The sequence below is a fragment of the Nansenia antarctica genome (genome assembly GCF_963989245.1).
Source record: "Nansenia antarctica genome assembly, chromosome: 19".
Taxonomy (NCBI): Eukaryota; Metazoa; Chordata; class Actinopteri; order Argentiniformes; family Microstomatidae; genus Nansenia; species Nansenia antarctica.
In genome coordinates, this window is record NC_137692.1 from 6302224 (window position 1) to 6374312 (window position 72089).

General features: G+C 42.9%; 1 protein-coding gene across 1 annotated transcript; it reads left to right on the forward strand.

Moving 5' to 3' along the window:
• Positions 1 to 34337: 34337 nt before the first annotated feature.
• LOC308173848 (uncharacterized protein) lies at positions 34338 to 37218 on the forward strand (the record flags this gene model as incomplete). Its single annotated transcript, XM_080548903.1, has 6 exons — positions 34338 to 34846; positions 34941 to 35011; positions 35329 to 35523; positions 36281 to 36441; positions 36555 to 36645; positions 37127 to 37218. The coding sequence occupies 6 exons, from the start codon at positions 34338 to 34340 to the stop codon at positions 37207 to 37209; spliced, it is 1110 nt and encodes a 369-aa protein (XP_080405029.1). The 3' UTR covers positions 37210 to 37218.
• Between the last annotated feature and the right edge of the window lie 34871 nt (positions 37219 to 72089).

Genomic DNA, 72089 nt, shown 5'->3' on the forward strand with positions numbered 1-72089 from the left:
TCACTCCTGAAGATATTTATCAGAAATTGGAAAGTGTGTCTGGGGGCTGGTTGTTGTACAAATCTGCAGGTGGGTTACATAGATATCGTGTGATATTGCTTAAATAAATCCTTACCTCTGGATACACTGCTTCCCAAATTGACTTCCTTCTGAGGAAGTTCTCTAGCCCCGGTAGAAGGTCCCTCAGGTCTTCCCTCGTTAATGAGGGTAGTAGCTCCTCGGTAATATTTGCAGCTGTAATGAGTGAGAGCAGATCACCAAAAATCTGATCAAAATTGTATAAGTCTTGCTTGGCAATTGCAGCAACAGACTGCAACTGTTAGCAAAGAGACCATATTAGGGAATTATGATCAGGGGTTCCCAACGTTTTTACACTTCAGTTCTACTTTTACATGTTTCAACATCACAAGATCTACCATTTACCACCCCACCGACCGTACCCCACGATCGACTGGTTGGGCACCACTGCTCTACATAGCCTATACATAGCCTATACTCATATATATGATATAACGATATGCACAAATGATAGATGTCAAAATAATCCAAGAGATTTACCTTGTAAGAGAGACACTGTTGTGTTGTCTAATTTCTCCATCTCTCCAATCTAGGGTGACCAGGTCCCAACAACCCAAATGTGGGACAAGGAGTATGTTCGTGTGGGACAATGTGGGACACCCTCTCAACAGGCCCCGACCGAACTTTAGGTGCCCCTGGTACACCCAATGCTTTCAATTCTGCTGTACGTTTTGCAGATGATGAAAAGTGACTGAATGTTTTGTTCACTACAGACTCAATGTCAATGTTCAACCTGTCTCCAGCATGCTTTGCACTGTTGTGCACTATGTGGGCCATACAGTTAGCCTTTATGATGCAACTGTTGTCTGCTTTTAGCTTCTGGAAAACAGAATTGTTTTTCCCATAATTTACACTTGCATTGTCGGCAGTGTATGCTGAAATCATGTCAGATTGCAGGCCTTTTTCTTGTAGCTTGCTTGTAATCTGGCGGTGTATGGCAGCAGCTGACTCATCACTATCCTCATAGAAGTCAAGGATCTTACTTTTCAAACCCAACTCTGGCAAAACTTTATCATGTTTTAGTAAGTATACTAGACAGTGGGAAGAGTTTTGTCGTGCCATGATTTGAAGCATCTGAAGCCACCGAAAAAAATGGTGTTGTCTTTAATTCTGTCAAACAACTCTCCACAGAGGCAGGGGCAAGCACATCTGTTACTATGGACGCTGCTTTAGTACGACCACATGACATTTTCTTTGCTATCTCAGAGTCTGGAAAAATGGTCGGAGCTAGCTTGTTAACACAGTCAATTGACCGGTATGATTGGGAGTGTTGCACTGTATGGTAAACATTTGTTATTTCTGCTGCTGTTACCTTATCAGAGTGGCCATACTTTTTCGGTTTGAGTAGGAATGTCTCCATAGAGTTGGATGTCTCTTTTTGAGCGACACGTTTCTTGTGAGAATCGCATTCTCGGTGTCTTTTGATGTCGTATTCACCGCCATGTGAAATTGAAAAAGAACTCTTGCAAAGATTGCAAAAAACTCTCTGAGAGTCGCCCTGCACTGGCTTCACCCACGTATAAGTGTTTTCCCAGTCTTTGTTGTAGGTGCATCTTCTTTTCTTGCTGACTGTGGTTTGAGTTTCCTCCATTTTCTATAACCTGCTGCATTTGACTCCTGTTCGTTGTTGTTGTTTGGGGGGGAATTACTTTCATTGGTTAACCTGGCTGCACTTGACCCCAGCACCTGACGTGTGCTACAGTTTGATTGACAGCAAACACAGCCCCGTGATGATAGCCTTACCTGCTTTCTCCACAGCCATTGGATAAATCCGATTATTTTTTTATTTTTTTTGCCATTAATAATTAAATATGCGGGACATCGTCCCAATTTGCGGGACGCACTAAAAGTTGTGAAAATGCTGTGCAGTCCCGCACAAAGCGGGACATCTGGTCACCCTACTCCAATCTGTAATATATATATATATATTGTGGACCTTTAAGAAATGTCCTGACCAGCAGCAGAGACTGTAGGGGAAGCTCTCAGCTGAGGTCCTGCAGTCCAGTCCATGAAGGAGTCAGGACCGTGTCCACGGCTGGAGGCAGGCGAGAAGGCTAGAGTGTGAAATACAAATCAAATGAATTTAAATAAACTGTATTACCGGTAATCAGTAAATGTTGATGATCTTCATGTGGCAAGTTATACAGTAGAGTGAAACGATGTGGCAGATACACTGGACTTAATGTAGAAGCGCTTACATCCAGTACACAGTGCAGAGTCACTAGACACAACATATCATATGCATTCATAAGTCTAAATAATACAAATTCCATTATATTTATATAGTTTTAGCACCTTGTACTCACCTTGTACTCACCAGCAGCAGAGACTGTGGGGACAGCTGGCTGGAACTTGAAGGCTAGAGTGTGAAACACAAATAAAATGAATTTATATAAACTGTATTAATCAGTAAATGCTGAAGAGCTTTATGTGGCAAGGCATACAGTATATATATATATATATATATATATATATATATATATATATATATATATATATATATATATATATATATATATATATATATATATATATATATATATATAGTGGACCTTTAAGAAATGTACTCACCAGCAGCACGGAGGATAGGTCTGTTCAGATGACCTTGTCCCTGGGCCTGGTTCTGTGGACTCAGGTGGAGACCTTGTCCCTGGGCCTGGTTCGGCACACTCCAGCCAGGTGGGCGTTGACAAGGAGGGGGGTTCGTTCTGACTTTTCCAAGTTAAAATACAGGGGTTGTACCTCGCAACGCCATTGGATTTTAGCTTGTGACGTAACACGGGGTGCATGATTAGATATAGGTTACCCATCTCTGTATGCAACTCGGCGGCGCTGAGTGTGCCGCGGGCCAACGGTCAATGTTCGCCGCGGGCACGCCGGGCGCGGCTCTCATTGCCCTGTGGGCCCTGGAACGCGCGCCTATTCTTGTGTGTCAGTGATTGTGTTTGTGTTTGAGAAAAAACTAACAAAAAAAAAACTACATATTCCAGAAGTTGGCGTGGTCTACCCCAACTCGGGTGGGAATCGTTAGGACGCCACCTGGGCTGGAGTGTGCCGATTCAAAGAGGAACAGAAAATAGAATTCTCTCGTATGACGTCACTGACAAGTCAATCCGTTTTCGTTTTCAAAAGGAATATCGAACTGACAAAACATACACGGGACCATCTATGTTCTTGTTTGTGTTCTGGAAATAGAAAATAAACTGCTATTATAGTCACGCCATCTTCGGTTTCAAAAGGAATATCGAGCTGACAAGTCAATCCGTTTTCGTTTTCAAAAGGAATATCGAACTGACAAAATCATACACGGATCATACTGATGTTTGTTTTTTATTTATTTTGTGTTGTTTCAGTATTAAGAATGGAAAATTATGTTTATTTATTTATTTTGTGTTGTTTCAATATTAAGAATGAAAAAGTATTAGTACTGTTGATACAGAAATGTATGAATTAATTAACTGGATTATATAATTTAAGTATTATTGTTCTCACTTGAGAGTGAGGGATAGGGGTTGGACAGGATAAGCTTAGGCATCATCATACTCCCTTTCGAACAGTGATAGGCCTGTACTCTTCATATTAGTTATTTGTTCTTTTATTATTTTAAATCATGTTTAATCATGATTAATTCATTCATTCATATAAGAATGACATGCTTTGTTTCAGACTTCTTAACTGCGCCTACATGTGGATATGTTGTTGTTCAGCTCTCAAATGTAATAAACTGCTTGCTCTGAGTGAGAGAGTTTAATTTATGTCTGAAATTAGATTTGGCAAGGTTGCTTATAAGGAGTTCCTTCTAATGGATAGTATGTTATTCCCCTTCAAAGGCTGATGCTATGGTTTTTCTGTTCCTGGTCGCCTTCACAAACTACTTAATGATATTCTACTCCTGTCATGGGCTACATGTGTATGATGCCTGGCTCAACAAACACCATGAAGTTGATCTCTGGCTGATCCGTGTGTTTGGAAGTTTGACCATTGTTGAAATAATTTCTTTAGATACTGACTTTTTCACACAGGTAAAATGTTAACATTTTTGTTGTTGTCTTGTCAGCTTTGTTCTTAAAAGATGAAGTGACTATAAAGTTTAACTATCAAAGTAACAACCAAAATCTCTTTAAAATATCCACGTGTGTGTGTGTGTGTGTGTGTGTGTGTGTGTGTGTGTGTGTGTTCAGATTCAGATTCAGATCATGTTTATTGGCATTATGCATACACATATAGGAATTTGCTTTGGCGTTACAGTAAGTGCGTTTATACTTTTTTCATGTGTATACATGAACAAAAACAAATGCAAAAAACAGGACAACACAGGACAGACAACAGTGCATTGGATAGTGCTACATATATACTGTAAACGTTTTTACAGTGAGTCCAGTGCATATTCAGTCCTGGGCAGACTTGAGGGCGGGGGGGAGGGGGAAGCCAGAGTCATTTATCAGCCTGGCGGCTGAGGGGAAGAAACTGAGCCTGTGGCCTTTACTGCTTTAGGCAGCCGCAACCTTCTTCCAGAGGATAGCAGGGTGAGGAGGCCATGGGAGGGGTCGGCCATGATCTTCCTTGCCCTCATCAGAGCCCTGGTAAGTGTGTGTGTGCGTGCGTGCGTGCGTACGTGCGTGTGTGACGGCTATCAGTAACAAATGGGTTATTAATGCATGGTAAAAAAGTTGCTTCTTTTTGTGAAGGTGATTTCTGAGTTTGCCATAGTTTTTAGTTTCCTTTTGATGACCTGAAACCCTTTCACACATATCAGCCTTCCCAGTAGATTCTATGGAATTCCCCATGTCGGCTTATGTGTGAACGCGACTGCCCAGGGAAATTCGACCAGGCAATTACCCTGGTCGGGACCATGTATTTTTCCATGGAATCTACCAGGTCGGCTTATGTGTGAAGAGAAGCCTGAACATTCGATCCCTGGTCTGTCTCCTTTCACAGCTGTCCTGCATCACGCAGTCAGCAGGACAGAGCGCATAACTGCCCCAGACTCTGATTATCGCTACTACTAAATATAATTCCACAACTGGACACTACTTCATTTCTAATCATAGTGGAGGTATGATATATGGTATATGGCAGTCTGCTTGTTTCGTTCAAATCACGTCTACTACGTTTCAGTTCTGCATCCAGTTGAATGCATTATTCAAGTAGGTCATGTACGCCCGGGGCAGCCAATGTAATTCCACAACTGGATAGTACGTTGTTTCCAATCATAGTTAGCTAGATTACTTACTTAGCTAGCTTACTTACTTATCAAATGTACATTTTGTGATATAGACGCATTACAGAGCAGTGCACACACACACCGTCTCCTCCCAGCTGTCCTGCATCGCACAGTCAGCAGGGAGAGCCCGCAGCTCAGAGCGCATAGCAATATGTCTAATTGAGTTAACTCATACTATGCTTACCATCACCAAGTTCTCCCATACTGTGCTTTTTTAGTATAGTATGTTTCAGTGGCGGGCGGTGCATTTCACACCTAGGCCTTCAGTGATGTCCGACACATTCCTACCTGAATTATTCTACCTCTTAATACCATCGTTATGACGCCATGGCTCTAGAAACTAGACAGAAACACAGTATAACCGGGCGTTGCATCACCTTAACATAGTCAGACAAGTACAACAGAGTTATATTAATATTTCCGAAGCATTTTTAATCAATAAATCCGCATTTACAATGAAGAGTGTTAAACTAACATCTTTAAGATCGCTACATTACCCACTTCTGTCGTCTCGTCCACCATAATAGCGACAAAGGGTGCCTTTTTAATCTCCATTTTGATCTCTTCTTCCATCACTTCAGCAATAGCAAAAATCAGGTCGTTTTGTATTTTGCCTGACGTCCCAGTAAACACTTTGTTTGTGGACAGGTGGTAATGTAAATCTGGGTTGTTTTCAGCCAGAAAAGAAAGAAGCTCAACGTAGTTTCCTCTGTTTGTGGACTTGGCGCTTTCATCCTGTCCCCTAAATGAAAGTTATTGTTTACCCAAAAACAGGACACAATCGATCAGTATTATCGATCAGTCAACGAAAGCTTTCGTTGTGAGGCTCCGTTTCCCTGTGCACTTTCTACCGGCATAGTTCCGCATCTCAATAGTGAATATCAATAGTGCGTAGCAATAGTGCGTAGCAATAGTGCGTATCCAATCAAAAGACGTGCTGGGTGCTGACATCATTGAGCCTTACAGCAGGCGCCGTTGTTGCTTTTGCTCGCATCTACGTAGGTTTACTAGGTACGCCACATGTTTTCTCGTTCCAACGTTAAGTTACAGGTCGAATCCGCTTCACCGTTTAATGTGAAGGCGGGCAGATTTTTGAGCCCCCTAGCAACACATTTTGATTGGATAAAAGCTCTAACATAAAGGCCAGCCCTCCAAATCTCAATCGGAGACTGGAAGCAGCGCAACCAAGAGGAAAGCTATGAAATGAAGAGAATAGACTATGGGGAATCATTAATACATATTTGTGGAAAATATATATTAAAATAAAATGTATATTCTGATGATGTTTAGGCCAGCAGAGAAGGCCTTGCTGGCCCTGACGGCACACCACTGGTATGTTTATATCAACGGTAATCAAGTGCTTTAGTTGGCGAGCGAACTTGGTGATGGTAAGCATAATACAAGTTGACTCACTGTTAAATTAATGTGAAAAACATGATGATAAATACATATAAAATGGAGGTATGATATATATATATATATGGTATATGGCAGTCTCAAGTGCCTGTCTGGTTCCAGTTCTGCATCCAGTTGAATGAATGATTCAAGTACATTGCGCAACCGGGGAATTGCCGACATGTGTGAAAAGGCGCAACCCGGTTATCTACCGGCATTTGGCTCAAGTGTGAACGGCGAAAATGACTAGCAGACCCGGGTTGGGATTCCATGCAATTTACAGGGAACTATGTGTGAAAGGGGCTCTTGGACTCATTAATTCTGGGGCGGTTGTGGCGCAGGAGGTAGAGCCGCTGTCTAATGTTCGCAAGGTTGGCAGATAGGCAGTTCGAGCCCTGGCTGGCCACACGTCAAAGTGTCCTTGGGCAAGACATTGAACCCCAAATTGCTCCAGTGAGCGGGCCGGCGCCTTGCCTGGTAGCTTGCCGCCATTGGTGTGTGAATGTGTGTGTCTGGTTTGTTTCACTGCAACGTAGGAATCCATTTCTCAACTCTGCTAGATCAGGCTTCTTTTCCAAAAGGAATGTGTCCAGCTCCTCTCTCAGGTCCTCTATGACGATGCAGTGGTCGTGCTATTCGGTCACAGCTTTTCACTGTCTTGGCGGTCCTGGTGGTGGAACGAGTTTCACTCCGCTGGAGAGTCACTCCGCCGGAGACTGCATAGGGGTCATCTCTTCTGCATTACTAGGTGTGTCTCCTTCTTGTTTCTTACAAAATATGTTTCCTGTCGAGTACAGACAAAGAAGAATTTCAGAGTGTGATCATATTTTTTTATCAGGTTGAGTTTCAGTTCTGTTCAGTTCAATCTTTATTATCCCAGATCGGAAATTTGATTTGCAAGCAGGAGTAACATAACATGGCAAAGGAAACAAGTAGCTTACCTCTCCTTTTGCATATGACAGTGAGGATTATGAACAGAATAACAAACAGAAGACCCAGAACAACAAGCGGAATGATCCATTTGAGTTGATCATCTGCAGCTGGGCACGGACGAAGCATTCCAAGAGACAAAAGATACAAGGAACATGTTGTAGTTTTATATAATGTTGTACTGAGAAATTGAAGTCTCTACATTTCAGCTAATCTAGCACTCAAGGAAGGCCCATTTCCTTCCTGTAAGAGATGGGACAAGATCTGTGGCGCAGTGAATAATTCTGACTGTGGACAGGGCCCATAACTTGTGTAATCACATATTTGTATAATATGATTGGTTCCCAAGAATAGTGACCTCATGACCAAGGACAGTTCTATAAATATAAGTCCCGCCCAACGCTTTTGGCTTTGTTGGTCTGCTATTTTCTCTCTACGCTCATGTGACTTTGCTTAATAAAGGCCTCTTTGGATCAACATTATTGTGCTTTATAAGGTTCACTCAATGTATTGTAATCAATTAAATCCACAACAAACATTTTACCAGTACTCCCACGAAGGACATTTCTAGAGCTATCACAACGCTTTACGTGGCTAAGATGAGTTATGTCAGTGAGTAGGCTTTGCAGTACTCAACATTCAGTTACATTTAGTCAGCTGATCAAAATTAATGAAACAATTGCTTGTTTTTATTACCATAATCAGCTGTGTTCAGCTGGGTAATGGCTACATATGTGTCTCCAGCAGTTCGGAGTTCACAGGTGTAGGTCCCCTTATGCTCCGGTGTTAGCCTGTGGAGCTGAAGGCTTCCTGCCTCAGACACTCTCTCAACCCGGTCCTTCCACCAGTCCTGGACCTGTGGTTCAGCTGTCTGGCTGGTGCTGGTGTAAGTGTAGGTGAGGATGGGCTGTGTGTGGTCAAAGGTCCAGGTGATGTTGAAGCTGGTGAGGGCAGACTCAGGGCCACTGCAGGGGACCGATGCCTCACTGCTTGGAGAACTCAGGACTGGAGCTGAAATATTGGAAGAGCTTATAGCATGGTCTTTGTGTTTACAGTACAGGACATTCACAGAGATTTGTGAAACACGAAGATCTGGTGTCACTATCCAATGCACTGTTGTCTGTCCTGTGTTGTCCTGTTTTTTGCATTTGTTTTTGTATACACGTGAAAAAAGTATAAACGCACTTACTATAATGCCGAAGCAAATTCCTATATGTGTAAAGCATAATGGCAATAAACGTTATCTGAATCTGAATCTGAATCTGAATCTAATGGACCTATCGCTAATCCACGCCTCCTTTGAAAACTCGGACAAACGAACAACGCTTCACTGACAGTGACTGACTGACCGACCGTGACTGAATGACATTCAATGACTTACAATGGCGGGAGTTGGCAAATTTCTGATTTCTGATTCATCACAGCAAGTAATAGACATTTTAAAGATGACAAGAATATTTTGTCTAGAAGCTTTTCACCATCAGATATTAGTGAGTTGTTTGTCAGAGTTTTCTGCCTGTAGTGACTTGCTGTGATATGATTGGACAACTTCTATTTTGGGGTGTGGCTTAGCGATAGGTCCATTGATAGTGGAATAGGTGGGCTAGATAGATTCCAGAGAGCAGATGACTCCAGGCCAGATCTTGCACTTTTGTAGAACAATCTCAGGCTCAATGCTGACAACATAAAGCATCATATGAACAAGATTTGGCCAGATTATGGGAGATCTGCACTGTTGGAGTGTTGACAGTTCAAGGGTCACTATGATTGCTAGGGACAATTTAGTTCAAATTAAGAAGATCTGGTCTGGGTTTTTGATCTAGCTCTAGTGGTCAAGACTAAGCCATACCGTGGACAAAAAAAAACTAAAACCTGTCTGGCTTTGCAGTTTGGATCTCTGAACCATAATCTGTGGAGATCTATCCATTATAAAACACAACACCAGCAGTGTGTTCAACAGACGTTTTTGGCATATCGTTCATTTGAGCACTGTGCTCCAAATCTGCTGTGACCAGTCGATTAATCACCTTGTTTTCTCAGAGAAGCTGTTCTCATCCTTGTGTCACTGTCAACAGTCACAGAGCAGATGTAGGCAATGTCTGGGGCATTTCCTACAATGCTTTGAGAGCTTGTGATGTCATAGAATCCCTGGTTGTCTTTCTTGATGCTGGTAGAGTTCTGAAGGTTTTGGCTGTGGGACGGCGGCTCAGTGGACCAGGTGAGCTCAGGGGTTGGGTCGACACCTCTGGAATTGCAGGTGATGATGTCACCTGATAACTGTATGTTCACCGAGCGGACTGGTGCTGCAACATAGTTAGAATCAGACTATATATACTATACATAAGGGAGGCAGGCAGTTGACTTAACATTACACGTACAAAGAGAGAGACAGACAGACAAACAGACAGGCAGGCAGGCAGGCAGGCAGGCAGGCAGGCAGACAGACAGACAGACAGACAGACAGACAGGCAGACAGGCAGTGTGTGTCTTACTTTCCACTTCCAGGGTGATGAAAGACTCCTTATTGCCTTTGATAGTGCTGGTGTAACACTTATATCTGCCCTGATCCTCACTTGTGACGTCTCTCAGTTGTAGTGATGCGTTTCCATGTGCGATGTCGTCTTTGAACAGGGAAGTTCTCCCTCTATAACGTTGGTTCTGCTGCCCCAACTGGTCACTGCCTTGGTAGTAGGAGTGGACGCCCTCCTGTGACCCTGTGAGCCAGTGGATGACCTCATCGCTGGCTGGCTGGAAGCGGCAGGGCAGCACGCACTTCTCAGAGAACACACACCTCACAGTGGGGTCTGGGGAAGAGTGGATGAGCACAGTCACCATAAGGGGAACCTTAGGGAGCGGGGAACATAGGACCCTTTTTTGGAGCGGGGAACATAGGACCCTTTTTCGGGAGGGAGCTAAGGTACCGGGGAACATAGGACCCGGGGAACATAGAGATGACCCCCTTTTTTAGGACTGTTCAAAAGGGTGTTAGCTGTGTTTTTAGCATGTTCATGTTCTATCAGCATGTTGTGATGTGCTAAACATGCAGATGTTCGATGTTACATAGCGATATTCTTTGTTTTTAGCTGCTAGCTAGCTAGCAAGCGCGTCTGTTTTGATTCAGAGTGATTTTCTCCGCTATTTGAGGTGTACCAACATTCAAATAAGAGCAGAGCTGCAATCGCCGTGAGACTCACGCATTTCAACCAGTTCTCACGCTCTCACGCCGCACCTCTATATCTCACGGCGAGAAATAACAATTGTTTTACAGGACTTTTATTTTTAAAATTCCTTGAAAGAAAGCTACCGGACATGAGTTTTGTGGCATCTTTCTGCACGCGTGTTAACTTGAGTCTGCAATCGAAGCGGCAGGCGAGCGCTGATGGAAGAACCTGTGTTCACACGAGCTGCAAGAACGTAGCAAGCAGTGTTGCCAGATTGGGCTACTTTTAGTCACACTGGACGGGTGGATTCGGCAGCTTTTAGACCGGTTGGGCTGGACATTGTCAATTCCGTCTGGCAACCGTGGTAGCAAAATATGTGCAAACATTACAACATCGTATCTGGTAGCCTACTGGACTGGGTTGCACCAATTTGGCGTAAGTCATTACTAAATGCAGGCATTTAGTAGTTACTAAACCCCTAGTTGTTACTAGCTAGTTTCAAACTAATTGTTTACTAATTTCGGTTGCGCCACGCCAATCTTTTGCCAATCTTAGCTAGTAAATACTCCGTTTTGGTAACTGTTTTTTGTTTCTCTACTGTAACATAACCAGGTACATTATTAATAATAATAATTATAATTCATAATAATTACAATTTACAATACAAATACAACAATTGGGGGTCCCTCAAAAAAAATGTGGCCGCCAAGCCCTCATTCTGACCGAAGAAAAACCCTGGTATGTCCTGTATAACATGATAGCCATCTATGAGCAATGCACTGTATATAAGATGATGACCAAGGGTCTTTCTGCTGCTGACCAAGGGGCTGAGTCCTGTTGATGGGGCCCATTGTTCTTTTAGAGTCTGTAGGCTACTGTATTTGTTTATTAAGATTTCATGAATATGATATTGTCTGAATTTTGTTCTTGTTTTATAAAATGTTAATTATTTCATTTATTGTGCTGGTTTATTATGAACAACATGTAAAATTGCAGGAAACTAGCACAAATAATTGGGTGGGAGAGAGGGGCCGCCGCTGCCAAAACGCGCACAGTTTTGGGTCGCTCCACCGCCAAAAAATCTCACTCCAAACTTTTGGTAAAACTTGGCAGCCCTGTAAGAGTATATTCTTGTTCAATGTGTGAGACATAATTTGAAAGACTACAATACACACTTTAATAATCTGTAAACAAAATATAATTAAAAACTGAAAAATTACCTTTCCCTACTTGGGGACCAAAACACCAGCTCCTGTCATTTGTTGATTGTTGATATAAAAAACTAAAAGGGACGGCCCTTCTCTTCCAGGAAACTCTGTGATTTCTTCTCAGTCGCTCAGATCGAAACTAACACTCCTCCTGAGTAGGTATACAGGAATGTCGATTGAGCAACTTCTTGAGCAACTTCGTTTCCTGGTTAATACTCTTGTTGTGAGGAGGGATTAAATAAATACCCAATTGTTGATACTGTAACTCTGTTTCAGGCATTCTTAAAAAATATTCCAAAATGTTACAGACGTGGAAATCATTTTCCAAATGCAAAAATGCCAGTGTGTCCATATCTAAACCAACATTTCTAGAATTCTCTTGAAATTCCTGTATAAAATGATCATGTTACTGTAAAGCCTTTTTCCTCTGAACTTTGACCCATGTCCCAAGTGTAAGTATTTCTCTTTAAAAGTGACTCCATACTAGTGCAGTGTGAGAACAGGCTGAGATAACAAGTAGAGACAGGTAGATACAAGACAAGACTGGTAGAGACAGGTAAAAACACAGGTGGACTGTGATCATGGTACTCACCTGTCCCATCTGACTTTGGGACGGTCAGTAGAATCAGCAGAATGACCACTGGACTCCTCTCTGTTAGGGACATAGCCTCCGCTCTCCGTGTCCTGCTGTAGCGAGAACCCAGTACAGAGCTGTGTTGTCACTAATTTACCAGTCACCTGTTTTTTTTTGTACTATGACAAAAATGCAGCCCAACGAGTCAGTGTTCACAACTGCGTGACTTAGAGCTAGAGAGACCAAAGTCTATTGATTACGTAATGCTGATGTTACGGTCAGTGCTAATGAAGCACAGGACACGTACAATAATCAGGACAGGAGTCAGGACACATGCAATAATCAGGTATTTAATGAGGGATTAGCAGGGAATGGGGAAAAATAGGGTGGAACGGGCTAGGGCAGGCAGACAGGTAGGGCAGGCAGGACAGGTAGGGCAGGTAAACAGGGTAGGTAGGGCAGGCAGGCAGATAGGTAGGTAGGCAGATAGGCAGGTAGGTAGATAGGTAGATAGGCAGGTAGGCAGATAGGCAGGTAGGCAGATAAGCAGGTAGGTAGGTAGATAGGCAGGTAGGTAGGTAGGCAGGCAGATAGGTAGATAGGTAGATAGGCAGGTAGGCAGATAGGCAGGTAGGCAGATAAGCAGGTAGGTAGGTAGATAGGCAGGTAGGTAGGTAGGCAGGCAGATAGGTAGATAGGTAGATAGGCAGGTAGGTAGATAGGCAGGTAGGTAGGTAGATAGGCAGGTAGGTAGGTAGATAGGCAGGTAGGTAGGTAGATAGGCAGGTAGGTAGGTAGATAGGCAGGTAGGTAGGTAGATAGGCAGGTAGGTAGGTAGGCAGGCAGATAGGCAGGTAGGTAGATAGCTGGGTCGTGGTCCTGAAGCATAAAGAGAATACAATGAGACAGAATATTTAGAACTTTAACATTCAGACACATTCCAAAATATGACTGGTATTGTATAATATATATATATATATATATATATATATATATATATATATATATATATATATATATATATATATATATATATACTGTATATATATACATACAGAGGCCATGGCGGTGGAGTGCATTGCTTACTGTCCTTTCTGTCCAAGTCTTTCTGGAGCTCTTTCCTAGTGGTCCTTGGCTCTTTGACTACTCTTCATTCCTCTCATCTAACAGATCTTCTATTACCTGACCATTAACATCCATTTTCTCACTCCCCACAAAGTGTATTTAATTCCATTCTCTTAAAAGGGTTATAATAATTCACAACCACTAATTCCTTTCTTCCTACCCATACTTCCACCACCACATACTCCAGTTCTTTCCCAATACCCAGTGTTCTATAAGGAATCTGTTCTGTAAGGAATCCCCCCCCTCCCCCCATCTTTGCTATCTTGTCTGATTGCCACATATCCATACAAAACAACATCTAGGTTTGGTTTCAGCCATGATTGCTGATGATTCCCATAGACTAGCCAATTCTTCCAAGTAAAAAGTAAGGTAATTAATATAAATAATATTGTTTATATTAATATAAATAATATAGTAAATACGCACTGAGGGAGCCGGAGCGTTCTAATGTTTATTAGAGCAAAGCAATACTATAATTAATACACTCTGCAGTTGGCTACAATGTTGCCAAAATCAACTAATGTTTGAAAACAAATCTACAAATATGAATCTGTGTATATCTACAGTATGTACAACTGTTGTGTGTGTTGTGTATTATTATCATTGCTGCTCTTACTTAAACCAGACTTAAACTGCTCGCTACCAGGTTTGTTCTGAAGGGTTGGTTGCATAGCAAGCCACAGAACTCGAGCTGAAATTATCCCGAATTAGAAAAACTAGCCAGGATTGGCTCTAATCGCCCTTCTAGGAATAGGGCCCTGATATTTGAAATAATGGAAATACATTCTCGAGTAGTAAAACAAGGAACAGTTCACACATTCACCTGCGCATAATGGGCATTATGGGTAATGAAAGAGTGCATAAACTAGCCAAACAAACAAGCTGATATTGTTTAATATTTAAATATCAAAATCAGAGGTTGTATGGAGAAATCCAATAAAGAGTGGCAGCAGCAGTGTGATCAGGAGACAAGAGGAAGACAACTAAATCCAACAGTTAAATAAAATAAAAATAAAAAATAAAAAGAAGAAGAAGAAGAACAAGAAAGAGGAGGAGGAGGCGGCGGCGCAGGGGCATGGCGTACTTATTAACTGCAGGAGATATGCGTCAGAAAGACAGGCAATGATGGAGGGACTGAACAGATGGGGACTGACAGGAGAAGGTGTGGAGGTACTGGAGTGTGCTGGAGGGGGACAGGTGGAGTGTGGTGGAGGGGGACAGGGCAGGAAGCCTAGGGTCAGGTCAGATGTCTCAAGAGAACTGGCCTGATAGGGAGACTGTGACGAAATGGACAATGTAGGAGTTGGATAAATCCAGAAGGTGGCAGTAGTGCAACGCGAAGGATGCAAGCTGCCGTTAAATCCAACAGAAGAAGAAGAAGAAGAAGAAGAAGAAGAAGAAGGGGGGGGGGGGGTTACTGTGGAGAGTTTATTAGGAAGTGCAATCAAAATGGACAAACAGGTAATTCAGTATTTTTAAAGATACTGGATTGATAGACAAGATTTAATTTCTTTCAACAATTTACATTTCTTTAATTTTTTAAGTGTTCCCTGTCAAATATACCGTCCGAACACAGTCCGTTAGGTGGCGGTAATGCGCATCAAGTTGGTCGCAAACCGCCATTCAAACTAAAGAGAAGAAGAAGAAGGAGGCGTGGCGCGAGATGCGTTACTTTAAAGTTAACCGCGGTTTTTTCATTTCATGAAATGTAACTTTCATAACTATCTAACTATCTTTATCTATCCTAACTAATGTAACTAATGTAACTAACTAACTATCGACTTGCGCCAAGGCTGTTGGTGGTTTGTTGTTGTTTGGTTGTTATGTAGATAGATGGTGAGTTAACCAGACCAAACAGCTGCTGACTGGACTGGAATGGATTCTAAACACACTAAACTGGTATGTTTATAAACTGGTATGGATGTGAAGGCGTATACTTATAATACTATAATCTAGTTATAACAGGGGATCCTCTCATGGTATCCGCGGTGTCGTGAAAAGTATTAAAAGTTGATAAATCCATTTTGGGAAAATCAAGACCCTTAATAAGTATTAAAAAGTCTTATCACGATTTTATGAGGTCTTGAATTTTGTAGGTATTTTTCTGAATTCGACTCTGTCCAAAGAGTTTGAGTCCTAAAAACGTTTATATACCCTGTGTAATCTAAAATACCCTGCATATACCCTGTATATACCCTGTGTAATCTCAAGCTAGCGGGGCTAACTAACTAACTAGTGTGCCGAATATGTTGTAGCTAGCTTGATTAGAGAGATGATGAATGGCAATGAAACTTGACTTGCTAGCTGGTCAGCTGTGTTGACAATCCTGTTTTCCAGGTGAGACCGCGGATGAAGCTCTGTTACTTGCCAAGTCAAGAGTGGTAATCACGTTTTCTACTATTTATATCATAGCTACGTGAGTAACGCTGCGTTGTTAATACAAGTACTACAGCACGTTAGTTGTTCCAAGTGAGTTAGTTGTCTCATCTCTGTCTCTACATCTCTATTTTTGTTCTGTCAGCGCATCGACTGGACGGAAGGGAAGGGCTGTGGAGTTAGAGGACAGCGACCGCTGGTTCGATGATCTGGGTGAGACGAGCATCTGTGCATGGAACGAAGATCTGTTCTTGTGCGTTGCATGTCCAATGCATGATATTGTGCCAGTGTGTTAACACGGTTAACTGGTATGAGGGGTGTACCCTCTCTGGATCCTCAGTATGTTTAATGACTCTTTATTCTCCTCCAGATTCTGCTTCAGATGGAGACCAGCTCCCCTTGTCTCCATTGCCCAAAACCAGCCCATCATCAGAAGAGGAAGAGGAGGTGGAGAGAGGAGCTTCATCGTGCCCAGAACAACTTCACTCAACAGGGAAACATCCAAGGCCTCGAGCGGTAATATACCTTCATACTATGCACTTTAGTATGCTTCATGCTATTTTATGACATGATATGGAGTTCAAGAATTGACACACTGATAAATGGCCCTGACACTAGATGCACAAAGGAGAGGACGTGCACGCAGAGGGGAGAGTCGCCAGCCCGTTAATGGAGAACGGTGAGAAAATACACAGTTCTTATTTTATTTATTTTATTTAACCAGGCAGGCCAATAAGAACTCATTCTTATTTAAGACAAAAGCCTCTTGGGGGGTGGGGGGGGGGCTGAAAATAAATCAGGTTACAGGTTAAAAACAAAGAACACACACGACAGACAGCAGCACACATCCAAGCATTTCCAGCACAGTTAAAAGAGTAAAAACATACAGACATCTCCACACCTCCTCCACTTACAGTCACAGCATCAAGTTTAAGGGACAGCGTCACACATCCACATAAACCCGCACAACATTGCACAGCAGAAAGCACACTAACAGCATTAGAGAATTAGCAATACATACAGTATGCAAATACATGGACATAACCCTAACAGGAAATACACATGGACAGGAAATTGGGATGGTATCTGAAATGCTCCCTTGCCTGATTTATTTTGGTGGACTTAATGCATAGTTTAGTTTAGTTTATTTATTTAGCACACAAGAAATTGTGCAAGGAGGGAACGAAGCCCAGAAGGCTTGTACAGAGTTCCACTCCACGTCCATATCATTGTTTCAAATGAAAATCAAGGGACACTTACTGCACGTCAATGGGAGAAAAGAAACCGCAAACAAAATCATATCCATCGGGCAGAAAGGTAGGATAGAACATACAAACACACAAGACAAAAACAAAACAAACAAAAATAACTGAAAATAGATACAAGAATAGTAAGATTAGTAAAAAAATAAACATAGATTTCCATCTAGCCCACCTTTCAACGGGAAAAGCACTACAATATAAAATAAACAGCTTATAACGAGATTAAATATTTTTTCAATTGCTTTTTAAAAACCGATCGAGGTGTTGATCTCAGTGGCGAGCTCAAGGTGTTCCAGATTTTCGGACCTCTATAACAAATGTTAAATTGGTGGCTAGAAGTTCGACAGAAAGGTAAGTGGAGGTCATTATTGAATCTTGTTGGATAAGAGTGGATGTCAGATGAGAAAATAAAGAAACTATGGAAAGTAGAAGGAAGATCTTGCTTGTTGTTGATGAATTTGTGTATGAATAAGCATGTTTGCAAAATATTCAGTTTATTGATGGGTAATAATGAATATTTCCTAAATAGTGGTGCAGACGGTTCGAATCTGTTAGAGTGAGAGATCATCCTTAGGAACCTCTTCTGGATAACAAGTAATTTGTTGAGGTATGAAGGATAAGTAGCAGCCCAGACTATATTACAGTAGTTGATGTAAGGAAATAAGAAGCTATAGTACAAGGTTAAATGAGCAGAGGAGTGGATCAGGGGGCAGACCCTTCTCATTATACCAAGCATCTTCATGGATGTCTTGCAGACCTGATCGATGTGAATATTCCAGTTTAAACCTTCGTCAACAATGACACCTAGGAATTTGGTATGTTGAACTTGAATAATGATGGTTCCATTGATTGATATTTTAGCGTCATCTTTGGAGTAGCACTTGTTTTTGTTGCAAAAGATCATGAAATTACATTTTTTTACATTGAGGGTTAATTTATTCAGTTGGAACCAGTTAGAGGCAATTGATAATTCTTCATTTACACATTCAATCAAAGATTTGAAGTCTTCATGTACAGCTATTAGGTTGGTATCGTCAGCGAATAATAAGGGGAGAAGGTTTTTGCAAGACGTAGACAAGTCATTGATGTAAAGTAAGAATAGTAACGGGCCCAAGATGGAACCTTGTGGAACCCCAGAAAGAATTCTTGATTTCTTCGATGAGCAGCCGTTGGAGGAAACGAATTGTTCTCTATTATCCAGATAGTTGGTAAACCATTTAAGAGCAGTACCTTGCACACCATATCTATTAAGCTTGGAGATAAGAATGTTGTGGTTAACAGTATCAAAGGCTTTGCTTAAGTCTAGAAAGACACCAAGAGCAAATTTTTTATCATCCAGTGCTGTAGAAATAGTGTTGACAAGTTGCAGTAGTGCATGCTCAGTGGAGTATTTCTTACGGAATCCATACTGATGGTTGTACAGGATGTTGTTCACTGTTAGGTGCTTAGAGATTCTTGTGTAGACCAGTTTCTCCAGGATTTTTGATAAACAGGGCAGAACAGATATAGGACGGTAGTTGCCGAAGTCCTTTGAGTCGCCTGATTTATAGATTGGTATAACTTTGGCGATTTTGAATTCCTGAGGGACGATGCCAGTTTGTAGGGATAAAGAAAGGATATGAGTTAGGGGATGGATAATATATTCAACAGTTTCTTTAATAAGACTGGTTTTGATACCATCGTGACCATGGGCAGAATTCTTTAGGTTCATTATTATATCATGTATTTCATTGTTAGTGGGGGGATCCAAAGTTGAGAGTGAAGAAAATTGGCCTTTGATTAGGCTACAAGGGTGCACATCAGAGGCCTTGATACTAGATGCTAAAGACGTGCCAACATTAACAAAGAATTCATTAAAACCATCAGCTATATCTTTTGGAGTATGGAGGGTCCCGTCCTTCCCTAGCATCTCAACAGGTGCAGCAGGTGGAGATTTGGTGCGATTTAGTAATTGGTTAATGATGTTCCAGGTTGACTTGATGTCGTTCGAAGCTTGACTAAATTGATCTGCATAGTACATTTTTTTTGTTTTCCTTAGTGAGGCGGTAAATTTGTTTTTTAATTTCTTATAGGTTTCAATATTTGTAGGAGTGGGGTTCATAAGAGCTTTCTTATATAGTTTATTTTTTTTACGAGAGCATTTTATTAGCTCTTTGGTAATCCAAGGTTTCCCTTTGGAGGAATTTATCTTATTTTTTGAGGTGGTCAAAGGAAAGCATGTAGCCAAAGCAGAATTGAAAAGGGTTAAGAATGAATGGTAGGCTTCATTTACATCATGGAGCTTAAGAACCACATCCCATGACATAGCACTAATAGCAGACTTGAATGACTCCATATTCTTTCTGGTATATTTACGATATGAACTCTGGTTGTGGGCAGGGTTATTACATTTAGCATTTACATTCTCTGATGGGTGAATAATCTGGAACACCGGGAGATGATCAGAAATGTCAGACATCAATAGAACTGAGGTGATTTCAAAATCCAGAGAGTTGAATAAGATGTTATCAATAAGAGAGGCTGATGAACTAGTAATTCGGGAAGGCTTATGAATCAGAGGATAAAAATAAGTAGAATAGAGTGTGTTAAGAAAATCTGCCGTGGTTGGGGATTCACTCTTAAGAAGATTGATGTTGAAATCACCAAGTAGAACACATATCTTACGTTCATTGGTTATCATTTCCAGAGTGGAATACAGGGCATCATTAAAGGTACTTATGTCAGAGTCAGGTGGTCTATACATACATCCAATTATAATGCTTTTCCCGTTGAAAGACGGGCAAGACGGAATTTCAATAAACACAGATTCACCTAGAGACATTTCTAAGTGAATACTCAGATCCTTTCTGGGGATGAAATGAAAATGGTTAGATACATATAATGAGACTCCTCCTCCAACTTTGTTCTTTCTACAGGAGTGAACAACATTATATTCCGACAAAGGGTAGAGACCAGTGATATCATCATTTAGCCATGTTTCAGAGAGCGCTATAACTGAGAAATAATGAGTTAGAGTTGATAAGTATGCTGTTAGGTGGTCAAAGTTTTTGGGCAGACTGCGGATATTTAAGTGCAGGGTAGAAAAGGCTTTGTGTTTTCCAGATGATAGGGTATGAGTAAGATTGTTGAACTGATCATCAGAGTAGTATTCACTAGGGGTGTAACGGATCACGGAAAATCCGTGATCCGTTCGGATCGCCCTCCACGGTTCGGAACGCGTGTGTACCGCGGATCAATTGCAAAATTTATTTATTTATTTATTTATTTTTTTAACCTTTATTTTACCAGGAAGTCACATTGAGATTAAAACCTCTTTTACAAGAGAGACCTGGCCAAGACAGGGTCAAATAGTAGCTTTAAAAACAGTTCAGATAACAAGACAGGACATAAGACAGTGGCAACAATACAATAGACAAACAATGGTAGGGGTATTTACAAGGTGATTAAAACATTGAGAAGTCTAACCAAAGCAGGTACAGCGAGCGGTGACCACATCCTTTAATCTACGCTTGAAGATACTTATGGAAATAAGGGCCTCTAATTTAAAAGTAGTCTGTAGGTCATTCCAAGACCAAGGGCCATAATAAGACAAGCTTGCCCTTCCAACATTGTTCATGATAAGTGGCACCTTGTATTGTAGCCATCTACGAGACCTGAGACCCGAGCCACTCGGTATAGGGATGAACTTCAGGCCCAGATAATTCGGTAAGAAGCCAGAGATGATTTTAAACACAAGAGTGTACCAGTGTTGGAGCCTTCTGACAGAAAGAGATGGCCATCCAACCAGACTATACAGTGTACAGTGATGGGTCCTGAAGGCACTATTGGTGATGTATCTTAGAACCGAATGATACAGGGGGTCTAGCTTGGATAAAGTGGACAGAGAAGCAAACCTATATACTGTATCACTGTTAACAAGTAATAATATTACTTAATATCTTACTTAATATCTCTTGTAAATCACAATGTAGAGTTGCCATGAAAAGATAGACGCGACAGTTGCGGGCTTTGTTTTACTCTAAAGCGCAATGATAGGTTGATAATGCGAAAGAAAAATAATCCGTTGTTTGCTCACTACACGTGAAGCTGGGAATCCACAACAACAAGGCTGCGTTCGTAAATCCGCTCTGGAATCTGATCAGCGTTCAAGGAACGCCTCTTGTCCAATCAAATGACTTGGTCCCTTTATGACGTCGGACCCAGTGTGCGCTCCGGCGCTCTCAAAGCGAATTTACGAACGCGGCCCAAGTGTATCATGTTACGTTGTTCGGCGGAGAAGAACTCGAAATGCCTCCCTCGTCATTTAAATCCCATGTATGGGAGCACTTTGGCTTCTCTGTCAACTATGACGGGAGGCACGAAAAAGGTAGCTCGACAACTTCTGATAATGTAGGCATTTTTTTCATACCATGTTCAAAATAAGGTTTCACTTTATTATTTAGTTAAAAGTGGCATAACACATGTTTATTCATCTGCTTTAAAGAGCCCAGTGATTCACTGCTGCAACCAGGCGCCTCCTCCCTCTCTCCTATCATTTAAATTGAGTGTATTTCAGTATAATTATGTAATGTTTGAGTGTAGAATATGTTATATATATATTATATATATATATATATATATTACCAGTTTTGACATCTTGAATGTTGTTGGTTTTTGTCACATAGTAAAAGTGGTGTTTTTACAGAATTCAAGGAAAAAGCAGTTTTTATAAAAACAAAAATGTTTTGTGTTGATCCGAAAAATGATCCGATCCGTGACTCAAAAACCGTGACACGATCCGATCCGTGAGTTAGGTGATCCGTTACACCCCTAGTATTCACATGATAATTTTACAATATTCGAATTTATATGATTCATATCTGGGCAGAAAAATTCGTCATAGATGTTACTGTCGGTATTTAACTCAAAGAGATTGAACACTAACTAGCGAATCTATTGCCGAGGGGACAGTCCCCCCATCATTTGTGAGGTGTAAGTCACTGGTAGACATCAAGTGCAGTTTGTTGTTTGCGTTGAAAATAATTGGTAGGAATAGAAAATAATTGGTAGGAGTACAAAATAATTGGTAGGAGTACAAAATAATTGGTAGGAGTAGAAAATAATTGGTAGGAGTAGAAAATAATTGGTAGGAGTAGAAAATAATTGGTAGGAGTAGAACATAATTGGTAGGGGTAGAAAATAATTGCATGTTTGTCATCTTACTGTAGTCCATGTGTTGAGTCATCTGTATTGGTCCAGGTCTTTTAGATCTCTCACCACCAGCGCTTTAGCCTCTTCAGGTGCTCCGTTCAACCTAATCCATACTTTACAGTTCCTTGTCCATGTTGCTTGGATCTTGTTTTGTTTTTTCATGATGCGTGCATTTCTTGCGATGTCTGCATTTTTTCTGGTGAGGTGCTCGTTCAGGTAAACACCCGTGCCCCTCAGCTTTCTGGCCTGCTTCAGGAGTTCGATTTTGTGTTTCCTGTTACCAAACCGAATTATGATTCTCGGCTCATCTTTGATGTTTCTGCGGGGGAGAGGGTGGCAAGCCACGATGTTGTTGCTTTGGAGGTCCATGTCTTTGCTTTCGAAGAATTGGATGACCTGGTTTTCCAGCGAGTTCAGGTCGCTTGGTGGGGAATCCTCATCCTGTTTGTTGTTGGCCGCGGCCGCGGCATAGGATCGGTGGGATGTTTTTAATCCGCTGATAATCAAGTCTTCTAAACGTGAGTACTGTTCCATGTCATCCACTCTTCGTTCAAGAACTTCAATCCTCTCGTCTTGTTGTTTGATTGTGGTTTTTAGCTGACGCACCTCTCCCATTAGCTCGAGTAGAGTGGATTGTTGCTTTACTACTGTGCTGATTTCTTGCGACATGAAGTTCAACGATTTTTTGATTTCGTCTAAATCTTCATCGTGCGTTGTAGTTTGCACTTTTTTAGGTGCCATTTCGCTTTCAAATTAAGCGAGATGGGTTAGGATTAGTGTTTGATAACCTTCCACTTCAACCCGAGACGTTAGAATGTAAAGTAGTGTTCTAGTTAACTAGGTAACAATGTAAAGTAGTGTTCTAGTTCAGTGTTTCTCAACCCTCTCCTAATTTGTTTAACAGGAAAGGGAATAATTGTCTTAACCTTTCGCTCAGGTAATGTCAGTGGCACTCACCTGAGCTCTCATGCATCATAGGTGTCACCAACGTACCTCTGTTTCCTCAGAAACGGAGTGGGACTATGTACAAGCCTTCTGGGCTTCGTTCCCTCCTTGCACCGTTTCATGTGTGCTAAATAAACTAAACTAAAAAAACTAAACTAAAGCAGTGCCCTGCGTAAGTAATGTAAATGCCTTTACACTCCAATTTTTGGGATTTGGAATCAAACATATGTATTATTAAGATTCTCATAGTTTCAGGATAACCAAATGTGTACACATTGTTGGACAGATTTACCAAATGTCCAAATTAAGCACTAATTTATAGTATTTGGTCGACAATCCTTTGCATGCTATCATTTTCTAAAGTCTGCGACCCATTGACCCTATCAGAAGCTGGGTGTGACCCATTGACCCTATCAGAAGACCCTATCAGACCCATTGACCCTATCAGAAGACCCTATCAGACCCATTGACCCTATCAGAAGACCCTATCAGACCCATTGACCCTATCAGAAGACCCTATCAGACCCATTGACCCTATCAGAAGACCCTATCAGACCCATTGACCCTATCAGAAGACCCTATCAGACCCATTGACCCTATCAGAAGACCCTATCAGACCCATTGACCCTATCAGAAGACCCTATCAGACCCATTGACCCTATCAGACCCATTGACCCTATCAGAAGCTGGGTGGTTCTTAGGCCTAATAAAGGCAAATGATGTGACGGAACACACCGGACCCATTTTGAGGAACCTAAAGTCAGTTGAGTATGCATAAATATTTTTGTAAATTCTGAATTGTGAAACCAATATGTGCACAAATACCATCAAATAAAAGCTGAGAATCTCTACTTTAACCTCAGTTAGTTAGTTTGATTTCAAATCCAAACTTTTTGAGTGTGGAGCCAAAAGAAGACAAAACGCTTCACTGTCCTATTACTTCCGCAGGGCACTGTATATTTATTTGTTTACAGAAAGGAAACGATAGCAAAGTTTGATCATAACTATTTAGTTGTACTCAGTTATTTAATTTGCAAAAAAACCTAACCCTGTTAGAATACCCCTCACACTTTTTGTTGCTTACTCTATTATCAGTTGCAGAACAGAGACCAATGAAGACATCCAGTCCTATTGGACAGGTAGTGGATGTTGAAACGGGAGGCATGGATAGGGATGGAGCCGCTCAAATATGCTCTTTACCGATCTTGTTGCTCTTTACCGATGATGATGATGATGGCCAGGGGCTGAGTGAGCCTATCCACAACCAGAAACCACAGTGCAACAGGTAAGGGACATGTAGTGAATTCAGATGTAGTGGAAAGCCTGACACTCAGTTTGTTTTGAATAGTTTTGCTGATGGTAACAATTTTTCTTCCTTTCCTCATTTGTTTTCCTTCATCCACACTAATCTAGAAGAACTAGACAATTGGAGAGCATTTAACAGTGTCAGTTAAATGTCATACACCCACTATGTCCATCAGATCAGTGTGAAAGGAAGACAGGAGACATGGAAAGGAAGCCACTTTAGACTACAGAGAGAAACTTGGTGTCCTGTAATGTTCAGTAGCACTTTTGCAGTTTATCATTTAACCTTTATAGTTTCCCTTGAAATTAACCATCCCTCTTCAGCACGGAGACTGATCCTTCCCCTGAGGACCCCATCTACAGCACACTTAATTGTTTACTGTCTAATGCAGGGGTGCCCAATACGTCGATCGCAAAGGTAGTATGGGTAGATCGCATGGCATTGAACAACCCCCCCCCAAAAAAGTTCGCCTATCATCCATCCTCACTATGGCTTTTGCCACTTGATTGACGTACAGGTAAGCCAGTATGAGATCTGATCTTTTCACCTAACACACGGTTCACCACGCATGCGCAGTCAACAGTGCCAACTACAAAATACCGGCGAGACTAATTACCTAGTTAGCCTTCCAATTTCTACTATTTACTATTTAGTACTAAAGAAAGGGTATACAAATGAGTGGGGAAGCTGGACCAAGTAAGAAACCAATAACGTACAACTTCCATCCAGAATGGGAGGAGGACTTTTTTACACGATGTGATATTGTAAGTGTGTCTGTCTGATCTGCAAATCTACGATGGCTGTTTCGAAGAAGGGAAATGTGGCAAAAGAGCAAAAACGTACGGCTGTAACAATAGCTTCTTATCGCGTCAGTCACGTTCTTGTTAAACACAAGAAGTCATTCAAAGACGGCGAAATTGTGAAAAGCGTTTCTCGAGGCTGCAGATTGCCTTTTCGACGACAGATCCACAATGGCTGATGCAAGCCTGCTTACACCTTGCAACCAGCTCCTACAGCCCTGACTACTAGAAACTAGCTGCCTCCTCCCAGTGCCAGGTCTCCCACTAAGGTAGAGAAATGCATTTATTTCCTCCTTTCAAACTAGGGAATTACCTGTTTTGTATCTGGTTTACTTTTCTGTTTGTTGGATCAGTAGTTGGCTATGGTACTGCAGACTGGCTGTCAGTGTGTGAGTGAGAAAAAGTGACTGTGTGTGTGTGTGCAGTGGCAGACTCAGGCTGTTTGAAGGGCAGGGGCGAAAAGAAAAAAAGGGCACCTACTGCACAACATGGGACCCCATCAGTGCACATGGTCAAGTTTAGACCATTGGAAGGGCAGCCAATAGGGCACATCCTCTAATTTTGCCACTCAAAAGGGCACTATAATACTTTAAATAAATGTGCAATAACACTATGTGCAATATGACAACCCTAGTCGTCTATCTGTACAGTATAGTATAGTGGATAGTGTACATAGCCTTTATTTATGTAAACCAGCTCCTTCCCTTGTGTTTTTTTAAAGTGTTTCTTTTTAAGTTTTTTTTTTCTTTCCTAACACCAGGGGAGCCACCCCTCCTAAATTTCGTTGTTTGGTACCTGTACTGTAGCAATGACAATAAAGACCATTCATTCATTCACTTAAGCAAGACGTTTTTCAACTGTGGGGGCACCAGGAGGGGCGGTCGCCCCCCCTGCCCCCCCCATGAGTCCGCCAGGGTTTGTGCTATGGCTCCCTATGCAGACTGGCAAATGTGTGTGTGTGTGTGTGTGTGTGTGTGTGTGTGTGTGTGTGTGAATGAATGTGTGTGTGTGTGTGTGTGTGTGTGTGTGTGTGTGTGTGTTAGGGCTGTCCCAAACGACTATTTTTCTAACGATTAATCTAGCGATTATTTTTCCGATTAGTCTAACGACTAATTTATCGATTAGCCTAACGATATTTTTTTTTACTGTTCGATAAAAAAAACAAATCTTATCATGTGTAGGCCCCTTAGTTTCCACCTCACTGCTATGTAGGGGTGTAACGATACATCGATTCACATCGATGCATCGATTCATTGACTAACGATCTGATTACATCGATGCAATGTAAAAACATCGATCTATATCGTCATCTTATGCGCGCAGAGAGAGAGAGAGACTTGAAAAAGATACGAATGTTTTGCATTTTTGATGAGAGACAGTAAGTCTGTCCCTTCTAATATATATTTTGGAACATCTCTCTAAACCAGGGAAGTTCACATACTCGCGTTCGCAATGACTTCGCATTCACCGTGTGTGACTGTCTAGTGTTTCTCAACCCTCTCCTCGGGGCGCCCCAGCCGCTCCACATATTTGATCTGTTCCACCACCAGCACACCTGATTCAACTAATCAAGTCCAAATCATAATTGCTTTGGACTTGATCAGTTGAATCAGGTGTGCTGGTGGTGGAACAGATCAAATATGTGGAGCGGCTGGGGCGCCCCGAGGAGAGGGTTGAGAAACACTCGGCTCCACTTCTCGGCTCCTCCTCCTCTCGCGTTCGGCAATCTCCGGTAATCTTCGGAAATGTTCGGCTTGTGTGAGTGCGTCTAATGAGAGTGCGTCTAACGGGAGTCTAATGGGCGAATACATTGACCGTTTTGGACACCAAAGATATTTTTTAACATCTACTCATCGAGGCGAATCCAGTCAGACCAATATCAGACCTGCTGGACGTGTGTGACACGTGTGTGGACGTGTGTGTGTGTCTGGATGTCTCTCTGAACCTGTGTGTGTGTGTGTGTGTGTGTATATGTTAATGAGCTGTATGTTAATTACCACTTATTACAATTGATAATTGTGTTAGATTGGCATATGATATCGCGTCATATCGATCATATCGTCATATCGATCTTGAATCGAATCGAATCGAAATCGTATCGTGACTGACATTGTGATATCGTCAAACATTGTATCGTCATACAAACAAATCGATATAATATCGTATCGTGATGAAGCTGGTGATTTACACCCCTACTGCTATGTTTAGCCAACTTGAATGCCAACATGGCCATTTAGAAGTCTGTCCATCACCACAACACATAGCTAGCTAGTAGCTACATAGTAGCTAACGTTACTCTCGCTGCTATGTTATGATTAGCTAAATTGATGCTAACGTAGCATGCGAGCTACGAGCTAGATAATGTACAGTAGGTGCGAGCACCACAATGACAATAGGCTACCGTAGCTAGCCAGCTACATAGCTAACGTTACTAACACCAGAAGACAAGACATACAAACTGTGGTGAGCTACATTGCTTGTGTAACATTAGCTAGTAGCTATCCATTTTTCACTCATACACGGCCGGAAAAGTGAACAGAAATACAACGCTGACTTACGGTGCTATCTTGCGGCTGTCTTCACAAAGAGCTCCAGGATGCTTTCGCTTGAGGTGCTCGTTCATTGCAGACGTACTGCTGTGATATTTCCATTTCACGGCCATTTCATTTCTGCACAGTTTACAGACCACCACATTGTTTTCTTTTTTTGTAAAGTACTCCCACACTTTGGACGATCGTGGGCGAAGTCTTTTAGCTGCTCTGCCTCCTCCATGTTTGCACTGGTCGCAGCCATGTTGTTTATTTACGACGCACATTACGCAAGTCGACGTATTGACGTAGTCGATTACGTCGACGAATCGTCCCAGCCCTAGTGTGTGTGAGTGAGAATAGCAAAGAGGGAGGGTTTGTTTACTATGCAGGCTGGGAACTGTGTGTGTGTGTGTGTGTTTGTAGTACGTGCGTGTACGTTTGCGATGTTGAAACTAGACTGGTAGATCTTGGCAGACTGGCTACTTGAAAAGTAGGTCTTGGTTCAAAAAAGTGTGATCACCCCTGGTCTAATGTTTCAGCCCAGTACAGTGTCCATCCATCCACAGTCGCTCTGTAACGGGACTACTCAAGTCTACTTATGATGTTTTTGGAATAAGGTTCTCTCTGCTGCATGGTTAGGGTTAGGGTTAGGATTCGATTTCCTCCAGAAGCGTGGCAGTCCAAGCCAGTATGGTGAGTGGAGAGATTATGCAGTGTTTCCTCTATATGCATTGATTCGTGGCGGGCCGCCACAAATAAATGTTCTCTGCCACTAATTGATTGTCCACTTTATGACGGAGAACAGAAAAAAAGCTGATTGAAGCTATTTCAGGCCGCTTTCAGACCTACATTTCGTTCCGATTTAGGGTGTAGTAAGTTACAATATGTTACAATGTTGCAATTAACCTCGTCGGTGACGCGTTTTCAAAACAGTTTTGTGATTGGTTGGAAATCCCTTCCCTCTCTCTTCGCCCATCGCCCGTCCCTTTAATCCCATATGCGTATCCTAATCGAAAATGCAACATCATCAGCAACGACTGTGGGTTATTGCATTTACTGCTGTTCTCTGGTTCATGTTCTTATACCAGTGCTCACTATAGAGTATTTTAAATGAACATTCGTAATGTAGTCTAGTCTCTGATGTTCATGGTCAACTAAATCAGGCTATTTTGTGAAACAAATAATGTTCCCGAGCAGCCTCGCACCTAACGCTAGCTTCGAACTATTCATAGCATAAACGTTGGTAAATGTCAGAAACGACACAGTATTGGCAGGGGAAAAGAAGGGGAGTCGAATTTTTATTGACAACGGATTTACATGCTGGAAAAACATGCAGCTAAAATTCAGGGAACATTTGGACAATAAGAGACGCACTTGGTTTGACGACTAATCATGATAATAAGTTACCCCCGTTGTGTCTTCTTTAATACTGCAGAACCTTTCCCCTTCATATGATTGGCCATCCTTGCTGCCGTTTTGTCCTGCTGAGATTTGTACATTTTCTCCCCTATTGAATTTGATAATTGGTCAATAATCATCATGAAGTGACAGACATTTAATAATTTAATTGGAACAATCTCAACAACCAAAATACTTGGGCCTCAACAACAGACATCTCTGTGCTAGCAGAGCTACTACTGAACATTTAATTGATAATCTCCCCTCTGAACCTTTCAGCCCAAACGAGACACCATCTCTACAATCTCTGGTGAGAGAACCTCCTGGTCTGGAGCTGGAAGATGACGTCCTGATTCTGGAGGATGAACCTCCACGCCGGCTCACCATCCCGAGTAGAAAAGACCCAATCAAGAGAACACCACGGCAGAAGGAGGATAAAGCCCAGAGCATTGGTTCTTCTAATAAAGAGGTGTCAGCTGACACTAGTGCTGTGGGCAACCAACCAGAGAAGGCCAAAGCCAACCAACCAGAGAAGGCCAAAGCCAACCAACCAGAGAAGGCCAAAGCCAACCAACCAGAGAAGGCCAAAGCCAACCAACCAGAGAAGGCCGAAGCCAAGCAGACCCCAGGAGAGGAAGAGTGCAGAATGCCAGGGCAACCTCACACTGTTGAACTGAAAACAAAGAGGAAGGATGGGAAGGAAGCAAATGGAATTGACATCATAGAACAAGACAAACAACACACCAAGGAGAAGAGACCAAACAAGGTGTCATCTAACCCAACAGTATCTGCTGACATGGGACAAGAGGAACCTGGAGAGAATGGTAAAATCAAATCTGGCAAATCAAAGTCCAGCACGAAAACAGAAAAGAAAGCCTCCAAATCAAAAGCTGGAATGAAAGGTGATGAGGAAAACCCTAAGAAGGTGTCAGGCAGACCTATGAAAGCTCCTAGAGTGGAGCTCCGAGAGGAGGTGGAGGATCAGAGGGAGGTGCCAGGTAGTGAGGAGCATGGAGGTCCTGCAGACCTTCTCTCTCCACTTTGCGACCAAATAGAGCAGGATATCCCATCAAGTAAGATCTCTTTCTTTCTTGAAGTGTTTATTTGCGATATCTCTTGTCTGCTTATTTTCACACCTATAATTTGGTCCGATTCAGACTGATTCGATTCATAATATGTTACAATGTTGCACTTGGACCTGGTTTGGTTCGTGTTCAGACTGCAATCTTGACTGAGCAAACCATCTTCTGGTTCTGAACACGCCCTCAACACCACATGCTTGCTAAAAGTTTTGTGATTGTTAAAAAAAATTGTGTCAATCAACTTTTGAGAACTCTACACAACGACCTAATCGTGACCAGGTTATCACCGAGTTTACCATCAATGTCTAATGTTCACATGCATTGTTAATGAGACAGATTATACAGCTATTGGCATGAGCATAAACTCCTCGCAAGCCGATTTATATTAACTGCACCCCACTCTCCAGCCATGGAGCCTGCACCCCACCCTCCAGCCATGGAGCCTGCACCCCACCCTCCAACCATGGAACCTGCACCCCACCCTCCAGCCATGGAACCTGCACCCCACCCTCCAACCATGGAACCTGCACCCCACCCTCCAGCCATGGAACCTGCACCCCACCCTCCAACCATGGAACCTGCACCCCACCCTCCAGCCATGGAACCTGCACCCCACCCTCCAACCATGGAACCTGCACCCCACCCTCCAACCATGGAACCTGCACCCCACCCTCCAGCCATGGAACCTGCACCCCACCCTCCAACCATGGAACCTGCACCCCACCCTCCAGCCATGGAACCTGCACCCCACCCTCCAACCATGGAACCTGCACCCCACCCTCCAACCATGGAACCTGCACCCCACCCTCCAACCATGGAACCTGCACCCCACCCTCCAACCATGGAACCTGCACCCCACCCTCCAACCATGGAACCTGCACCCCACCCTCCAGCCATGGAACCTGCACCCCACCCTCCAACAGAGGAGCCTAGACTCAAGCAGGTTGTAGAGGTCAAGTCAGCACCGAATAGAGTGTCAACTTTCCTTCAGAAGCTGGGAGAGGCAATACAGTCCAAGCCTGTGTGGTGAGTGGAGAGATCATTGTGTACAGGTCTGAATTTGGTTTGACAACTAATCATGATAATAAGTTACCCCAGTTGTGTGTTATTTAATACTGCAGAACCTTCTCCTTCATATGATTGGCCATCCTTGCCGGCATTTTGTCCTGCTGATATCTGTACATTTTCTCCCCAATTGAATTTGATAATTGGTCAATAATCATCATCAGTCAGTGACAGACATCTAATAATACTACTTATTCAATTGGAACAATCTCAACAACCAAATACTTGGGCCTCAACAACAGACATCTCTGTGCTAGCAGAGCTACTACTGAACTTGTAATTGATTATCTCCCCTCTGAACCTTTCAGCCCAAAGGAGACACCATCTCTACCATCTCTGGTGAGAGAACCTCCTGGTCTGGAGCTGGAAGATGACTTCCTGATTCTGGAGGACTTTCCTCCACACCGGCTCACCATCCCGAGAAAAAAAGACCCAATCAAGAGAACACCACGGCAGAAGGAGGATAAAGCCCAGAGCATTGGTTCTTCTAATAAAGAGATGGCAGCTGACACTAGTGCTGTGGGCAACCAACCAGAGAGGGCCAAAGCCAACCAACCAGAGAAGGCCAAAGCCAACCAACCAGAGAGGGCCAAAGCCAACCAACCAGAGAGGGCCAAAGCCAACCAACCAGAGAACGCCAAAGCCAACCAACCAGAGAAGGCCAAAGCCAACCAACCAGAGAAGGCCAAAGCCAACCAACCAGAGAAGGCCAAAGCCAACCAAGCAGAGAAGGCCAAAGCCAACCAACCAGAGAAGGCCGAAGCCAAGCAGACCCCAGGAGAGGAAGAGTGCAGAATGCCAGGGCAACCTCACACTGTTGAACTGAAAACAAAGAGGAAGGATGGGAAGGAAGCAAATGGAATTGACATCATAGAACAAGACAAACAACACACCAAGGAGAAGAGACCAAACAAGGTGTCATCTAACCCAACAGTATCTGCTGACATGGGACAAGAGGAACCTGGAGAGAATGGTAAAATCAAATCTGGCAAATCAAAGTCCAGCACGAAAACAGAAAAGAAAGCCTCCAAATCAAAAGCTGGAATGAAAGGTGATGAGGAAAACCCTAAGAAGGTGTCAGGCAGACCTATGAAAGCTCCTAGAGTGGAGCTCCTAGAGGAGGTGGAGGATCAGAGGGAGGTGCCAGGTAGTGAGGAGCATGGAGGTCCTGCAGACCTTCTCTCTCCACTAGTAGGGCAGGATATCCCATCAAGTAAGATCCCTTTCTTTCTTGAAGTGTTTATTTGCAGTGTCTCTTGTCTGCTTATTGATTAAATGTAATTTTGACCTTGAATAAAAACCAATGCGGACCTTTGAGTAAGTTTGAGAACCGCAGATATAGGCCATGTCTTAATATGAATTCTCATCTGTTTCACCTGTTGCTGCAGAAGACTTGAAGCAGAAACTGGCCAATGGACAAGGAAAAGCCACCTCTAAGGATCCTGCCAGACACGGGTCTAATGAGACCACAACACCAAGCGTAGGTGAACCAGACCCCACCCCAGAGAGACGGGGTGAGAGGAAGAGGACCAAGCCTGGCTCATGGTGGCTGAGCCCCTCTGAGGGCGCAATGGAGACTGTGGCAGATAGCATCCCCATACCCAAGAAGTCAAAACAGACCCACAGGAAAAAATCTGAAGAGCCCTCCTCTGTTAAGGCAGGGCAGGATGGGCAGTCTCTACCCTCATCCTCTCAGCCTACAGAGCAGAAACCTGGGAAGCACAGGAGGGGCCGACTGAAGGAACAGACCCGGGCAAGCAGAGGGGAGGCCGAGAAGCTGCCTGCTCAGACAGAGGAGGAGGAACAACTCAACACAGCGGATCAGGAGCAGCTTAGTCCCCTGCTCTGCCCACGCAGACAGCATACCGTCACCCTGAGTAAGGCCATTAAATACAGACAGTCCTTTTAGTAACGGCTGATATTTTATAGTCAGGGGCCAATTTGCAGGGTTCCCGCGCTGGTCTTAAAAAGCCTTGAAGTCTAAAATCTAGCAATCCAATTCATAAGGCCTAAAAAGGTCTAACATTTCAGCTATTTGGTCTAAAAATTAGGTGCTCGGTCTAAAAAATGAGATCCTGCGAGGAAATCAGTCCGACCACATCTATTTACGCAGAAATGAATCAAGCTGGAACCAAAAAAATGCCAACTCGCTTCCTTTTTTGTCTGTATGGCAGTGAAATCCCTAATTTCATCACCTCGAGGATGACAAAAAGCTATCATACGGTGTCGCGAACAGGTCTAAAATCCTATTCAACAAGGTCTTAAAAAGGTCTTAAATTTGACTTGTTGAAACTTGTAGGAACCCTGTATTTGGAAACAAAATGATTTATTGAAAGGGGTTTTTCAATAAATAAAAACGGTTCGTCTTCTCAAATCATTTTAAAATGTTTTAAGTGCATAGCTGTACTGGTCAGTTTCTTAGTGTAATCCACTTCATACAGGGATGTTTGTAAGTCTATATATTGATTTGTGTGCCCTTCAATATCCAAGTGTTGCTCTAATATTGTGTGTGTTTGTGTGTTACAGGTGAAATGGTTTATTCCCGCACTCCAAATCGAAGATTACCCACTACGCTTCACCCCTCCAAACCTAGTAGGCCGCTTGATCATGTCAGCGCTCCCTTCCTGGAGAAACGTTGTAGAAACAGACCTGGGAACTGGTGGGAAATCAAGAAATCTCCAGAGAATATGGAGAGCAACGCCTTGCCCCCTGTGAAACCTCTTTCCAAGATCCTTAAACCAGGAGCACAGCCTAAACCCAGGGAATACATGTCACTCGGACCCCCCAAAAACAGCAACACTGCATGTTCACCTAAGCCAGGGGGTGGAGCCCTTCAGCCGCTCAACTTCTCTGCTCCGAAGACTATCAAGACTGTCAAGCGCTCCTTGGACACGTCTGGGGCCATTTTCACTTCAGGCAAAACAGCAGTGGCTGGTGCAAAGATTAGAAAAGTGTCCCGTGGGGGAGGCAGGAGAACACTGTTCTCTTCACAGGAGGAGTCTTCTGCTCAAAGCAGCAACATGAGTGAGCCCCCTGCTGACAACCCAGGTCAGGATCTTGTCAGCGACTACATCCTGTTTGATAAAAGTGCCAGCACTGTGGACATGGAGCCTGCTGTAGGGCTGGGGAAAAAGCTGACAAACTACTTGAACGGCAAAGAGATCCCTCAGGGAAACGGCTCGCTGTCACAAAACATGTAAGTCACATTCTGAAGACATCCTTATGATTTGTATTGGGTGCCCAAAATGTGAATGGAGTTTTAAGATGAATTTTTTTTTTTTTTTAAACAGGTCAAAAGGTTTCAAAAGTGGACCGTTTTCGATGATTGAAATGGAGAATTTTGATGAGGCGGAGGATTTAAGTAAGTAGCAAACGTCACACAAGCTACTTTATCCTTTGTAATCAGTGTTCAGCACATCTTTAAACATTATTGCCGCACTGACTGACTGACTGATACATTCAACTCAGTGAATGTCTTCACTGAGTAAGCAGGCTTGGCTTGCAGCAATCTTTCCTGTGGAACAGATCTGCACATAAACAGTTATTGGAATGATGAGAGTTTTTTTTATTTTTATGTACTTCTCAAGAAAGACTTGGACAGAGATGACAGCAGATGCAACAGACAGACTGTTTTGACTGCACTGCACTGACCCTACACTTTCCTTTTGGGTCTTCCAGGTCTCCCGTCGTCCAGAGTGGTCCAGCCTGTTCTGGAGGACACAGAGCTGTGTGGGCCGCCTCTCAGGCCCTTGGTTCTGCATGTGGAGGACACAGAGCTGTGTGGGCCCCCTCTCAGGCCCTTGGTTCTGCATTTGGAGGACACAGCCAACTTGGTAGAATGGCTCAGACTGCTTTGGCCTGCCACCTTTCAGAGTAAGACCCTATTTTCTTCTGCCCTGTAAACACAACTGTTACGGCCATAGTGTGGTTGTGCGTGTGCGTGTGCGTGTGCGTGTGCGTGTGCGTGTGTGTGTGTGGGGTTGTGTGTGTGTTTTTGTTGTTTCCTGTGTCTCTCCCCAGGTTATTGCCCTGCCCCCCTTCCTACACCTGTACTCACTCGCTCATCAAGGGTGGAGGATAAGGCTAGGAGAAAATATGAGATAGTGCCAGTGGGCCAGTCTGCAACTTTAGAGTTGTGTGTGGTTGAGTTTAAGCTACCGCTATGGTGTGTTTTGGTGTGTGTAACTACCATTTGTAGTGTGTACCGGTGTCGTTAATTTTGACTCCCTCTTTAGTCGGAGTGTGTCTGTTAATTTTGGTGTTTGGCATTACTTTAAGTTACCTACTACATTGTACCTACTACATTAATCTATTAGCTTTCTCTCTTTTTTATTTTTTCTTGATCAGAAAGTGGTTTTCAGTTGAGAGTTTCACAGAAGCCTGTTTGTTTCAAGTTGTACAAGTTATACAATCAATGTTGCTTTATTTATATTCTCTCGTCCGCCTCTGTTTCTTGTCCCCCGGTTCATGCACATTGTTACTCCCCTCGTCCCCTGGACATTATTTAACTGAACATTTAGTTCTTCTCAACAATATCAGCAGAACATTTTAGATGACATGGTTGTTTGATTATTTATGTTTATGTTATCCCAAATGTTTGATAAGCACAATGTTTGGCTCGTCACTGTAGCTGGAGGCCAGATTACCCCTGACCATTTCCAGTGGTATTCCTACCGAGGACGAGCTCTGGGCTTAAAGATGGATCTGCAGAGTGACACCTTCTGGAACGGCAAGATCCTACTGGGGTCCTTCATGAAGAAGCCTCTACAGGTGGACCACCGTGCAACATCTGTGAGTGTGCTATCCTACTCCTTATCTGACCTTTTTCCATCATAAAAAAATAAAGGTATTGATCATGATACGCCCATAGCTTATCAGAGCTGGTTTCTGTTTTTGTATTTCAGACTTTTAATGTCCTAACGAGCTGTGTGACTGTGACCATTGACGGCAAAAGGTCCCATTACAACTCCGGACAATCCTTCATGATCCCATGTGGTAAACAGCTTCTCTACTCCATCAGTGTTCATTTTGTCAGGCTTTTTAGTCACTTAGTCTTTGGTGCTTAGATGAAGATGCACACCAGTTCTAGTCACACCAAGTCACCTCCATTTTTCTTAGTTCCAGTCCAGTTCCAGTTGATGAAAACTGAAAAAATCCCAGTGCAGTCTCAGTCCACAAAAACCCCAAAACATTTGAGTCTAGCCGTAGTCAGTGACGGAAACTTGACTAAAATGTTTTGGAGTTTTTGTGGACTGAGACTGCACTGGAATGTTTTCATCAACTGGAACTGGACTGGAACTAAGAAAAATGGAGGTGACTTGGTGTGACTAGAACTGGTGTGCATCTTCATCTAAACACCAAAGACTAAGTGACTAAAAAGCCTGACAAAATTAACACTGCTCTCCGTGAAGTCTGTAGTTCCTCAATGACTGCATGTTTGGTTCTGGTCCTCATAGTTGTTCTCTCCGTACAACAGGACATGCATATAATATTCTCAACCGTACCCAGGACCCTGCGGTTCTGGTCTTCAACCGAATGCTGTCGGAAAGCCCTGATTGAGGATGGTCCTCCCCATCAGACCCCCCCCTCGGTGGGGGAAATAAGTATTGAACACATAAACATTTTGTCCAGTAAACGTATTTCCAATTAAGTATACCAAAGTCTGGTGCAAATTTAACTTCAATAGGCTGATTGGAAACACGTTTACTGGCCAACATGTTGATGTGCTCAATACTTATTTCCCCCACTGGTTGAATTTTTTGCAAGTGTTAATAGTGTTAAAGTGTTGATATTCCTTTTTTTTGCAAGTGTTAATAGTGTTAAAGTGTTGATATTCCTTTTTTTTGCAAGTGTTAATAGTGTTAAAGTGTTGATATTCCTTTTTTTTGCAAGTGTAATGTTCTAAGTGTTGATATTCCTTACCAAAAAAATATTTTTTTAATCAAATAAAATAGTCTGTGCAATGTTGACTTGTTTATGGTAGTGATGGCTGCTATTTTATACCGCCTTGTTCTGCACTTTGGGACTATAAACCTTCGTCCAGAGCTCAGGAGCTGAAACTCACTGCGCAAATGGTGGGAGTCGTCATTTACACACAGGAACGCTGGGCTAAGCTGTGACTCACCAGTCAGCCTGTACACCATATAACATTGTATCAGCCTGTAGACCATATAACATTGTATCAGCCTGTAGACCATATAACATTTTGAGTCAGAAAAGCACAGTAGAATAAGGTCATCGTGGTTTTGTCAGTGTGAAATAGGATCGTTTCCTCAAACAGAACAAATGTCGGTGCCCCTTTTTGCACACAGCGTTACAATTTTACAGCGTTACAAGTTTTGAGTAAATAATTGTCCCAAGATATTTGTAAAATTGCAAACACGACACTGTTTGACCCTTAATGGATGTGCCTTCATGTGTGTTGGCATGTCTTCTACAATTTGATCTCTAGGGGGCATTATACCACAATTTACAAAGCAATTCATATCATTCGGGCAAATGGAGTGCAACTCAATCTTGGCTGTCTAGTTAGTAGATGATGCATCAATGCTCCACTGAGGGTGTTACAATTGTGACCATATTAACTGGCGGCATTCCCTTACAGACAAGCTGGATGTGGCTAAGTGCTTAAACACTTTCTTTACAACCATAGCCACTAAATTAGTTAACAATCTACCACCCCACTCAGGGCGTTATGGTGTAGAGCACATCCGTGAGTTCTACAATAAACTGGGTGTACGCAATGATGATTTTAAACTCTCCATGGTGTCAAACGATGAGGTGTTTAAAAAGCTAGGCGCTCTACACTCAGAAAAGGCCACGGGCCATGACAATATTCCAGCCAGATTTCTAAAAGACTCAGCTGCCTCCATTACCCCAATCATCACCCACATAATAAACCTCTCCATCAAACAGGGACACGTCCCCCTTGACTTTAAAATAGCAAGGGTAACCCCACTGTATAAAAAAGGAAGCAAATTAGACCCAGGCAACTACCGACCTGTTTCTATTCTTAATTCCATCTCGAAACTTATGGAAAAAATAGTTTATGAACAGGTCGATAGGTACCTTACCGAAAAAAAGCTGATGTATGAATTTCAATCAGGATTCAGAACATCCCATTCCACTGACACATGCCTTCTCTATTTGAACGACCACATCAACCATGAGGTGGACTCGGGCAAGTACTGCGGCATGGTCATGCTGGACCTCCAGAAGGCCTTCGACACAGTAGATCACCACATATTGTTAGATAAACTGAAAGCAATTGGGTTCGATAGAACATCGGTGAGCTGGATGCAATCCTACTTAGAGGGGAGGGAACAGGTGGTTAGTGTGAACGGAACACTGTCCCCCCCCCTCCCAGTGACCTGCGGCGTTCCACAAGGAAGCATTTTGGGACCTTTACTGTTCCTAATATATGTGAATGACATGTCATCAGCATGTGATTGCAATTTGTTCCTGTTCGCGGATGACTCGGCTCTGCTGGTCTCTGACAGGGACATATTGCAGGTGGAAAAAGCGCTAAGCACTGAACTGAGTAGAATCTGCATCTGGCTAGCTGACAATAAACTATCAATACACCTAGGTAAAACTGAAACCATCCTATACGGATCCCCATCTAAACTCAGAAAGGCTGAAAATTTTAAAATAAAAGTGGGTAACATTAATATCACAAGAAAAGAGGATATTACATACCTGGGCTCCATCTTAGAGGCAAATCTTTCCGGAGATAAAATGGCAGCAAAAGTAATCAAAAAAGTGAACCATCGAACTAGATTCTTGTACAGGATATCCTCACTTGTCAGTAAAAACACACTGAGGACCCTATCAGGAGCTCTCATTCAATGTCACTTCGACTATGCCGTAACATCATGGTACTATAGAACCACAAAGGCCCATAAAACAAGACTCCAGACAGCCCAAAATAAACTGGTTAGGCTTCTGCTAGGCCTCAACCCTAGGACACATCTAACCGCTGCTCATTTTTTGAGCCTTGATTGGCTACGAGTAGTTGACAGAGTGCAGCAGCTTGCACTGGGCCTGGTCTTCAAGATACGCTACACCACAAAGACACCCAAGTACCTGTCAACATACTTCCAAAAAGTGAACAACGTCCACACATACAACACCAGAGGAAGCTCCACGAACCACGTTCAACCGCGTTGCACCACAAACAAGGGGTTAAACTCGTTTGCAAACTATGCAGTAAAAATGTGGAACGCCCTTCCTATAATCTTAAAGGAGTGCAAAACACTGCCCACCTTCAAAACCACTCTCAAAAAACATTTACAGGAGGCTGCAATCCGTAACTGGACCCTCTAAATCAAAAATCAGATTAAAAGACCCGAACTACCCACTGTACATACTTTGTGTTTTGTCCCCCGCCCCCACCTGTGGTGTATGTCCCCACCTGTCCTACCCGCTGTACATACCTTATGTTTCGTTGTACTGTTCTTCCCATGATGGATGTGTGTTTATCTTGTAGATAGTAATAGTTATTTGTCTGTATTATCTTGTAGATAGTACTAGCTTTTTTGTCTGTCTTACATGTAACGATGAATTGAGAATCAAGGACCCCAATTGAAATAAGCCAGTGGCTTTCTTGGGTTTTTATCCTGTTAGTTGACCTTGTATGTATTATGTACTTTCATGTACCTACTTCTGCAAATCTTCTAATAAAGTTTTCAATCAATCAATCAATTCAACACAACTGCATAGCTCCAGTTGGATGTGTGACATCCTGGATGTTGAAATTCCCAATAACTGTAACATCATTTCTGTGTGTTACGTAAACAGTCATATTTGGCATTTACACAGAAGAGTACCATTGTTAAGAATAACGTGCCAGCATATGCCATATATGCCAACAAAAATAACAATGATTCCGTCCAAGACGGGACGCGATCTCAAAACCTTCACACTGGATGCCATCTCCTTCTCTCCTTCTCTACTCCTCATTAAGAAGCATTGAACCATTGGAGCTACAGAGAGTCGTGAGAACAGCCCAGAAGATCACCGGCGCCCCCCTCCCCTCTCTGGAAGAGCTGTACAACACACGCTGTCTCAGGAAGGCCTCCAAGATCTCCAGAGACCCAACCCACCCTGGGTACGAACACTTTACCCGGCTGCCCTCGAAAAGGCGGTACAGGACCATGGCCGCAAGGACAAACAGACTGAAGCACAGCTTCTACCCCAGGGCCATCCAGGCCCTGAACACAGCAACGACCTAGGTTCTGGGCCCTGGACAGTCTGGACGGATTGATGGCAGCTGCTGGACTGAAAAAAATCTGGTGTAGTGCTGAGGCACAAATATGTACATTTCTAGCCTGCAAACTGCGACACTTCAAATGAATGTGCAATAACACTATGTGCAATATGACAACCCTAGTCGTCTATCTGTACAGTATAGTATAGTGGATAGTGTACATAGCCTTTATTTATGTAAACCAGCTCCTTCCCTTCTTGTGTTTTTTTTTTGTTTTTAGTTTTTTTTTTTCTTTCCTAGCACCAGGGGAGCCACCCCTCCTAAATTTCGTTGTTTGGTACCTGTACTATAGCAATGACAATAAAGACCATTCATTCATTCATTCATTCATTCATTCATTGAGTTTAATATACCGTATGTTTTTAATATATAGATGGACATAGACATATTTTATGTTATATATCTGTTTTAAAAAAACGATGAAAATGATGAAGTTGGTCAGTAGGACTTGCCACCTTCACGCTGTCATTTTGTTATTACTATCCTCGTTACTCGCGAGCAAGCTAGCTAGTAGCTAGTCTAATTATCATTAAAACGGCGTTATCTCCATAGGCAGTTCATTTCTGAAGCAGGTAATTACATTTCGTATTTGGTAGTTTAGTGATTAGTTCCCCCCTTTTCTTTATAGCCAGATTTCTAAAAACGTGATGTTTAAAAGTATGTTATTGTTTGGGCATGTCGCAGTGTGTTTTCCCTGTTAACGTAAACGTTTCAATCAAATGTGAAGCAGCATAAACACTGCTAGAAGACACCTGTCTCCAATGAAAGGTAGACAATACTTCTCACCTCCCTGACCCTGGATTCGTTTTTAAGCCATATGCATAGAAGTAACACATTAGGCTGTAGTGTGTGTGTGTCATGTTACCAACATAGTGTGAGATTATGGAGGACAGCGGTGGGGTGAGTGCCCTTTTTATTTTTTTGCTTTAGCCCCTGCCCCCCAAAATGTCCTTGACAAAAAGGCCCTGATCCTGTATCAGTGTTTGTTAGTGACATTATGCCACTTAGTGTAGAGACACTCTTCAAGCAATGGTCCAGATGTTGCCTGGATACAACACACACTGTTTCCTAGTGGAGCCTTGTAATTGATTGTGCTAGTGACCCCACTGTGCTATTATTCAGTAGGCCCTACATCAAATAAACAAAACACACATTTGCTATTTGAGTCTATTAGTCTAAACAACCATTATCTTGAGGCAGGTGGTTCAGTTCCCACACCCACATCATACACTCCTTAGTGGTCAAACATACTCAACCCCTCTTGCTGGGGCAACTTGTCTGACTACTTGCGTTTCAGATTTTCGTTGTGTGGTTGTTTTGCCATATTGAGGGACAATACGTTCATATCTTTAAAATGACTCTTCTTTTTCTGATATTTTTCCCCCTCCCATATTAACTACTTATGCTATGTGTAGAGTACGTAGTTTCAGGATGTGTCTGTCTGTCACTAAAACAAATATGGTCATCATGATAACACTAGGCTTTATGAACACACACGACCCCACCCATACTGACAGAGATGGTTATACTCTTATCATCACTCAGGTCGTATAAACCTAACTGTCAGATTCCACCAGACAAACCTCAGCGGAACACCAGTCCGGGATAAAAAAAGTATTACACTTAATTACACATAAGCTGAGCTTATTATAGACACTCTGTCAATCAATCTACATTGAACTCACTCACAGCTGCAATGGAGGACAGGAGAGTATGGCTTCAGGGCAAGGTGGCTTTACCGCTTCAATGGGAGAGACACTGCCTCAACCCTCTTCACTGGGAGAGACACTGCCTCAAATGGTAAATGGACTACACTTATATAGCGCCTTTTTTGCTGCTCCAAAGCGCTTTACAACGGCCTCTCATTCACCCGTTCACACACATTCACACACCAATGGCGGCAAGCTACCATGCAAGGCGCCGGCCCGCTCACTGGGAGCAATTTTGGGGTTCAGTGTCTTGCCCAATGACACTTTGACATGTGGCACACACTGGAGGGATCATCTTCACAAACACTGGTGGGATCTCCCCACACTTCAATTATACAGCATGCTTTTAACAACACAGCACTTTCCCGTTTTTCCCATATTGTCAGCGTCTTTGCAAGGCGCCGGCCCGCTCACTGGGAGCAATTTTGGGGTTCAGTGTCTTGCCCAATGACACTTTGACATGTGGCCAGCGGGGGCTCGAACCGCTGATCTGCCAACCTTGTGATCATTAGACGGCGACTCTACCTCCTGCGCCACAGCCGCCCCAGGCTCAACCCTCTTCACAAACACTGGAGGGATCTCCCCACACTTCAATTATACAGCATGCTTTTAACAACACAGCACTTTCCCGTTTTTCCCATATTGTCAGCGTCTTTGAGCGGAAAAGCACTATACAAATATAATGAATTATTATTATTACTGCGGCATTTCGAAGAGAGCGCCTCAGCCAACGTTAGGGGTTATGACAGTGTAGGGGTTATGACAGTGTAGGGGTTATGACAGTGTAGGGGCTATGACAGTGTAGGGGTTATGACAGTGTAGGGGTTATGACAGTGTAGGGGTTATGACAGTGTAGGGGTTATGACAGTCACACAGAAACACGGTATGCCCATGCACGGATCTACCATAGAGGCATTCTAGGCACTTGCCTAGGGCCTCCTCACCACTAGGAGGCCCAGACAGAGAGGGGTAACATCAACTTTCTAAATAATGTTACATATATATTGAAACATATTAAACATACATACATGTATAATCTGATCCCAAACTTTATTTCAATGTTTATATATTTATTTGTATTCATTTATTTATTTTGTAACACTATATTAATATATTAATATTGTAAACATACACAGTGTTACCTCAGCACCAACGGTTTAGTGGTGGTTTATCACTGTATGTTACAGCCATACAGCCTCCACATCAGAGCCGCAGAGAGCATTGAGGCTTTTAAAAAACTAGTAAAAACACATCTTTTCTCCCTGGCCTTTGACCTGAGGTGACCCTGCCTTCCCGACACTGCACTCTTTGCACTTCTATTTGTACTGCACCTTGCTTTTAGTGTTTTTCTTTCTTCTATTTTGTCAGTTTTTTCTTTAATCTGTTAAATATCCCTTTTATCTTGTTTTTCTCTAACTGTTTTACATATAGGCTAACTGTTTGCAGCTTTTCGGTATGCTTTCGGGTGCAGTGAAGCGCCCAAAAAAGACAAATTAAGAGGAAGAAAGAACATGACAGAGAGGGGCTTTACACAAGTTTTTCTCAGACCCTTCAAAGCCACAAGCCAGCCTCAATTACCGGCTGCAACTGCACTTTCCACTGCTGAGGGGAACGGAGGCTGCTGAGGAGAACGGAGGCTGCTGAGGGGAACGGAGGCTGCTGAGGGGAACGGAGGCTGCTGAGGGGAACGGAGGCTGCTGAGGGGAACGGAGGCTGCTGAGGAGAACGGAGGCTGCTGAGGAGAACGGAGGCTGCTGAGGGGAACGGAGGCTGCTGAGGGGAACGGAGGCTGAGGGGAACGGAGGCTGCTGAGGGGAACGGAGGCTGCTGAGGGGAACGGAGGCTGCTGAGGGGAACGGAGGCTGCTGAGGGGAACGGAGGCTGCTGAGGGGAACGGAGGCTGCTGAGGGGAACGGAGGCTGGTGAGGGGAACGGAGGCTGCTGAGGGGAACGGAGGCTGCTGAGGGGAACGGAGGCTGCTGAGGGGAACGGAGGCTGAGGAGGGGAACGGAGGCTGCTGAGGGGAACGGAGGCTGCTGAGGGGAACGGAGGCTGCTGAGGAGAACGGAGGCTGCTGAGGAGAACGGAGGCTGCTGAGGGGAACGGAGGCTGCTGAGGGGAACGGAGGCTGAGGAGAACGGAGGCTGCTGAGGAGAACGGAGGCTGAGGAGAACGGAGGCTGCTGAGGGGAACGGAGGCTGCTGAGGGGAACGGAGGCTGAGGAGAACGGAGGCTGCTGAGGAGAACGGAGGCTGAGGGGAACGGAGGCTGCTGAGGAGAACGGAGGCTGCTGAGGGGAACGGAGGCTGCTGAGGAGAACGGAGGCTGCTGAGGAGAACGGAGGCTGCTGAGGGGAACGGAGGCTGCTGAGGGGAACGGAGGCTGCTGAGGGGAACGGAGGCTGCTGAGGAGAACGGAGGCTGAGGGGAACGGAGGCTGCTGAGGGGAACGGAGGCTGCTGAGGGGAACGGAGGCTGCTGAGGGGAACGGAGGCTGCGCACCAGAAGACTAAGAGCAGGCAGGTGATTATACAGAGGATGATTTCAACAAGGATGGACCGGATGAACGGATGAAAACAATGACAATGAAAAAAAACAACGTATCAACATCCACATCACAGGACAAGATCATGTGAGAAAGTGAGAATGTGAGATTGTGAGCCAAATGTCTTTTTCACAGAACCTCCGGACCCAGGCAGGGTAATAGCTGTCTAATCTATCCATGTAATAATTCCCTGGGTATGCCAGTCACCTTGGTTGAGTCAACAGGCTATAAATGTGTGTGTTCTTAAACAAACTCCTCAAGATAGGTGTAGTGGGTAGGCCCAGGTGCTTATTATATTATATTCTGATTATATAGCAGTTTCACCATGCAAGATTACGTCCCCATGTTTGTTTACTCAAATAGATGGGGAATCGCTGTGGAGAAGTAATCTGACTTTGACTTGTGCGTAGGTTAGCCTTTGTCTCCTCTTATCATCCACATACACTTGCATGCAAACATTCAGCACAGTCTCCTAATTGGATAAAAAGATTCAGAAAAATAACATTTAGTTAATTTATTATGTACTACAAGGCCATTCTAGTATCAATTAGAATGTGTATAGCCTAAATCTTAGACCTTATACTCTATCATACCTACATCATTGGTATGCAAGCTTGTATGACTGGAATGAACACTAGCTATTTGATAAAATCAAGTCAAAACATACTGTAGTACTGAAAGAAGATACCTTGAATCACTGTGGGAGACACACACTCACACACGCACTAACATACACTGAAGAGGAAGCAGACAGCAGGTTGCCTGGAGACCTGAGATCTGTTATCTGTGTTTATTGTCTGTATATCTACTCAGGAACTTTGTCTCAAGACCCCTTTTAAGTTTGTTTACCTTTGATCTTTCTTGTTATCTTTCATAGATTGCCAGCAGCATCAAGGTTTAGTAGGGGCGGTACAACAAACAAGCATATTCGTTTTGTTTTTACTTATGTTACAAACTCCAGCTACCTGTTACGCTCCTCTAGTCTAGAGGGCTAAGGCTGACTAGAACAGTAGGTCCCCAAACTAACCTACATGCATGTTTTGACTTGAGCCGTGACAGTACGTGGACCGTGTTGGATGTGATGTGACCTGGGGAGGCAATTGGCTACTTATCAAGATCCAGGGCAAACTCCGGCGAGACTCAGCAGTCAGCCAGGTCAAACGGATGATGGAAGTTCACAGGGTGACGAAAGATAATACATAACACGCAAAATAATTCCCAAAGAATATGTCCAACTGAAGATAAGAAAAGAAATGTGGATTTCCCTGAGGGCTCCAGCCAACACAAACGCCCACTTCCCCAGGGGTGGAGTGTGTAATGTGATAATGTACTGTCTAAACTGTGCTCTACAGTATACCCATCTAGCCTTGCTATTCCTAACTCTTAATAGAGAACAAAACATACTGTATATCTGACCAATACAGATATCCAATGGATATTCAAAATCACTGTCTTTCTGAACCATCTTCAATATCCTGGAAATGAAAAATCTGTTTTTCACTACCTTTGATTCACCTACTCTTCTGAACTACAAACACATTTTATAACATACAAAGGATGGGATAAAAGCACCAAGGGAGATGGGCTGAGTGATGGACTGTCTCCTTATTTTCCTTGGTTGCCTAGAGGCAAAGTGCAAATGCACAGTGTCAGGCTTGGCTAAGTTGGCTTAAGTGGTGAGAGAGGGTCATACTCAAGGGTATACTCAAGTGTTTGCCAACCAGCAAACAAAACCACAGCCCCCACCAAAACACCATTCACATCTCACCCCTGTCCCTCCATAGTATCTCCCTCTCTCTTTCCCTCAGTCCCTTTCAAACAGAAATGCCAGAAAGTTACCAGCATAAAAGGCTCATAAAAAGACTCATCTCATTTTCATGTCTCTCAGAAGGGATTTATTCAGTTTTGTATCCAGATGTCTACGTTTTTATTGAGAATGGCAACTGTGACCTACCAAGGACTTATATGTTATAAAACCCTGATATATGACTCTTTGTAATGTGATGTATTGGCACGTCTAGGACATCTAGTACACCACCATGTGCTGTCAGTTATTAGCAATAAGATAATCTATGCCCATCAGGACCATCATAGATCAGATATTTGATAAATTGTAACCCTAACTAACACACATTGAGAGAGAAAAGCATGCATGCATGCGGACACACACACACACACACACACACATACAGAACAGGAATTATCACTGTTATCAGTGAAATTGCAGTTATCAAAATAGAGTAGGGTATACAAACAACGGATTATTGATATGGCGAGGTTCCTCTCATTCTTGGGCTTTAAAAACGATGAACTCTGAGGTAAGTGCATTTTAGAAAGTCTGAGTTATTATAGGCTGGATGAGACTCCTGGCAGTGACTTTGTTTATGCTACAGCTATTTGCTGGCACCTAGGAGTCATAAATATGATTGAATCAAGTAAAACACAGATCTTCTAAGCAAGCATTCGCTGGCCATGCACCTCAGCACCACGTCCTTCCCCTCCTCTGTGCTGCCCTCCGTGTAGCACCTGGGCCTGGACGGCCTCACCATGACGGGTAGCAGCATCTTCCTACTGCGGATGCCCGGGGTCTTCTTCACCTGGCGCTGGTACGTGTCTGTGGACTTGAGCCCTGTCAGGTTGATGGATGCGTCGCCATTCTAGGGGTCGGCAGAGTTGACGCCCTGTATATGCCCTGTCTACAGAGTACAGGATCATCACTTTGTCCTCTTTCTGGTTGTCGGAGGCCAGCAGGCTCCACTCGATGTCGAGAGGGCCAGAGTCCTCGGGGTGCCAGGGGGAACTGGCAGTCTAGCTTCACAGTCTGGCCAATGGCCTTCACTATGGAGACTTTATTGAAAACTTTGAGGTGTTTGACTCTCAGGCTTTATTGAAAAAGCCTCAGCCAACACACTTATGAAATGTTGGTCATCTAGAGTAATCATAGTGGAACAAAGCTTTATAAAAACGTTAAAGGTCTCTTCTATCTCTGGGCATTTAATTAAGGACAAACCTGCCTGGTTCCATTTCATTGTGAATGTACTTTATATACTCTTCCCTATTATCACAAACCTATTTTCAGTTATCCAGTGACAATAGAAATGAAATAATAAAATGTAGTAACAACCAATCGACATTTCTGATGATTTATTTTTCCCTGCTTATTTTTGTTCCCATTGTTGAGACAAAAGAGTTGATTTGAGATGTCATTCATCATTAGTAGGGAGTGGACTGACATGTTACGGTGCTCTGTACCCTCTCCAGCCTATTTTGTGATCAGCCCATCAATCCTAGAACCTCCTACTCCAGAACTCTATCTTGTCATCTACTTTGTCTTTCAAATCAAAACAGACAGAGTTCATTTGAGACGATCTCTTTGTGGCCTCATCCAAATGAGGGTAACTATACTGGGACCTTCTCTCTCAGGCTCTCGTGGAGCTCCAGCTGTAGTGACAGGAGCTGATGCTATCTCTTTATTTAGAGTGTTTTATTATTATGTCCTTGACAGTGCTACCAAACCTACACAGGGGCATAATGTTCTCTTTTGTGAATGATCATGTAGAGTCCTCTTCTCTCTTGTGTTCCAAACGTTCAGACTAACCATTTCCAATTCAATGTAGGCCTATAGGCCTACTGCCTTTTATAAGGCATTAGAGTAGCTATTCCATATTTAATCTAATGTATTTATTTTGCTACCACTACTCCCAAAGAAGACGTCAACCATCTTCCTGGACGTCCCTGGGCTCCATGGCAACAATCGATTTCCCATAGTTGGCAACTACAATAGGTACCAGACTCTGATCCACTTTAGGTACCAGACTCTAATCCACTTTAGGTACCAGACTCTGATCCACTTCACACATCATCAAGGTGGAAATGAACCCCTCCTGACCCTACCTCAGTTCCAGAAAAGTGAAATAGTTTGGTATTTCCATATTTCCAAATGTCATTCTCCCAATCCCATTTTAAATCCAACTTGTTATTCCACAATTGCTTGACCACCTAGACAAACAGAGCTGATATTGGCAATCATCTGGCTTTCTCTATGCTGCTTCAGGGGCAATGGAAGTCAAAGGGTCATCATGACGATACAGAAAGGAACTCTCACAGGCAATAAATGGCAGGCAAAGTGAAAATGCAATGTTAGAATGCAGAATGAACCAATGAATGAACCCAACACAGATGCACTGGGCCAATGTTTGACTAGGGTCAATGATTTTGTGAGATGAGTTGTGGCTGTTCTTTTGCTATTCTGTAACTACATTCTGCATTTAATTCAGTCAATGAAATGAACTCAAACTCATCTGTGCGAGCATAAGGCTGAGTATGTAGGTTGGTTATTTGTGTTTGGTCATGCACAAATGTATTGGCTTGTTTCTGTCCATCTCCAGCTACAGTATAACAGACAGAGTGAGGACGCATCAGGTAAGAGGTAAGAATGTCACCACGTTCTCAGCTTGACACCTTGAAATCTTGAAAGTGAAGTTATAATTGAACGGGTGTCCTCCAGAGGCACTGAGGAGCCCTGGTTTGGCCTGTCTGTCTGGTCTCTGTGGGGGTGTATCGCCACAGGCTCTGTCTGAGGGCATACAAAGCCTTACATGTGCACAGTGCTCTGTCTGTGTGACTCTACCAGCTACAGCTCCTTGGGCTGCTCCCATTCATATGCACAGCAGAGACACGAAGAAGATAATTCTTTGAGTCAGGAGTTCAGTCTTCATAATGGATGCTCTGAGAAACTCTTATTACAATGACTGACATGTTTTGTTAGTCATCCAGTAGGAGTGAGACTCCTCCAGATCCCTTCACCACCACCACCATCTATCTACATGGCATTAACTACGCTGTGAAGGGTCCCATGAGAACGGTTTAATTGTCATGTTAATCAAGGTGTCTCCGCCATGCTGATGAGAATATTCATGCAGGTTTTGGAAGATATAAAATACAGTTGTCACATCAGGCCAGCTAATGATCCGATTATACAATTGAACTATAATATTATAGTTTGAGTTATATCCCTAGTAACTCCCAGCCTCTAATTGGCCTGCACATTTTGACACTCTTGAAAACTGTTTGGAGACTCTTAAAAGAAAACAACAACATTTGACTACTTTTAGTGCGAGTACTGTCGTACCCTGGCCCATTACTCTACCAGTACATGTTGAAAGATTGGAGAGGAGTGATTGGATTGGCTTGCTGCCACTCACTGAAATTATGCTATATGTGACACGGTCTGGAGCGGTTCTTTCGAAACATGTCAATACATTTCAGCATTGTTGAAAATCAATGACACATCGCTAGTCAACTAACACAACTTGTTTTGTGAGTCAGCTAACAATGTAAAGTAGTGTTCTAGTTAACTAGGTAGCAGTGGGGATTACTCACCCAATCCGTTGCATTGCAGTACTTTGGCTTGACTAGCGAGTTTGTGTTGTGATTTTCAACAACGTTGAAATGTATTTCCGTGTTTCAAAATAAAAGTCTGAACATTTTGATTGGTTGCCGACTTGCGGCCCAAATGACCAGTGTCACTGGTTATGCAGCTCATTCTGTTCTGTTAAAACAGGCATTGCCCTCCCGGTTTGGTCGTAACCAAGCAATTCATGTGGGATCCCCTCCTTGTCACTGGGACATTTTGTGCCACTGTATTTAACAGGAGCCATTATAGTGTTGAACACGTGCCAGTAGAGTACCCTGGCTCTCGCTTGAGTTCTGGTAGTTCAGTCATAAAAGAAAACACCTGTGGTCTAGCTCGCAGGTGTCGACAACACTACCTGCTGGGCTCGACAGTGGAAGAGTAGACGTGTTGAGAGTATTTCAAAGGCCTTACATGGCCAGGCCAGGCAGCAAGCAAGCAACCTGTCTTCAGTATTTTCATGGACCATGGGATTAACAAAGTCTAGTTTCTAGAGTGAGTCTGAATTTTCGATGTTCTATGTTTAGATAAAAGAGAGAGTTAGAGTTCATGAAGTCATGAAGTGGCTCAGTTATCTAGCTCCGGCGTTAGGTCTTGGGTTTGTGCACACACACGCATGGTTCTGAAGGAGTGGGCTGGAGAATGAGCTGGCCTATTAAGAGTGCTGAGGAGGGGGGTGGAGGGAGACAACCATTCCTATAAATATCCCAGTTGCGTCTTTCTAAAGCTCTGTACTGTATGTATTCACAGCAGATGTAATTTCACAAACAGGTCGAAAGAGAGCCATGCAACTTTTAAGGAACTCAGGGTGGAACATGAACATTGCATGATGCTGTTGACTCACTGATATTGAATGTAGTAGTCACTATGAGACACACACTAGAGGCTTTCTCAGGCGTGTTGTGACTGAAGGCAGACAAAGTACAAGGCTGAGCCAGATGAATGCTCAGGAAAGCTTTCTTTGACTTAATCCCCCTGCTTTTATGTTCAGTAGATGGAAGCGTGTGCTCGGTGCACTGGGTCATCTGAGCAAGTACACCTTTTCATCTTACGTTATTTTATTCAACATAATCACAGCGTCAAACTCCACTCCGCTCTACTAGAGCAATAATTCCATGGGTCAGGAGGTCAGTCTTCAAAATGGATGCTCTGAGAGACTCTTCTCACAATGACTAATGTGCTTTGCTAGTCTGGCAATAGAGTGAGACTCCATGATATCACCCCACCACCATCATCTGTTTATCATTATTCATGCTTTTAAGATCAGTTCAGAACTTGTTTTTATTGTAATTGCTTCAACAAAAGGAAGCCAATGTCTCTGTCATGCAAAGTAGACAAGGCTTATTAGTGCAGGTTTTGCAATAAAATACGAGATGTTTGTTTTTCATGTGATTACCTATTGCTTAAATGGATAGTTGACTCTAAAATATTGTTTTTGTGATCAACTACATATCCTCCACTCAGCCAATACACAAAGACACATAGTTTTTCGACACCACCAAAAAAAAATTCTGGTTATTTACTGGATGGAGTCCACCGATGCCTTTTACGTAGCCCATGTTGTGTCAAAACCGGTCCATTTCCTCTAGGTAGATTCCCCCTGACACACAGAACACGTGATGCTAAAACCAGATGTGCACTGCCCAGCAGCAGGGGACTGTAAATGCAGGCGCACACACAGCTCCCTGCAGCTCCCTGCAGCTCTAGCCCCCAATGTTTTAGGAATAGCCCCGGATCACAGAAAGAAAAAACAACAACAAAATAAAACGGCATCTATCACATCGCCATCGATTTAGTGCATCGCCGTCGATTTGGCGCAAGCCCCCACCCCTCAACCAAAAACACATCTGTCGATGAAATGTGGGCTGAGCTAATCTAATGTTTCAAGATCCTAACGATGCTTCTGTCTCCCTGTATCAGGGTTAGGGGATCTGTATCACACATAACTGCTGTGACAGGTGGTTTGAGCAATCTCCCTGCCCTCGGGTTAGGCCTTGGGGGTGGTCACTGAAGAAGAAGAAGTAGAAGAAGAAGAAGAAGAAAAAGAAGAAGAAAAAGAAGAAGAAGAAGAATGTTTTATTTGTCATTCAATCAACTTGTCAGTAAATTGTTGGAATTCTGTATTTTTTGCTATAAGCACAGGGTCAGCCATAGTCGACGCCCCTGGAGCAATTAGTCAAGTCAAGTCATCTTTATTTATAAAACACATTTAAAAAGACTTGCGCTGACCAAAGTGCTGTACATACACATTTAAAATCACAATAAAATCACAATATACAATCACACTCATAAATATATACATAGAAAGTACATGAAGTAGGCTACATTTGCTTTCAAACTGCAAACATGAAGCTAAGAATCTATAGGTGTGATTATAGATTCTGATTTAAGCTTTGAGACTCACATCAAATGTATCACTAGAAATGCTTTTTTATCTTCTACGGAATATTGCAAAAGTTAGACATTTTCTCCGGCAAGCTGATGCAGAAGTGTTAATGCATGCTTTTGTTATTACCTGTTTGGACTATTATAACGGTCTCCTTTCTGGTCTTCCGAAGAAATCTATTGGCCAGCTGCAATTAGTCCAAAATGCAGCAGCGAGAGTTTTAACCAAAGAAAGCAGAAGAGCTCATATCACTCCTATTTTAGAGACTCTACACTGGCTTCCTGTTAAGTTCAGAATAGATCAAGATCCTTCTGCTTGTTTATAAAGCTCTCACTGGCACAGCACCAGAATATGTTCAGACCTTTTGCTAGCATATCAGCCCAATAGAGCTCTCAAGTCTTCTGACACTGGCTTTCTCTGGGAATGCACTGCCAGTTTACATTAGGGATGCAACTAAAAACTCATCTTTTTAATATTGCCTTTAAATTACTAAATAATGCAATTATGATTATATAACGATTAAAGCACTTTGAGCTGCAACATTTGCAGGAAAAGTGCTATACAAATAAAAGTTATTATTATTATTGTTATTATTATTATTATTATTATAAAGAACAACAAATCAAAAGCCACATTAAGGAAACACTAAAGAATGTATTTTAGGGTTTAAGGAGCGAGCTGCATGTGCCATGTGACGACACTCAAAGAAGTGAAGCCACACAGCCGCTTCCAGAGCCAGACACTATTACAGCGGTTGCTATAAGGGCCACACTGGCTACTTCTACCTCTCTACCTCTACCTGTTCATCCAAGTGTTGAATTATATTTTTAAAAAGATGACATATTTACAGATAAAGACATTAAAACGTTAGTGCATGTTACTGGTATGATGTCAATATGACTAAATAGACAGATACAACAGATCGTTTTCAGGCGCATGTCATGCAGAAGAAATAGGCAAGACTCTGAATCTCTAGATGACGTGCCGCTGCAGATGCGTGTCTGTGTGTCTGTGTGTCTGTGTGTCTGTGTGTCTGTGTGTCTGTGTCTGTGTGGCTGTGTGTCTGTGTGTCTGTGTGTCTGTGTGGCTGTGTGTCTGTGTGGCTGTGTGGCTGTGTGCTGTGTGCTGTGTGTCTGTGTGGCTGTGTGGCTGTGTGTCTGAAGCGGGCTGTGTGTCTGTGTGTCTGTGTGGCTGTGTGTCTGTGTGGCTGTGTGGCTGTGTGGCTGTGTGTCTGTGTGTCTGTGTGTCTGTGTGCTGTGTGTCTGTGTGTCTGAAGCGGGCTGTGTGTCTGTGTGGCTGAAGCAGCTGTGTGGCTGTGTGTCTGTGTGGCTGTGTGGCTGTGTGGCTGTGTGGCTGTGTGTCTGAAGCAGCTGTGTGGCTGTGTGTCTGTGTGGCTGTGTGTCTGAAGCAGCTTTGTGGCTGTGTGTCTGTGTGGCTGTGTGTCTGTGTGGCTGTGTGTCTGTGTGTCTGTGTGTCTGTGTAGCTGTGTGTCTGTGTGGCTGTGTGTCTGTGTGTCTGTGTGGCTGTGTGTCTGTGTGGCTGTGTGTCTGTGTGTCTGTGTGGCTGAAGCAGCTGTGTGTCTGTGTGTCTGTGTGTCTGTGTGGCTGTGTGGCTGTGTGGCTGAAGCAGCTGTGTGGCTGCTCTGACCTGTTAACACCGCTACTTTCTTTTAGGACGCAGCGCTCTGCTGCTAAAGCTACATGTTATTAAAGCTACATGTTATTAAAGCTACATGTTATTAAAGCTACATGTTACAGTATATCCAGTCCTCACTGATGGGTCATGTACACAGAATTTGGAGCCAGTGTATAGATGTAACACCGATTGTTTTGATGGTCTTTTTATGACGTAATTGTAATCTCACGTAGGTGTGTCCTCACAGGTGTTACCTATTCAATCGAGCCTACCTGTCAATGTTATGGCTGTCATGCACTACGTTTGTTTTTAAGACTTGACAAAGGCTACGGCCAAAACCGTTAAAATCGTCACTTTTTGCATCTGGAACTAGAGTGTGCGGTTTCTACTTTATTCATTAACACCGGTTATGAAACACTGAAATTAATGTGGCCCGGACTTAACACAGAATTTTGGAATGGATTAAGTTGCCTCTAGACTGAACTGACTTAGTGGTAACATGGTTGACACTCAAACAAATACATTTAGATGTACGTTTTAATATATTGTAATAAATACCTTTTCTTGATTGTATGTTACCTACCTGCCTCTGTGGTTGTGTTTATTATGGGATCCATCATCAAAACCCACGCAGGTTGCGACAAGTGTCTTAATTTCATACAGGCTGCCCTTGGCACTGATTAGAAGCAATTTTACACATGGCAGGGATCAATGGCTATTCTAATTAACATGCCGGCGTGCTCTCTGAGCTCAGCTATGTATAGTAATAACGTCAGCCACATTAAGTATGAGGGGGTACCACAATAATGGGTGCTTTTGACTTTACAGAACCACCATAGTGCAGAACCACTCCACCTTATCACTATATAGGCCAGAACCTCTCTGCTTACCATAATACAGGTTTGTGGTGACCCACTGTACATAGACATTCCCTAGACCAGGGGTCCCCAAACTACGGCCCGCGGGCCGAACACGGCCCACCCCCACACTTGGACCGGCCCTTTGAACAACGTGTAATTTCTAACTGCAATTGCGGCATTGCACCGACGTGGTGGTGGGGGCGCTGTTTCGCAAATAATTGGAAATACATTTCCACCATAAATTGATGCAGAAAGGGCACAAATTGCATCTAAATTCACCAGAATGCAAGAAATTAAGTGTTTGATGCTCGTTTAAGGACCCCCAGACAGCCCTGCTTCATGGGTCCCCCCGTGTATGATGAGGGTCCTCCCTCAAGTATCAGACTGTAAAACTGATTATATTTCATTGACATATCACTATAGGTATAAATTCCATCCAAATTCAACTGTTTAGACTTTGTTTGCATCCACCAGTGCTCTCCTGCGCACAATTGCTTTGCGCAACCGCCTCCATTCCACTCCGTTCCATATTATTTTATGTTAGAGACCAACCCAGGCCCCCCATCACAGAAAGGAAAAATGATGTGGCCCTCACAGAAAAAAGTTTGGGGACCCCTGCCCTAGACACTATGGAGGAGGTATGGCTCCTTTAAGACGGAGAGTTGAGAGTTCAACCCAGGGGCTTCCTGGGTAGTGTTTAGAGTTAGCCGTAACTGTTGATACACAGGAGTTTCACGAGCAGTTGTTGTACACTATGCTGTTGCACTGTTATACCATTGCTGCTGTTCTGACATTCAAAGTTAACATGTCTACCGTCTCCTCGTTTCCACTCACTCCCACAGGTTATTATATAGTCATAGAGCCAAAAGGACTGCCAGGACTGGGTAGCAGGTTTAAAATGTAAACAACTGAATGTAAGAAAGATATAGGCCTACCAATTTAGAAGACCGTAATGAGGATGGGACCAGTCTCTGAACTTGGGGTATCAGAAGGCAGAATTTCAGTTCACGAACAACAGTATAGGCCTACTAATAGTTAGATAGACAATCAGTTACTCAGACACTTCCATTAATAATAATTGACTATTATAATAATATATAATTCATTATGTTAATAATTCCAGACTCACAATCCACACAGAGGAGATGTCTGCCTTCCATATGGCCACGATAAGCCTGAAGTTGAATGACCGAATCAGAATCAGAATCCGAATCAGAAGACTTTATTGCCATGACATGTAAACATGTTAGGAATTTGGTTTGGGACAGTGGAGCACGGTTTACAGCAGGACAGGTGCAAGACAGGACAAGACAGTGCAAACCAACATCATAGTGCAAGAGTCATAAATAATATAAATATAAAGTGCAGAGATCAAGTGTTCAAGTGTTCATATCCAGACAGTCCAAAGCTCTCTGGGTGGGGGTGGAGGGAGGGTAGATAGATAGGGGTCAGGTCAGGGGGGGGGGGGGGGGGGGCTGTGTGCATGTCGGGCCTTCACAGTTTTTAGGGACCGCACCCTCCTGCCTGAGGGGAGCGGGGCGAAGAGACCGTGTCCTGGGTGTGTACCTCTCCATTGCTGCATCAGCCATGCTGGTGATGTCCTACACCTTAGATTCTCCTCTGAGTTGTGTTGTTATTAGAAATGCGGATTTCAATACTTCTTAATTCAAATGAATTGTGATGGTTTACAATAAATGTCTCTGGTAGATGATGAAGACTGTCCTTCAGTATAAGGCCAAAGGCATCTTACCACAAATGTATTTCTGTTGGTATTCTTATTTCAACATTTCTAAGCAGATTATTATTTCTCAGACTGGCAGTATTATTCTTTAATGTTATTAATTACGTTTTAAATATTAAATAAAATATTTTGTTTGTGCAGTGGTCTAGACAAGATCCAGTCTCTTTAATAATCCACTCAAATAAGTTTAGTCACAGTCCTTGGTGGATGGAGGCTAATTCAATAAACTTTTTGTCGGAGAGAGACATCTTGAAAGGTTGCGGTAAATAAAATATAATTAGGATGACAAAAACAATGATAATGAAATGACTGACAATGAAAAAGAAATACAAAAATCAGCAAACATGATGAATCATCTTGTTACGTGTGAATCTAAAGTTGGACCCAGATGTTGTGCAGAACACAGGAGATGGAACACGAACGTAGAATTAAAAAAATAAATTGTACTCTTTATTGAGTCGTCGGGCAACAATCAACCGAACTTTAAACAATACAAACAAAAGTTGGAGGTAGGTTAGTCTCCCAAAAATCCTGATAGTATGATAGCATTTACACAAGCTCAGGAACAGTCAATCAAAGCATAACTTCCTATATGGCGAGGAACATTACGACTCTGACACATAGTACTTACGTAGGACAAGTGACCAACCGACGCAGAGGGAAAACACAGGCGGATATAAATAGACCAAGACAATCACTCACAGCTGTTAACAATCAATGACATTAGGACAGACAGAGAAACAAATACACATCAAAGGGGGCGCCAAAGGGTCGCTCAACAGTAGAGCGATCCCAACCTGACACATCTACTGTTTGTTCATAGAGTTATCCACTCCCCCATATTTGGGGGAAAAGTCGGATCTATGTTTAATATAACAGATATAAATTACTGATATTACCTTTATCAATAATGTTCATCAATGTCGCAAACGATTCATTAGATTCCATTCTAAAGGTCCATATCGGGTTTTTTGTCGGCCGGTAAATACAGTGCGAGTCACAAGCCCTTGTTTACAGCCACCTCACATAGGAAAATCAAGCATGCTTGGTTTCAACCCCCGAATTTCCATATCATTGGTCCATTGCCATTGGAAAGTAATTTTTTCCGCCTCTGCTCGATTCTATTGGCTCTGATGCTTCAAATGAGTGGTCAATCATGACATTTTGATCAATGGGTTCGGGAGAAAATTGATACATGAGAAAGTCTGATACACTGATGGTGCCAAAATGTCTCCAAATGGCACAAAATGAGGATGGGACCAGTCTCTGAACTTGGGGTATCAGAAGGCAGAATTTCAGTTCACGAACAACAGTATAGGCCTACTAATAGTTAGATAGACAATCAGTTACTCAGACACTTCAATTAATAATAATTGACTATTATAATAATATATAATTCATTATGTTAATAATTCCAGACTCACAATCCACACAGAGGAGATGTCTGCCTTCCACATGGCCACGATGAGCCTGAAGTTGAATGACCGAATCAGAATCAGAATCAGCCTAAACATACCTGTACTAAAACAGGTACAAAGTTGCATTTGCTCACATTACTAGCATCGACTTTGGCACAAGTACTAATAAGACCCTGGAGTACTGATTCCTAGATGATTTGGGCTATAAGGTCAGGTTTCCAAGCTGATATTCACTCTAAAAGCTGTTGGGTTTTTTGGGCGGAGAGTTAATTTGAGATTTTTCACAATGTTCTAGCTCTATTTACTCTGACACAGTAACATATATTCTATCATTATGAAGGCCCTTGTGATTGTGGAGATATTCTATATTCACTGTGGGCATGTCATTTCGAGCAGAAATGGGAAAAAAATAGGACCGATAAGAACTTAAGTGCTCTTTTATTGTGTTAACGTGATTATAGTGTTAACATGTGTGGAGATTTTAGCATGGCTTTTCTGAAGCGGCAGATTTGTATCACGTCACCATTACAAAAAATGGGTTCTAAAAGCGAAATAACATCAAAGTTAATCAATGTTACGGGTCTAGTTAGATCGATGCTATTGGCTATCTACTCGATTGATGTTTTCTGCATGACCCGTGTGTAGGTGCTTGTTCCCTGCACTTTTATATTACGTGGCTGAACTTGATACATGTGTCTGTCATCATTACTGCATCATGTCATACACAAACAGTCTATGCATTATACAAATTGTTGTCCTCTACTTTATATCACAGCCAGTATAACATGTTTAAAATTACGACAAAACCAAACCAATATAGTCTACAGTGACTGCCCATTTGTCATACATGTCCAAACATACCTCACTTGAATAGGAAGGTAGCACGGCGGTTCTTCGATGAAATACATCTCCCTGGATCAATGGATTTTCAATGGAAAGCATGGCAAGGACGTTCAGTCGCTGTCCCTTTGTGTTTCTTGCGAATGACTTAATCCTCTTCAATGTCGAAAAGTTATCTCCAACTTCTTTTCTTAACTCAACGTACACAGCCAACAAATAATCTACATGATTCATTGTTAGCATTAACGACAGAGGTTTTTTTTGATTGATTGAAAACTTTATTAGAAGATTTGCAGAAGTAGGTACATGAAAGTACATATTACATACAAGGTCAACTAACAGGATAAAAACCCAAGAAAGCCACTGGCTTATTTCAATTGGGGTCCTTGATTCTCAATTCATCGTTACATGTAAGACAGACAAAAAAGCTAGTACTATCTACAAGATAATACAGACAAATAACTATTACTATCTACAAGATAAACACACATCCATCATGGGAAGAACAATACAACAAAACATAAGGTATGTACAGCGGGTAGGACAGGTGGGGACATACACCACAGGTGGGGGCGGGGGACAAAACACAAAGTATGTACAGTGGGTAGTTCGGGTCTTTTAATCTGATTTTTGATTTAGAGGGTCCAGTTACGGATTGCAGCCTCCTGTAAATGTTTTTTGAGAGTGGTTTTGAAGGTGGGCAGTGTTTTGCACTCCTTTAAGATTATAGGAAGGGCGTTCCACATTTTTACTGCATAGTTTGCAAACGAGTTTAACCCCTTGTTTGTGGTGCAACGCGGTTGAACGTGGTTCGTGGAGCTTCCTCTGGTGTTGTATGTGTGGACGTTGTTCACTTTTTGGAAGTATGTTGACAGGTACTTGGGTGTCTTTGTGGTGTAGCGTATCTTGAAGACCAGGCCCAGTGCAAGCTGCTGCACTCTGTCAACTACTCGTAGCCAATCAAGGCTCAAAAAATGAGCAGCGGTTAGATGTGTCCTAGGGTTGAGGCCTAGCAGAAGCCTAACCAGTTTATTTTGGGCTGTCTGGAGTCTTGTTTTATGGGCCTTTGTGGTTCTATAGTACCATGATGTTACGGCATAGTCGAAGTGACATTGAATGAGAGCTCCTGTTAGGGTCCTCAGTGTGTTTTTACTGACAAGTGAGGATATCCTGTACAAGAATCTAGTTCTATGGTTCACTTTTTTGATTACTTTTGCTGCCATTTTATCTCCGGAAAGATTTGCCTCTAAGATGGAGCCCAGGTATGTAATATCCTCTTTTCTTGTGATATTAATGTTACCCACTTTTATTTTAAAATTTTCAGCCTTTCTGAGTTTAGATGGGGATCCGTATAGGATGGTTTCAGTTTTACCTAGGTGTATTGATAGTTTATTGTCAGCTAGCCAGATGCAGATTCTACTCAGTTCAGTGCTTAGCGCTTTTTCCACCTGCAATATGTCCCTGTCAGAGACCAGCAGAGCCGAGTCATCCGCGAACAGGAACAAATTGTTCCACAGTAGTACAGGTACAGTACAGGTACAGTAGTAGAACAGTGCTTTGGGATTATTTCCTGTCATGTCACTGTCACGTCAGGCCATGTTAACGTCATTAGCGTTAGCGTTAGGCAAGGCACGTTTATTTGTATCGCACAAAAAAGGCCACACAAGGCAGGCGCACACACGGCTTTCCACACGTACAAAAGGTCACACAATACAACAGGTGGATGCACAGCACTACAACGCTACGCCCAATTTATACACGTTCAGAAAGATAAGAGCAGTATTATGAAAACCCAGAAACCCTCCCGGTGTTCCCCAATTGTAAAAAAGGAATGACGACGGATAGGAGTAGAGAAGCAAGATACAGATCACACAAACAATAAACAGGAAATAATGAAGGGTTCAAAACTTAACTCGCCCTAGGCGGTGAGACCCTCCCCCGGGGTCTGAAGCTTGTTGCACGATCCGACCCCCCGGGGTAACCAGAACTACAGTCGGTCATGCTGAACGGCACGTGGGGGCAGGCCCAGCACTGAATCCCAAGGCCGGAGAACATCGGAGAACGCGCACACCCCTACAATCCCCGGCCCTGTCTGGCTAAGGGAGGCACCTCTAGCCTCCCCTCCTAATGTCTGGAACTCTCCCCCTGGCTGTCAATCTTCATCACCGACAGCCTACAAACTGCGACTGACACCCTCCCTCCATGGGTGTACACGCTGGCAGTAGAAATCAGTATATGGAGTCCTGTTTTCCAGCACCCCCGAATGAAGGTCTCGTCCTCTCTTTTAATCCCTAGAGTCCCAGTGTTTCTCAGCGCACAGCCGTCATTAGCAATCAGCCCCAAATGTCCCCTCCCACACAGGTTCAGCACAGTATTGTAAGGCAGAAGATTGTCCCATGGTCCCAGGAGGATAAGAATCAGTGGACAATTCAACATCAGTGATGTGACATCAAAGGCATGCTTGACTGGATAGACAATTTTAGAAAGGGATAAAATAAATAAAAAAGAGGGAAGAGACTGCCTCTTCTACCCAACAGCCCGTGCTCTTGATACCAGAAACAGTTATTGTTACCAGAACCAAGCGTTTCTCCAAATGCTACAAGATGTTTTCCCGCCCACCCTCCTGAAACAGGATGGCTTCCTCTTCATGTAACATTTCTTGTGGGAACAAAACACTTTTGCAGACATAATACTTATTTTTCCTGTGTTGCAAAAAACAACCAATCCTAGATTATGACATGTTATCAAGATTTTTTTTATTTCTGCAGAGAAATAATGGTGCCTAAATTAGACAACCCACTGTGCATGAACATGTAGTTTGTTCCTTTGGCTTGCGTGTGGTTTGTGTGGGAGGTGCTGACCGCTGGACAGAGACTGTAATTCTCAAAATTCAGCCCGTCAACATGTCTGGAAGGGGTCTCATGCAGACATAGCCCAAATCATGGTGAGTAACTTTGTTAAAAACTGGACGATGACTAAGATATTCACTGGCTATCTGTGCTATAGAGAGTCATGCAGTTCTATAAATGCTATCATTGTATTCCACCAGCAATTGTCAATGTAACATTCTGCACTCTATTGTTAATACATCTTATTACCTCTGTGGAATCGATTATTTGCTCTCTGGTAGGTTATCTCTGTGAATGACAAATTATGATTTGTCATTCACAATTATGATTGTCTATTGACAGTGGACACAGTTTACCAGTGGGTGTGGGTGCAGTTGTAGAATCATTGCATGCCATTTTGACCCCACCCTCTAGAGCTGATTGGTTGACTCTTTTGTATCTTGCAGTAACTACCCTATAAGGTTTAATTTTCTTCCACCTGTAATTCCATTCTGTTAGCACCATAATTAACCCTTTAGTTTTCATGTCCTGAATCAGACAGGAGTTATATCTCACCTACCTATACAGATTTACAAGTATCTAAAAACAGTATAACCTAATTGATTGAGGTGGTCACCAAATACCTCCAGCACTCCCACCTGTGACCTAAAGCTTTGTCTAAGAGTGGTCAATCTTATTGAGGCATCACACGTGTCAGGGCTTCAGGACTTACAGTATATGATTGATTTTGTCACTTCAAATCCTTTAACTCCTATATTTGATGACCATTCGCTCAACAGCCATTTCTCTCTCTCCTTTCAGGTCATCCTGGCTGAAAACATGAATTTTGTGAAGTGCTATTCCCAGTGGGCCAAACCACCACAGACTGTCCTTACTCACAGAGATACGCAACACTGTCTAATTGGCTGTATGCCTTTTTACATTTTGAAGCTGAGTGGGGCTGAGGCTTTTCCCTCAGTAGTGTAAAACTAACCAGCTTTTCTCCCCCTGAATTGTCAATTAAGAATTAAGAATGTGCACAACACATCGTTTACAACATTATCTGGAAACATACTCTTTATGTCCCAAAATATACCAGAAGATATCCAATCCCTATATCCAATGTGTTCAAGGATCTGCTCATCCAGCTACATTCTGTCTGTAGTAGTGAAATGAGAGGCAGGAGGCAGGACATAATGGCTGTTTTAAGTTCTGCACATATTGGGCTTAAGCACAGCCTTGAGAACAGGGAGAAGGCTTTGGCCAAAACGCCCCTGCATCACAATGGCCTGTGGGTTTCACTTGATGTATAAACAGGCAATTCCAGCATGATCCCTATGACAGTGTTTCCTCCAGGATTTTCCACATTAGTGGCGGGGTGGTCACTTTTGCGCGCGCACGATTTTTCGTGTGCACGTGCATGAAACGCGCACGCACGCTCAAAACAAAGACGCCATTTCACCAAAAACTAGAGGGTGGCAAAACATAGCGGTTAAGCTAGTAAAGCCAAGCAGCGATGTTTTATATAGCAGGTGATCAAATACCAAGATATCCTGAGGCTGCAGCTGCAGCAGAACATGTGGAACGCGCATACATACAACACTGAACAAAGGTTACCGTATAATATAAATGTGACTGACAGATACGCCCAAGACACACACACACACACACACACACACACACACACACACACACACACACACACACACACACACACACAGTGAAAGATCATCAGCTCATCGAATATGAAGTACACAAGAGTACACACAGAACCGGGAACACGCATACAGCACTGAACAACATTCGTAGAATATAAACTTGTGACTGACAGTGTGTTGAGAGCGATTCAGCCTGAGGAGAAAACGTAGACTTAGTGGACTGAATCAATTAGTGGCGGAGAAAATCTATTTGTGGCGGGCCGCCACCAATCAATGCATATAGAGGAAACACTACTGGCCGTCCTTGTACTACCTTCACCTTCCCCAGGTGTCAATAGGATAAATGCTGCCATGTGATCCACAAGATCAGAATTAGAAAAAGATGGATAGAGCTATAGATCAAGACGTTATATAGTCAAGACATTTCAGCCATGTTCAGCCAGGTAACTTCAGTCAACATCAGTGCAGGGATAATTATCTGGGCACTCTTGATATATTCTATGACATTATGGCCTCTCCATGAAGGCATGACTGTATGCAGCCATGTCTGACCTTAGCTAAAAGCCCTTTCCTCAACGATTAATCTCTGTCATATGGGCAACATATATTTATATATTTTGGTTTTATACGTAAGTATATGTAAGTGGTATGTGAGTATATGTAAGTGGTATTATGTAAGTGGTGACAAGCATTAACATGGGGACATCTTGCATTTCACTCAGAGAAGTGTGACAGCGTGGTGGGAAAAAACAAACCATCAATACAATCATAGACCTGTCAAAGTGTCGCTGACTAGAACACTGAAGCTCTAACAGCTCCAAAGCTCCAGTGTTCATAAGCATGTTAGTAGGGCATGTCGTCCTGGCCCGCAGATTCTCCTTCAAGACATTCAGGGTGTGTTCTCACTAGAACATCAGGGTGTGTTCTCACTAGAACATTAGGGTGTGTTCTCACTAGAACATTAGGGTGTGTTCTCACTAGAACATTTACTTCACTTGGAATCAGAGTTTAGGATAAAATTTGCTTTTCTCTGCGTCGTTTGGAGCTGTGAGAACGCGCATTCGAAGTCGCTCCCGGAGCAAACAGACGACGGATGCTCTGCTTGAAAAGGGTGGTTTCGCTCCGATTAGAAACGACGCATCGAGGCTGTCCATAGGAAAACAACAGCGCATGCGTGTTGATCTGGATAAGAGCGGGACGAACGGGCAATTTTCAATTTTTCTGACCAATCAACTACCACGTCTGTTGCTTCGATTGCGTATGTTACCTTCTTTACATAAAGGGCTGTGAGAACGCAAATCAGAGAAATAATTTATGCAACAATGTTGCAAACTCATCCACTTGCTCCGGGTCCTGATTCAGACTTTCATGTGAGAACATGACCTTAATCCTGGCTTGGGCATCTCAGGGTGAGGTGTCTGCAACATCAAACGTAGGCAGGCCAATCTCCTGCAGGAAGGTGTGGGTGAATGCCAATACTCTGTCAACTAGTGTTAAGTCTCTGAGATGGAGGAATGGTGACACTGAATTTGTCTGTCCCACTTTCAAAGATAGACCAAGGACCAAGTCTCTTGACACAGCTCTCCTGTCTGTGTCTCTGCTCAGGAGCAGATTAGATGCAGAGCCTTATCAAGTCCGGACAAGTTGAGCCGTTGTTAAATACACATTGAGAACAAAACTAGCCATACAGTACACAGATGATTGATGTCATTTTGATGCACTGCAGGCAGTTTTATTGCATACAAACATACTTACAGTAATGTAATAAAATACAGCATTGTCAGACATCAGACACATGCATGTTGTGACGATTTTTTGGTCTCTATGCAAACATTGTGATGACTTCACATGATACGTTTTTGTCAGAGGACAGTAACCTATATCAGGCTTTATACTAATGTCAACATTAGATCAGTAATGACAGACAGAGGGGGCGGGGCGAAGTCTTTCCAGTTCATGGTTCAGTGTGTTTGGCTATGATGACTCATGGTCCCTCTGTGCCTGTGTAAATACTCTATCTCCACATGTAAATACACACACCTTATTATGATTACTTGATTGCCCACTAAGTTTCATATTGTATGCTCCCATTGTAAACTAAGTAGCCTCCCTAAATAAGCAATACGGTGTTAGTCCTTGAAGGGATGCAGAAGTATGTGCCAGTTGTTCCATTATGGCTAAAATTGCTCACCAGGGCATGTAGATTGTGTTAGTGTGGATCTGTCTCTTTGATGGTCAAGTGTTAGGACTGCTTCTGAACTGGGCAGTGACATTAGCTATGTTTCCATAAAATGTCAAGCGAATTGTGTGTGCTGTCCATAGACACTACATAGTTAACAAGCAAACATGTATGGCATGTAACTCACTGTCGGTATGTCTGCAACAAACATACAAATTGTACATACACACAGTTTAGTAAACAATGCATATGTGGCGGGTGGCGCCAATAGGAAAAGGGGAGGTGCCCAAAGGAAAGCACATAGGGCTCACCTTAGAGGGAACGCCAGAGCGCAGCCGTGTGATCAGGTCGGAGGTGAGGTAGTTGCACACCTTACTCCATGCTGACAGGCAGAGATCAAGAGGTAGGCCGCTGCCTTTGGCTATTTTCTGTGCGTAGCGTTTTATATTATTGCTTTGATTGTATGTAATATTGATTGTGTGATGTATTACAGGTCACATACTTCCCTGCTGGGTTGAAGGCGGCTGGTAGTCGCTGGTAGGACGCTGCCATCGACGTACCAGGTATTTTAAAGTATTCGTCATGTAACTTGAATCATTATGTATTTTAATGTCGGTAATAGTGTTCTAAGATTGTTCATTTGTGTTTCCTCCAGAGCAGCTGGCCGCACTGATGCTCTGGAGGAAACACAAATGAACAATCTTAGAGCCCTATGTGCTTTCCTTTGGGCACCTCCCCTTTTCCTATTGGCGCCACCCGCCACACTTACTTACCCAAAAATAAAGGTGTATCGACAGACCACAGTCCCATTGTGAATAGTATGTTGATCAACAAAACTTTCTCTGTGGATAAAGTCCTTGATGGCAATGTCTATCTTGTCAACAAACAGACACACGTGCACATGGCTATTTACCAGGATGTGGGTTGGGTGTACCGAAGGGGATACGCCCCCAAACAAATATGAATACTACCCCCGACCCAAGTTTGCTAACTAACTGTAGGTATTTAGTGAATGTAAAACTGTTGGTTATGATATCGAGTGGGTTCTTCATCGCTTAAATCTTCGTCACATGCTAAAAAGACGGACAACACTTGTTTTGCTCAATTGCGAGGTTTCACAGTTCCCGACATGCAGACCTTTTTACCAAGCCGTGACACATATGTGCTCTATAAATGAATCTACCTTTCCTTTCCTTGTAGCAGCATGAGAAAATACTTCTCCATTTCCACTCCTCACCATTACCATTGCCTGTGGCTAACCCAAACTGCAGACCACCCTTAAGTCACAGGAGTTAGTGTTGAGCTGCCAGCGTACAGTATAATGAACATCTGAGATTAAGGTTTGGCACCTAGATATAAACAGATACTACAATTATAAATGTTCTGTAGAGCTTCTCCTGGAAACAATGTTCTACCAATTAGTTGAACACAGAAAGCTCAACAAACCAGCCACCTCTTGGTTTGGCCCAAGCCCTGCACTGCTTGCTACACTGATGCGCGATATGGAATATACTGTATATGCAGTTTATGAAAGCGTTAATGGATGAGTCATTCCTTTCATTTTTGCTGAGACTCAGCTGTTCTTGTAGGGGTACATTCCTTGCCAATATCACAGTAATAGAACTGGCACACAATCACTGTTTGTGTAAGATGCTCCTATTCTGCTCTAGAATACTCAATAGTACACAAGCCAATTCCAGCTGAGAATGTGAATGTTCATTGGTGCTAAATGATGGTCTTCAAAAGCCACAGGATCCTCTGGTAATTGTTATATACATCGATTCATTAACATCGTAAGCAGGATGAAAGAGTCTCTTCAGCTGCTAGTCAGGGTGTTAATCAGCCTCTGATTGTAGGCTAACAGTGATGCCACCATACATCCTCTGGCTTCTCAGAATTAAGATTCTGCAGCAGAGCTTTTGTTCCCCCTACAGAGACATTGACGATAACGTGAGAAGTAAACGTCTTCATTCATCTAAAGCCTGAGGCCTCTTGTCTGTTATGATCTCCTCTCTTCATCCTTGAGTCAGAACTCTAACTCCCCCGTTCATAGCAGTGTCTACACTACAATCTCAATTAGAGGGAAAATTATATTGACAGAGATGGGGGTGTGAGTGGCAGGAAGCAACAGTCATCACAGAAATGGAATAACTATTGAAAAACATGAATGTCTACCCTGCTGGTATTGATTGAAAAGGAAATGAAAAGAAACATTTTCACCAATTAATTAAAATTAAAATTACAGTGTCAACAATATGTATTCTCCAGTCATTTGATTTGATACCATAATGTATTAATTATTTTCATTGTTAATAGAAAGGGCCAGAAGTCATGCTATGAGACATACTGGGAAATTAACATAAACAAAACATTGACATTAAAGATATTACTTCTCTAAGGGTGGCTGTAGCGCAGGAGGAAGAGTCGCCGTCTAATGAAGGTTGGCAGATCAGCGGTTTGAGCCCCGGCTGGCCACATGTCGAAGTGTCCTTGGGCAAGACACTGAACGCCAAAATTGCTCCCAGTGAGCGGGCCGGCGCCTTGCATGGCAGCTTGCCGCCGTTGGTGTGTGTGAATGTGTGTGTGAATGGGTGAATGAGAGGCCATTGTAAAGTGCTTTGGAGCAGCTTTGGAGCAGCAAAAAAGGTGCTATATACTGTAAGTGCAGTCCATTTACCATTTTACCATTTACTTGTACTTGAGCTTTGACAGCTGGACAGTCCCAGAGCAGGTGGAGTAATGAACCTCGCTTGCCACAATTGTGCCAGCATAAATCCTGCTGTTTGTCCTCCATCGTGTCTAACAGTGGACTAGCGATGTGTCTTTGATTTTCAACAACGCGGAAATGTATTCACATTTTTCAAAAGAAAAGTCTGATCATTACATCAGATCCCGATGGGCGGACCAAAGCATTAGAACGTGTCACATATGCTCAACACAGAATCTCATATTGTATAATCCTAAATCTCACACATTTAGAAGACCACAGAGCTGACCTCCAGATTTTTTTCCACTGAGAGACAGTCAAAGAAATGTTAAGGTCATGCTCCCAAGCCGTCTGAGTAGAAGAGTATGCATCAGGGGCAGCTTTAGACATTAAACTGTAAATATTGGAGACCACACCTCTTGACAGGGTTGCCTTCTCAAGGGATTGGTCCCAGACCAACCATGAGGCAGGTATAGCTCCCTCTTTGCATTTTCCTATTTATAACAGATGATAGTTGTGCATATGTTAAAAAGGCTGAGTCCAAAATTATTATTTAAGTTGTTGAAATGAAAGGGCAGGGCAGGCAGGCAGGAGGGCAGGTAACTGGAGTCAGGCTGAAAGGACTGCAGCCACAGGGAAGAAGGGTTAGGGTACAAAGCAGACTGACTGAACAGAACACTAGTAAGGTGACTAACAGTGAAACTGAAGCTACGATCTGGCAGAGTAGTGAAGGCTGAACCGGGTCTTTATGGAGGACTAATGAGTTGAGATGGAGAGCAGCTGAGCCTGACTCCCGCACACCTGACAACACTCCTGCTGCTTAGGGGGAAAGAGGGAGAAGGAGAGAGAGAGAGAGGCACTGCCCACTACCTCGAGGTAGAGGGCCTGACAGAAACCACCCTTTTCAAGCGGAGCATCCGTTGGTTTTTTTCTCAGGGAGTTAGGCCTACTTCGAATGCGTGTTCTCACAGCTCCAAACGACGCAGAGCAAAGCGATTTTTATCCTAAACTCCATTCTAAGTGAAGCAAATGTTCCAGTGAGAGCACACCCTAAGTGTGGATCCCTCCAGCTGCGAAGATGAGGTTACATGGAAAAGAAACCTCTTCGATACAAAGGCCCAATCCCGATTCCCTTTTCTACCCCTATGGCTCGTTATGGAGTGCCACTCGCTTTTGAGCCAAGGCCTCGGAACAGAGCCACAAGCCGTAGTGGTTGAAATCTTTCCCTATGAAATGGGACAACCCTTCAAGACCCTGATACGTCATCAGTAGTGTCATAGAAAAGCATTGACGCTCGCGATTCATTCACAACTTAAGTTTTACGCTATCAATCGATCAAACAAGTCATCAAATAAAAAAGAACAATGCTTCATTATCAGACCTGCACTATCATGCACCTATCAGCCTTAAAACATGTAACGTTAAATGTATGACGTTAGACAGGGAGCGCAGATTTATTTTTATGACGTTCCGAAATCCGATGTGACAGGAACGCTGGCTGTCCACGGCATTAGTCAACTACATGCTCACATCCAGTCTCCCGCTCACTGCTCTCCATCAAAAATGGCACATCCATCAATAATATTACATAATAACAACTGCTCGGATTAGATTGCGGGTTGTTTTGGTTTAATTAGTGCCGCTATACAGCTATACCATCAAGGGGAGTAAATGCGACATGGAAGGTATAGGTCAAAATGCGCACCCATCATGCACAAATCAGCCTAACGTTAGATAGATAACTTTACATTAAATAAATATGTCTACCATCATCCGCTGTCAAACACCACATATTTTTTTTAAATACTGAAACATTTCAGGCATAACATAACACACAAACAGAAAAAACATCATACATAAACAAACAAAGAACACAAACTTGTGGGACAGATATCATGAGGTCCTGTTCCGGAACCGTGATCATTGATGACGGTTAGACAGGTACAGTTTGTTACATGAGATTTATGGCATGTTTGCCTAAGTGAGAGAGAAATAAAATGTATTTAAACAAAAAGAAAATGAATACCTACAATATATATATAAACCCTAAAAAACCCTTCTTAAAATAACAATCCCATTTCTTCCAATACTTCTTTTTCTTTCTGTAGACGCAGGGTGTGGGTCATCTTTTCCATGGAGCGTACATTATTAAAACATTTTGTAAAACAATTGTAAAAAAGAAGCCAGCATTTGGTAATGGCTTTTTTGCATGCAACCAAGAGAATCTTTAGGAGGTAGGCATCACTTCTATATAAACCTTCAGGTAATATTCCCAGATACAGAGAGGAGAAAGACATATCAATGTTGACTGCCAGAATCAGACATTAAATCACTCACTTCTTCCCAAAAAGATTGAATACAAACATGGACATAACCAGAACATGTGTCCATGGTCAACTTGCAACAAGGATGTTGGGACCCAGTGAATTTGGACTTACACTTTGGTGTTATAAAGAAGCGAATCAGGTTCTTCCAATTAAAATCCCTCCAAGTCAGTGAGTTAGTGGTAGAGCATTGGGCTTCCCAAGCTTGTATCCACACCTCCTCAGTTATTACCATCCCCACATCCCTTTCCCAGCGCTGTCGTACATAGTCAGTTGAGTTTCTGTTCATTGAAGTGATGGCTTTGTAAATGTTACCTATAATCATTTTACCATCTTCACCTTTATAAGCATTCATGACAATTTGAATCAGTTTTGAAAAGATTGCAGGTTTGGGCCCTCTGACCTCCTTCAAAAGATAGTGTCAGACCTGTAAGTATCTATAAACATCATGTTGACTGAGTTCAAATAATTGGCTTAGGTTCTGAAAACTATCAGGCTCCCCATTTGACAGGGCAGTAATGCCATGTCGGGCCCATTGTCTGTATCTATGATCCTGCAGTGCTGGTGTGAAGTGAGGGTTGGAGCCTCCATGCTAGTAACTTTGTCGCTTTTGGACCCGCCTCAAAATACCTCTGTTTCATGAATCTCATTTTCTTTTCAACCTCTTCTCTGTGGATTTGATCTATGTCCTGTTTAATAGTCCTCATCTATGTCCTGTTTAATAGTCCTCATCTGTGAAAGCGCAGAAGGGTCTTTAGTAGAGCTGTGAAGCCACTCCAGGTCCCTCAATTTAACTTCAAGCTCGAGCAGTTCTTTAGCTTTTAATTTGAGAGCTGTCTGAGCTATAATTCTTCCTCTGAGGAAGGCTTTAGCTGTGTCCCACAATATAGCTGGGCTAACCTCTCCACTATCATTGAAGTCTAGAAAGT